General features: G+C 35.8%; 3 protein-coding genes across 3 annotated transcripts; 1 reads left to right on the forward strand and 2 right to left on the reverse strand.

Annotated features, from left to right (window-relative positions):
- Positions 1-14,845: 14,845 nt before the first annotated feature.
- Positions 14,846-26,388, reverse strand: LOC132557979 (coiled-coil domain-containing protein 146-like). Its single transcript, XM_060222509.1, has 20 exons — positions 26,303-26,388; positions 25,664-25,834; positions 23,800-23,882; positions 23,191-23,400; positions 22,815-22,872; positions 22,008-22,184; positions 21,800-21,873; positions 21,336-21,563; positions 20,957-21,143; positions 20,533-20,628; positions 19,923-20,048; positions 19,190-19,323; positions 18,849-19,013; positions 18,194-18,418; positions 17,663-17,727; positions 17,199-17,362; positions 16,696-16,824; positions 16,369-16,506; positions 15,859-16,107; positions 14,846-15,622 (listed from the first exon to the last, which is right to left on the reverse strand). Exons 2-20 carry the CDS (start codon positions 25,832-25,834, stop codon positions 15,419-15,421), a joined length of 2,883 nt encoding a protein of 960 aa, XP_060078492.1. The 5' UTR covers positions 26,303-26,388; the 3' UTR covers positions 14,846-15,418.
- A 340-nt stretch (positions 26,389-26,728) lies between these two features.
- Positions 26,729-34,729, forward strand: LOC132557980 (ruvB-like 1). Its single transcript, XM_060222510.1, has 10 exons — positions 26,729-26,881; positions 30,184-30,270; positions 30,527-30,743; positions 31,348-31,505; positions 31,873-32,022; positions 32,500-32,563; positions 33,160-33,358; positions 33,642-33,744; positions 33,977-34,068; positions 34,360-34,729. Exons 1-10 carry the CDS (start codon positions 26,741-26,743, stop codon positions 34,517-34,519), a joined length of 1,371 nt encoding a protein of 456 aa, XP_060078493.1. The 5' UTR covers positions 26,729-26,740; the 3' UTR covers positions 34,520-34,729.
- Positions 34,730-39,934: 5,205 nt separating this feature from the next.
- Positions 39,935-46,770, reverse strand: LOC132557983 (ring canal kelch homolog). The gene is made up of 10 exons (XM_060222514.1): positions 46,718-46,770; positions 45,967-46,093; positions 44,639-44,822; positions 44,086-44,202; positions 43,405-43,566; positions 42,944-43,114; positions 42,101-42,209; positions 41,208-41,839; positions 40,624-40,785; positions 39,935-40,333 (listed from the first exon to the last, which is right to left on the reverse strand). The coding sequence occupies exons 1-10, from the start codon at positions 46,732-46,734 to the stop codon at positions 40,191-40,193; spliced, it is 1,824 nt and encodes a 607-aa protein (XP_060078497.1). The 5' UTR covers positions 46,735-46,770; the 3' UTR covers positions 39,935-40,190.
- Positions 46,771-64,723: the final 17,953 nt, after the last annotated feature.

A 64,723-nucleotide genomic window follows, 5' to 3' on the forward strand; every position in this document is an offset into this window, starting at 1 on the left:
AGGTACATCGGAAAACAGGGCGACATTAGCTATGTCGTATGACAGGACAATATTGGCTTTGTTGGACAACAAGAAGGTATCTGCAGGTTAGGACATTAATCGGGTTGGACAATTTTGCTTATATCATGACATTAACCTAACCCTAAACAGAACACAAGGACATGATGATTTTCCCTAGGTCCTGACATTGGAATTACAGATCAAGAAGACAGTTTTTGCAAAGTCATATCTGTCTTGCCAGGTCAAGATATCAAGTCGATCTTGGCTAGGATTAGATAGTACGTAGCTAACGATAACAGGATGATTTTAGCCAGGTCAACAGAACAATATTACTCAGGTTATAACTTTAAACTTTATAACATTTACCGTGGCATTACAATGAATAAGAAAAACACGAACTTATCTAGACCATTGTATTAGGAAGATGTTAATCTAGACATGACATATTGACTATCGTTGCAATGTCATTACAATAGCCCAAGAGGAATTTTGCTTTGTCACTGAATCGTGACAGCTTTTAATACGATCTTCGCTGATAGTGGTCGAATAATCGTAAATGTTTGTGTGTATGATTTATCGCCCCATGGATAACTATGACGAAAGGTCTTCTTGTAGTACCTAGTGACTGCCACAATGAACAGTATATGCATGTCATCCGGAGTATTAGGGGTAAGGAAGCTTGCCCTTGGAAACAACCATGACTGCACAGAATAGTCCATTTCTCATCTTTTTTAGAAACCTAAATCGCCACGGGAAGGAAGTATCGAACCACGCACCTTGGATCTTCACCTGTATTACGTTGACCAACGTTCTAACCGACCGAGTTATTGTGGTCCATCATCCAGTAAAAGAAATTGGCAGTATGTAGATGTTCTTAATCAATAATAAGTTGACGTGATAATTGCACACATCAACCACATAAATTTTCTGACTGCTATTTTCAGAGATTGAATTATTTCAGCTGAACTAAAAGAAACTTACCCCCAGGGCCGTTGAGATATTGCTTGATGTAAAGCAGTTTGGCCATAGTCTGAAATGAAACTAGTCTACCGTCTTCTTCTGAGCAGTAGATGTTCCCACCTTCCCAAGTATAAGGTTCGTACCATGTCCAACAGAGGTCCATAGGTGGGTAGTAGATGTAGTGTGAATGGCATCGTAAAGCTGTATAAGGAAACAATAACTGGACTAGATTATCATAACCTCGTTAACGTTATTAATGTGTATTCTCTATATGTTGCGCTATTGTTTCCAAGTGTGGCGTGCATATATGAATTGATTTTGAAAACTTAATTCATGGTCCGTTTCATTACGTTATTTGGCAATAGTACTGATCTACTGGACGCAGGAAAATTGACACTTATGATACATACCCTGGCACTCTTGTAATTGATAAATTAGTATACATTGTCCTTTCAAACATTGAAAGTCGTTTGTAACTATTTAGGTTCTCGCCTCTGTACGAAACACATTGGGTATGTTTTAGATTGTCAAGAATATCTCTATTCACAACGTTATCTATGTTAAGTCCCCATATTTCAACTTCTTCAAATGTTATTCGTCTTTTTCACCTGAAAACCTTTACCTTTTTCATCCTTTTTTCGCTCATTCTGAAGTAATCATAGTAAAGCATTGCATCTAAAGGAAAAGTATTGTATTAAAAGTTGAATTGAAATAATTTTACACAATACAGTGCAAACCAAAGATGTGTTCACATTTTCCTACATAGAATCGCATGCTAATGATTTTGGAGGCCGTTCAATGCAAAAAAGAATGTTTAAGTATCTTGCATTTCTACCTTAATATTGACCTAGAAATTAATCTGTTGATAATTTGGTTCGGATAACATATGGAACGAACGACATAACAGCAATATTATAAATGAATTACATCGGTGGTGTTAAATACATTGCCGAAAACTCAACAACGACTGCGTGTGACTTTAATATGGCTGGATATGTTCTGGATATGTCTCAACTAAGATTACACAAAACTAATTAAAATCATTGACAAATAAGCAGATTAAAGTAGCAACAACTGTTTTATATTCAAGCACTGGTCAGGCAAGTCTAGCTATTTCATTGATTCAGTGGTATAATTATCTACAACAGTAATGATGTGCTCGCCATCAGCCTGTCTTTGTGATGGTATAAGTTACCTCCACAACGTCATCATTGTCTTGATGTAGTATATATTTCATATAATTACCTGAAAGGAATAGTTGTATCTCATAATTTGTGTGTTGCTTTTAACAGAAATATCTAAAAATAACTACACTATATCCTTATTTATATTCAAACATCTTTATACGTAATGAAAATCGATAATTACACGTAATTAACATATACGTTAAAGTTACAGCAAACGTAAAGCTCGAGAGATGCAACAGTCGCAGTAGTGCTTTTACAATCCTCTCTCTCTCTCTCTCAAATAGAACTTTGTTAATACAAAAACACATATCAATGGGTCGTTTAATGGTATGGATTTTTCATTTTTTAGTTTTCTTTTCAACCCTGTAATTAAAATAATCTTACCTTTGTTCATACAAATAATAAACGCTTTATTGGATTGTGTGTTGTAAATAGAACTCTGGTAACAAAAAAACCTACAAAATGTAGATATGATCAGACATTGAACTTCCAAACTATCGATTTGTTAAAAATTGTATCAAAACTTACAATATATCCCTTACAAACAATCACGCAGGAATAAAAATGTGTTAAAAAGATATTTATCACATTCATTTAAAAGTGAAACATGCATACTAATATACGGAACGATACGGTAAGGAACAAACCGGAATAAGGAAAAGCTGTATTAAGGCAGATACTCCAGTCCATATACAGAGCTGTCTTAACTATCATTAATAAGGCTTGCCAAGTGTGTCTGTATTCAATGTAGCGTCAAATTGACCAATATTGACTCATCATTGTATTCCTATGGAGTACCGAGGGAAAATATAAACACAAGGACTTAACTGTTAACAGTGACGTGTATGGCCCGCATTTTACGTATGGCTAAAATTGCATCTCATGTTGTTGGATACATTGAGCTCGCTCTCAGACAGTGACTTCATTATAACAACAAATATTGACGACGACAGAGTACGTCCTACTTATGAACAAATTTATTTACCTTTTTTCCAGACTCGTGTTCCTATGTTTGACGAAAGTCGAGCAAAACGGCTGTAACCTCGGCAGTCATTCTTGTCCATGTTCAAGCTGAATCCATAACACTTGGACACTTTGTTACATTTGGCCGCACACGTTGACAAGCTTGACGTCGCAATTTTGAATAAAGAGTCACTAAAAACATAGTTGGATCTAGCTTTGTCCTCCTGAAAGTTACCGTACTGTTTTTTCCCAATTGCTGTAAAACATGGATACATTTATTAAATACCAAGTAAAACTCATGTTGATATTTCAGAGAAGGCATCATTTTATCCTAATGGTCAAGACGGAATTTATATTCACTTTTTTCACAGCATGGGATTTTCAAACATACATCACCATTCCGAACACTGTACAAAAGAGAAATAAGTGAATGTTATAGTAAAGTCAAACAATGAATTAAACTGTATCATGCAGTTATTTCGTCATTCTAGGACTCATAAGTGATGTTAAAGGACTATATTTTAAACCCGAGAGCCGACTGAGGAAATAGTTACGAATTGCATGTAAAAGCGCTTGTCTATTATTGCATCTACCCTCTGTAGAAGAAAGTCATTTGATCTGGAACACTGGTGTTCATTGAAGAAAATGTTAACGAATGGAGAATACATTCACGGCACTCTGTACTTATATCTCGTGATCTTAATATGAAGATGACTAATTGGAGATTAACAATACAATTACATTATGACAATGTTTGATAAGAAACAAAGGAGTGTATGTATATAAATATAGAACAACTGCTTCATCGATAAATATGTATTATTATATGATGAGGAAGCTTATTGGTTACTTTCATGAGAATAAATCATCTTCACAGCGCTTTTTCTGTTATATATATACTTTTTTTTCTATTTGGAAAAGAATCACATGCTTTGTTCTTTTTATAGGAGAGCAATAGAATAAACCCATGTGTTATACAATATGTTTATACATGTACGTATGATAAACACTAAAGTCATTATAACCCGGTCGATACGAGGGTTTATTGGCCAAACACACAATCATATTGACAGAGGATGTAGTCCAAGGTCAATATGATCCTTACCTGTGTTGGTAAATCCAGGTATCGACCTCAGCCAGCGGCTATGATTGTATAATATATGTTTTTAATTTGTTGGTACTTGCGGTTCTATATAATCCATCAGGAAGTAATTGATTCATTATTTGAAGTAATGAATGATTTAAAATAAACATTGAAACTTCTCCCTTATTACAGACGAATTGGAAAGTAATTTATTATTGTAAGTCGAGGTTTTTTTATGTGACACCCCTGTCTTATAAATAATAAACCGTATTTCTATTTTCTTTTTCAAATAGATTTCAAATTATATGCCTCTTGTGACAGGTTTGTATATTGCATATGGTCACAGTCAACTACCACATTCCCGCTTGGGGGAATATCCTTGCAGCTTGATCAGTAGAGCAACGAAATTCGAATTATGATTCGCCATAATTTACATGGCGAGATCGTCGATGTCGTTTTCAGGAATACTTAGTCTTCTCTCCTCGTTATTTTTCAGGACAGGAGTCTCCGTTTTGCCCAATTTTAATTGCATTTGAGTTTGGATTATAATTATGTCGACATTTTGGTGTTTTGTTGTTGTTTATTCACCAATACCCTCTGAGCATAAAGGACAGGCTCTATTTTTGACCTGTACTTTTGCGTTAAATTATGTGAAACCAGTATCTTTTTTCACATATTCAATCCACTTGTGATTAAAATTGTTATTCTCATTCAAATTGTTCATCAATTTAGATACCTTTCTAGCCAGATTATTGCACCCTATTTACTCGTATCAAAATATCATTTCTCCACGTTTACTTTAAATGACGATAGAGAATGTGCCCCATTGTACGATAGAATTGGTCGTAGTAGTTATTAGATTATATATCGTTTTTAAAAGTGCAAATAAGTGTTCTACTAACTCATTCATGGTCTTTTGAAAACATCCAAATAAGGGGGAAATCGGCGACATCTTCGTTACATGACGAGAAATGAGGCCAAGTCTATTGTCATGAACAAAGAAAAAATGTATAGCTTAATAAACGTTTTCATGTCATTTATACATCTGAAAAAAGGAAAAGAAAATACCAACATGTCAACACAAGTATAATGCAGACTCAAATTCAATTAAACAAAGGCAAAATATCGACAACAGAAAGATTTACAAGGATACTCTTGAAAACGTACAAGAAAATTAGACCAGGTGTTCCGAAAGAGTAAGCGTCTTGACATTTATACTTATTACTTTGTTTTATGCTGTCGACACTGTTGTACTAGCAGAATCTATCGCGGGTTTCAAGAAAACAAGAGATGTTTTGGCGATTACTGTAAAATGTGGAAAATACATAACGATACGAATAAATTGATAGGATTGTTGTCTTCTCGAAACGAACATCCTGAACCGATGGTAGATTTATGTTTAATGTTGAAGAAATTAAAATTGTAGATTCGTATCTGCATCCTGGGTTATCGTACAAATACACTAAAAACTTTGTTAAGGCGAAAAAGAGACTAGCTTATGAAGCTAGGAAAGCACTATTTGTATTTACCTTATATATAGAAAAATCAGTTGTAGCTTTTAAATTTAATGTAGCCTATACTTTAACACACGTCTGAGATTTTGTACTTCCAAAATATAACCCTCCTTTATACTATACAGTTACTAAAAAGTTGCGAGGTTTCTCAAGCTAAGAAAATTTACTCCAAAATCATATTTTTTAAACATAAGAAAAACACTCCAACATATTATTACATAAAAGTGAATGCCGATAAAAAAAGTTTTTTACAATATGTAACATGCAATTAACTAAAAGAGCGTAATTTCTGGAAAATTACTAACAAAATTTAAGAAACAATTTAGATAAAATAATTAATACATGTATATCAAAATCCATGCTCTGTAACATAACATATCTGAATATATATTGTGATGACTAATGTGTACCTTATGTATAGAATAATGTTGAATCCGTCCATGTGTAATGTCTGACCTTTTGTTACACATTATTCAGTACATAAGAGTAAAATATAAAGAAATGGAAATCTTGAATCTTCGTTATATGAATATTCTTTGTCACCGATCTGCAGACATTTGAATTGCTACTTCAATGAGGAGGTACATAATAATGTACTTTGAGAATTGTAAAGTGTTGAATTTGAATTCTTGTATATAAAGTGTTGTATAAAATGTAGGCATTACAATAGGTTAGATGTAGAACGATATGACGATATGTATTTATATCTACATATACCAACAAACGACTTACCCAAAGAAAAATTAAGCACACAAAACAACCAAAATACAGTTTCCATCTTCACTCTTCGTATCTGTTTGTTGCTTATTGCAGATCTTTTAAACTTGTTGAAGCTATAAAAACCAATTCATGTCAACTACGTTACGACTGAGTGATCTGTTGCTATCAATCTATAATATTATACAATGCTGTTGGGAAATTCAAATTCTGATTACGAAAGATTACTCATTAAAAATTGAAAGGAATATGTTCAAATAAAATATCTGATGAGGTTTTTCACATGTATTAAAACGATAAGTAAGCACACCAGTATTACACGACATACATGATGAATGTTGTAGTGTGAAACAAATATTCAGCTATATACTTTACAATTTATCAACATTTACAGAAAAGTGGAAGAAATGTTTGTAAATTTACAAAGCAAATAATTCAACCAACAGTCACAAAGGTGACGCGAGAGAAGTCATACTGCCTTCAGGAGAACATAAAGAAACCAAATGTCATAGGGCACGCTAATAATACCCAGAAAGAAGCATTCTGCAATCGAAACTGAAAGATAGTTACATAGAAAATGGATCAAACAGTTTTAGGTTGGAGTTTAAAGATTAAATACATCAACTAAAAAGTAAATGAAGGAGACTTGTTTCGGTGTAAGTGAAAGAGAACAAAGCAGAAACCATAGTTTCAGAATTTAGACTCTTAGAATCACAAAGCTGGATTATTTGGCTCTACTTTATCTTATTCTATATTTGTAAGAGAAATACATAGAAATTAGAAATATAAATTCCTTTTGTAAAATCTTTGTACAAAAATAACGACAAACATTGAGTACCTTAAAGGTTTTATCATTCCATGCATAGTTAAAATGTTCGCGGTTTTATCAAAACTGTATATTTTAATACCTGAATAATGGACACCTTGTGATGGCCTTTTATTTTTCTTCGTTTATTTTTATATTTCGACGTCTCTTTTTTCGCGATTCCATCCACCAGGACACTTACGAAAAATAAACTCTTCAAATGTAACAGTCTGTACAGCATTGCATTTCTCTAATACAGTTGCCTTGATGAAACAAGGAACAGATACAATTCCACAAGGTTGGAAAAGCCAAGGACAATCAGGTGTATACTCACAATTACATATCAATAAAAACATATATGCTCGATAACACAGAATACAAAAACCTATAAAAACCCATTGGGTATCGTGCGTTATCAAGCACATCTCTTTTTATTGAAATATGTAATCATATCTGCAGACAAGATCAATTTATTAGATGCCATGCCTTGCCTTCAGGTACAATTATGACATATATATCATACCAAAGAAAAGTCGTAAAAGCATGAGAGTGTATACTCTAGGCACAATTAAAGAATAATGTTAAACTTCATTGTTAATGATATTCAAGCTGTGAAGATTTTTTTTTCATTTTACACTTTGAATTTTAATAAAAAGCCATTATGTAGGTCATGTTAAAACACAGGATATATATACATCAGCCTGAAGGAGACAGATCGATAAAATACTTAAATACATTTGATACAACCTTGTGACAAATCCTGTAAGCCTGGAAATAACGGCTTCTTCGAATCCCCCTCCGACGTTCAAATAAACACCTCCCGCATGTATCTAAACTAAAGCTTATCCAAAGTCAAGTTCACTGTTATCTGGAAACTCCAGGCATCGCATTACTTACATACAAAAGAGGCCGCTACTACAGACACGACTTTATTGGTATTTATTGAAGCATTTTTTAAAACGTTAAACTACGAGAGCTTTTCATGAAGGGACAAAAATATCGCGAAAGTTCTTTCAATGATTTGAATGTGAACTTCAAGATAATAATGGATTTCGTAAAAAAAAAAAAAAAAAAAAAAACAGAGAGTAGATAAAATGAAAAGATGCCAATTGGATTCAGTTTCGGAGTGTAATTAATTCATTCGGTCCATCATTCTTTGAAAAGATGCTCACCTTAAAATCGAAAAAAAAGTCCGTTACATTAACACTCATGATAAATATGCTATTGTTCCTACACACAAGGCATCCAATAGATTGAAGTTGTCTGCAGATTTGATTACATATATCAATAAAAGAGATATGCTCGATAACGCAGGATACAAAGACCATATATTATTCAATGAAATACCAGATATGCAGGGTTCAGCATTAGAATAATTAAAAAAATCAATTAAGGATAAGGATGCAGACCACCGTCTTGGTTCCGAGGTTTACCATGTTCTCTTGTGGGACATCGACATTAATTTCTTGGATTGACCAAAACCTACACGGCGGTTGTCGTCAGTGAAGCTTAAGACACTTGCTCTGGAAGTGGTTTGTTCAAATAATAAAAATACAAAACCATATCTCATTTTCAATGTAACAGGGGCCAAATGTGTTTAAATCGTTTTTACGACTTCTCAATGTCCAAGAGACCCTATATATGATGTTACGTCAGTAACATGCTTAATAAAAGCACTAAAAATCTTGTTTAAATTTACTTCAATCTACTTTCTAAGTCACAGCGATCAAATGTATCAAAACATTTTATCAACTTCAAAATAACCAAAAGACCAATGTTCATGGTATTTAACAAGTTGTATTCTGGGATGAAAAACTACGGTATCAGTAAAGAGTTTCCTGGTTTGTCCACGGGTGATATTTTTGTTCATCAAATTATCCCCATTTTTAAGAATTTTATTAGAACTTAGATAATACACCACCACTAAAATTTGTATTGTCATGTTGAAGTAAACTATTCGGAGATTCATGTTTTTTCGGAATACTACTAACACTCCACAATATCCCTGTCAACTGTCACCGTGGCAGTGTCACTCATTTTACGTTTAGGATTGAAATTAATGATATTTCAGCATCTTTAGCATTTTTGAGTTAGGAACGATGGCTTTTAGAAGTCAATTTTCATTTCTCTATTGGAATTGTGTTACCTTTGTGTTACCTCCACAGTCTCTCGGATACATATAGATGAAAAACAATGAATTCCAATTGTCTTATACTACTTTCAAGTACATCCAAACAAGCCAATTTGTTTATTGAGGAAAAATAATTTAAACATTTTAACATTCTTTACCCCTGTAGTCTGAAAGATAATCAATGTGTTTTGAGGTACTTTACATAATCGGTCGTGTAAAAGCACCAATTTCATATGGTTATCCAACAGCCTCTCACTGTAGACCGTTATATAAGAACACGGATGATTCAACATGAGTGTGTAATGGACTCAGAAACGTTTTCTGCTTCATTGTCGATGTAACGTGGGACGCGCCTCTGTGCAGTATATCAGGAAATCAACACAAGAATACAACAAATGAACATATACACAGATTTATTCACATAGAGAACATGAAAACTACAGACACCTAGTCACACTCACAATCACTCTCCATTCATACACTTTAACAGTAAAGATGGCTACAGTCTCTTCACAGACAAGGTACAAGGTGGTCTCACAATCAACATCTCCAATGTGTCGAATAGTGCACACGGAGGGCGCAAAACAGCTTCCATGGACTGACAAAGTCCGAGTTGTAAAGGAACGACTCGCTCAATTCCCAACACAAAGACGAATTGCTGACAAAGCAACCGTATCATGAAAACTCCCTCACTGATAGGGCGGTGACTAGCTTACATATTACAGCCGAGTCGCTACATGACAGCCTGTCCCTGGAGACAATCCTTCTTTGCAGTTGACCTAGACCCTGAGTAACTGAGATGTAACGTTGGTCGGTCCCGTTACTGCACGGCGAAGACCTGGCGCTCCAGCGGTGCTGACCTTCTGTAGGCTCTATGGTGATTTACCCATCATGTGAAGCTTTAAACAAGAAACAAAAGACCACTAAACGTTAATCCTTCCACCCATGACTACAATTACATATAACTCACAAAGTTTCTTACAACTAACCAGTAAATTAACATTATTCATAATCAATAATCTATTACTTGTTTGTGTAATACAAGGGGGATACACGACTACATTTTTCAATTCTGCGTGATAAAATACACAATATCAAAATTCAACAAAACAACCATATCGTTACGCGAAACATACACGACGCTAACGGCCTTCAATAGAATTTATACCGTGACGCTCTCACACCGGTTCATGCGCACACGACTTCCACTCACGGCTTCCATACTTTTTTTTAACACGAACGTAACCACATTTCTACGTGTACTTTACGGTTTTACAACGACTAAATAACTGACAAAATAGCCACTCTAGATGTACAATAACAATTTTCAAATGTATCCAGCCTAATTCAACGTTAAATCCTAGAAAATAAACATGCATCGTAAACACTGAAAGCTACGCATGAACGAACACGCACCGACAATAGATAGCTTGACCTATAAGAAGGACATCGTAAATATGGCAATAAACAACCACATAAAACAGCATATTACGAAAGAAAGACAGAATACTTACCCCGTCAGATGTCTGGGCTTCATTTCCACGACTAAACAAAGTCACTCACGCCATAAAGTCGGCAAACAGGTAACGAAAACAGAACAAAGGCGTGCTGGTCACCTGGACAGTCAATGTCCACTCTTCTGCTCACACTCGCATACCCGCTCACGTGACCAACTCAATAACAATGCACAGGTAAACATACAGGTGTGCGTGACAGTCGAAAACCGGCATGCAAATCGAATGCAGGTTCTCATAACATTATATAAAACAGAATCCTAATAGGAAATCGCCAGAGAAGAATACATTTCCTATTAGTGAATGGCTTTCTCCTTTACGTCAACGTCTTTTGCAGAAATGATTGGGTTCAAATGAATCGTTAAAACGGCATTCTTTGCTGGCTGGGGAGAATGGCCTTCTCTTTTATTGTAGCCTTACTAATAATCGCTCTCCAAAAGATTTTTTATTTACATCGGCGTGCCGGAAATCCCGGTAAAAAAACACTTGCCCAACGCTGTCAATTAAATACAGTGCATCACCATATTAGGCAGTTACCTTTGCAATATAATCTTTACATAGGTATGCTAATTAATCCGTATTGTCTCGTTCTATGTTGACTTTTTATACATCTTTTATTCCTGCTGCACTTGTAGTGCTACGATGAATGGCCACGTCTCAACTTCTATACCATACACGCTTAGCTTTCTCAACAGTCTGACTTCGTTTAAAGGTGGCCTTGAATCGGGGAATGCATTGTAGGTAGTATTCTCCTCGGCTATCTTCATCGAGTTTGGTGGTAAGGTTCGGATTTGCTTACCATTGAAACCTATGTCATCCTCATGGCTAACTTGTTTCCTTACACGGTAGAATACATCAAAGAACTCACCGGAAGAAAAGGTCTCAAAGATCCTACCAGGTAATTCAATTTACCTATACCCTCATACATCTGGCTGTTATTGAACCCATCTCCATTTGCATCCATCATTGGTTGTTTAGGCGGTATCGACAAAAACCTCCAGTGGTGCACCGAATACAGTGATCAAATTCTATCTCAAAAACGTCTAGTCTATAGTACCACTGCTCTTGTTGTCACTATTTGCTGGCGATAAATGGTGTTATCACTACCTGGTGTCAAATTAATTCACTCTCAATCACAAAGTCTCCATTGGAGTGATTCTGAATAGTAGCACAATATTAATGTAATGCCAAAGGTTCCGCTTTCTCCCTCCACTACCAAAATGATGCTGAATACTCGTCTGCACACTGCACCAAGCAGTAGCTTCTTGTTTCTCCACTTGACACCTTCTCCTGGCCCTCCACAAAGACTGTCCTCCAAATCATCTTCAACAAATTTCACATGTATAGACCATCCACCATCTCCTGGCATTTTGCTTTTTTCCTCTCATATGTCCCCTCCATAGTTCTTTCCGTGGTACTGTCAGTTACATGATGATAGCCTATTTGATTGTTGAATAGTTCAATGACTGGTCTCTGGTTTTAGGCAATGACATAATCTGGTAATTCCAGTCGGCAGTTCAGATCTACCCTCATATCCAAGTCTCTGAAGTTCCCATGATTCCTATTCCTTCAACGCTTCCCTTTCCAATTTCTCAAGTGTTTCTGCCAAGGATGAACGCATTTGCCATGACGACTGGTATATCGCCTATCCTTCAGAGCAAATGGACAGCATGACAAGACGTGTTCCAGGGTTACCACTCTCTTGTACTGGGTAAAGTGCTCCTCCATGGTCCAAATGTTGTTCCAGTAGGCTCCTTCAAACTCCTTACCAATTCACCCAGTTACTGTTTCTTTGTTCCTGCTGAATTCTGTATCTCTTGCTCTTTTTCTCTTGTCCTCATTTCTATTTACACAACCTCTATCCGTTGTTCTATTTATGCCTTACTCCACATCTGTCTTGGCGATGTTCCCAATACTTTCCCGCCAACTGCTATACTTTTCATGATGTCCCATTCTGTCGAAGTTTCGTTTCTGCCTCATGGGCGACTTTGGATCAACTTTCCACTTTCTTCCCGTCTTAACATTCACCTTCACGTCTCTGACCTTTACATCTTTGCTGTTCTGTAGTAATAGAAATTGCCTGGCCTGTTCACCTTAAATTCCTCTGTATGCAAAAGCAAAGGTATATATGCAGCTCTGTGTTTTCTCCAAACGTAGAAAACCATCATCACGCATTCTATCTTTTCTGCTGCTGAAAATGGTACATCATGTATCAGAATAGGCTCAATTAGACATAGAAGCACACCATGCTGGTAAATCCAAGCCTTAAATCTGACAGGTAATCGTTTTTCATCCATCCTTCTGCTTGTTCACACCTAGTTGCTACATTCATTCTCCACGTCCACCAGCGAGCTGTCAATTCACTTTCAAAGGCACTTTAATGACTTCTCCAAGACAATTTGTATTGTCTCGCCTCCTATCTATAGTTTCTCCTCCTTCGCTTACCTTTTTTAAGACCAAGCTTTTAGATTTTGACTGTTTAAACCTTGTGCAAGCCCGTGTGGCCACTATCTCCAGCTCCCGCAATGTCAATTCCTCCACCACTGTTTTGGTACTATCCTCATGTCGTCCACAAAGGTCGTGGATGCCGCCTGACTGAAGTTATGTAAGGTTATTGACACTTATTTCTGGACAGACTTTACTATCAATTTCATTGCTGCAGAGACCAATACGACAGATATTGTATATCTAGTAACGATTCAGGAATTCAAGCGTTTTCATGACTTTGAATAGTCTTAAACAGTGAATCATATTTTGAATAGGTTTTAGTATCCTTCCAACATCTGTGGAATATTCTCTTGCATCTGGTATCTCTCGAACATCAGCTGCACTATCTTGTGTATCAATGATGCAAGGCATTTTGCCAAGTCAATCCAAACAACTGCAAGATCACACTTCCTCCCTTGGCTTTCCAAAGGATTGACGTGATCATGTTGCTTGTATGCTCAACACAACCAGATGCTATTGGAACTGCAGCTTTCTGGGCTGATATGCCAAGATATTTGTTTTAGCATGTAGTCCATTATATGATGACCTTTACCAAAACAAAGTCACAAAGACCATACCACGTCATTGAATTTCATGTATATATTGATGATGTTTTTGAGACTTTTAATCGACCAGTCATAATATACATCCACTAGAATTGGAAATGATGGATCCATGCTAGAAATTCTCTAGCTACATAACCCGAGATTTGTCTGCAATGTAACCAACAGGTACATCTTTCCAACTACGCTGTATACTAAGCATGATAATTTCAATTTCTCTATTGGGAAGTTTCCCTTTTCTATAGAGTAACAACCCTACTTTCCTTACCTATGATGTTTACCGAGTGTTTTAATACCATTAGCTCTGCGTTAATAAAAACGATCCTCCCCCACATTTCTTACAATCTTCCAAGAACATAAGCAAAATAAATGAGATCAAAAATTGAACATACAACAATTTCATTTCTTCATTTTAATTGAAAAGACATTTGCAGGAGTACACTGGTATGCCTTCTGATTCTTTTTATATATACATGTGTATATTTACATATTTACAGTCACATTTGCAAAGTCCTACACAACAGGAGTTTTACAGTATAACTTAAACCTAATAAACAGTTGTATAAATTATTTATCATGCAGTATACATTAAAACGTTCACAATATTTTGTTTTACATTAAAACTCATTAGTGCAATAAGCTGTCTCTCCTGTGAAGGACTAAGCACTCTCACTCATATCACAGATATTCATCACAGATCAGAAAGGATATGATCCACATAAACATTAATTTCACATCCCGTCATTCATATGATATAGGAGCCATGTGTTCTTGTGAATGAAAGAATGAAACACACCTCTTTGGATAACACTTTGAGAAATCTAGCTCATTCACAAAACTACACATACTTGGAATTTCTTAACAATAATAAAAATGTTTTAAAGTTTTGAAAATAAATTTTTGTTTATCTTACCCTTCATATCAATAATAATGTCACATGTCATGAACTCTGTGGCTGGAATGGTTCCTTATATGTCATTCTTCTTCTTCCATGTGTATATTTGGAGCTACTGATAGACTGTCATATAACAGTGTGTAACAAGACAATCCAGTGCATCTGGTTTCAAATTTGTATTTTTCTTTTAAAGTTCAGTACCCGATATAAAAAATATCTCTGTGCTGAACATCAAGGCACATGCATGCAATGCTGATAGCTGATCAAGGCACTGCCTGAGAAGTTCACTCCATTCACCACTCTTTACTCTTATAATGCCTTAAGGAAATGAAATGCTGTTTGTAGATAAAGCACATACCTGGTAAGTAAAATATCTTTCCTACAAAATGTCTGGTTTTGTCCTATCCTCCTAACTCAGTGCAAATTACTCCTTTTGTGGCATCTTTACCTCCGACGCGTTGGAATTTAAAAGCTGAAGACATCACTATGAAGTATGAGACATAGTCTTGCATATTTAGGGAAATTCATACTTTCTGTAATTGTATTTGTATTCTAGCAGAATGTTTATCACTGCAAAATAAAATGAGCATGTGAAGGTCTATATTTCAATAGGTTTGGGTACAGGTTTGCGAATATGTCGCATTGTAGATCCTGCTTCTGTAGGTTTGAATGGTGCATGTCTACCATAAGGTCTGGGAATGGGAAGTTCACTGTCATCATCAGGAATGTAGGCATTGGGTCTGGGGTCGGCTGTAGTGGTTGTCCCTCCTGCAATCTTATACTGTTCCTCCTCCTCTTGAATCTGTAAGATAACAGTTCTTAATCAGGATGGGTTTACTTTATTCATTTATTTATCTATGTTTAGGTGTTGATAGAACATATTAACACATTGTGAGCATTTTGTACATGTTTTATCAATTGTTATATATAAACAGGTGCATAACACAAATTTGACTTAACATTATCTTCAATGCTCAAAGAAAAATTTCTTTTGGTCAATTTTGATAAAATACAAAACAGAGCAAACGAAACACATACCAATCTATTTTCTTCTTTGTCTCTCATGATTCTGTCTTCTATGGCCATCAACCTGTTCCAGTCACGTTCAAACTCATCACATGGTGGCTCGCCCTTCTCCATTCTGATGTAGCACTGCTCTAGGTCTGCTTCCTTCTCTTTCAAAGTCTGTTGGAGTTGAAGAGCTGTTGCTGTGTTCATAGATAGCTCAGCCACAAGGCCTCTCATTTTCCTGTATGCATCTTTAATTTTAGCTTGTAATGCATTCACCTGGAATGAAGAAATGAAAATATTTAATAGAATGAAAGTCACAACAAAATAAATGGGGAAGTTACTACTGACAAATTTGTAACTGAGGTGAATATCTTTTTTCATTTAAAAATATATGAAGAAATTATTTACCACTATATAATAAATTGGTAATATATCAATAAATATTCCATTGCTAGATAAATTTTCCCTGAAATATAATATTGGTGATTTTGTATAAGTAATTGTTCAAACACAAGATTATAAGTAAACATAACCTACATTTTTGGCAAGTCCAAGAGTATCGTCTTTACCATCTTCAGCCTTCACTTTGACACGGCCTGCAAGTCGTGTGACCTGCTCAAATATTAAGTCTTTCTCTAACAAGAGTTCCTCCTTCTCTGCAAGTCTTGTTTCCAACTGAAATCACAGCCAAAACATACAGGTGAGAGACTCAACCTCAACATAGCAGTGACTGACATCAATCATTGCATTTAAAATCTAATTTATTTCTGTGTTTGACACATTTGATAATGCTATTTTTTTTTTATAAAACATCATCTTATTTACTTTTTAAATTTGATTTAAACCTGCCACCAATTTACTTACATTTTCAATCTTATCTTGCAACTCAGCAGGTGGCAGGTCCTTGCCCTCCAGTGAGCGTACACGTGTTTCATCATAGGGATTCTCAAGTTCCTTCTCTAGGTCCAGCATACGGTCCTGACACTGTTGTAGCTGTATACACAAACAAGGCACATGAATTTTACTGGTATTTTCTTTTTTTAAAATCAATCTATACATTATGACAAATGTTGGATTGTTTGAATTGACAAAACTTCGACTAAAGTGATAGATTATGCATTAAGAATTTAACAAAAATGCCTAAGCTGTTTACCATGCACAACTACCTAATGTTACAATTACTTTTGGTTTGGAATTTGGAATTCTTCAGGAATTCTTGTTTTGAAATATTCTAAGTATATGTAAGCTGAATATCATCATTAGTGGGCTATATACATTACTCTTGAATATAAAAATCTAAAGAGATGGAATGGTGTGAGGGTGGATAGGAGATGGGATAGGTTGATATACAGGAGAAGGGGACCCACCTGGATCTGAAGTGTAACAAGCTCTTGTTCTAAGGCATGCTTGCGTGGCATATTCTTCCTCAGTAATTCTATTGAACGCTTCTCTTCATTCAGTTGCATCTTAAGGAAACGAATCTCCTCTTCCTTTGCCTGTAGCTCTACATTACCATTCCTTATCATTTGTTCTAAACAATACAGAAAAGAAAATTATGGCAGACACTTATACATATAACAAAGAACAATTCTTTTCATTGCTCTGAATATCATGTATATCTCATCTTTTTTTAAAGAAAATATTCTATAATGATGCGGACATTAGTTAAAGACGTAAAAATTACCAATATTTTCTTTTTAAATCTCATAAACATCTATTATCTTATTTCTCAAGTTTCTCTGAATAAATAAGTAAAGCATGATGGAGGACCAATATCATCATTAAAACAAGAAGCAATTCTACTGTTTGTCAAGGATAGTGATATTCTTACCTTCAATATTCACTTTTTCATAGAAGATACATACTTCTTCTTCCCTTTCTATCAACTTCAGACCTCTGTAAACAGACAGGTAATCTTATATATATACTTGTGGAGGCTAGAGAATTGACTTTCTTTATAGCAAATACACATTTCACATGTTTCTGAAATGCTTTTGATTTTTTACTTTTTTACAGTTTTCAGGTGTCAAAATGCAATTCAGTTCTGTGACTTCTACAAAATAAATGATTGCTTGGTTACAGCTTCTTTGGGATCAACCAGAACTTTGCAGCAGATGAACTTAAATTTGATAGTATATTTTCTTTCAAAGAAACATTATACCGATTTGTGGTTACTATTGGCAGCTTATGACTGCCTCTAAATCTTATGTTTTTCATAAAGACAAATTCTGATAGTGTTCTTTTATAATTGGGAAATCATTAGTACTATTTTCACCTTCTTTGAAGTCACAATTAGGACGTATATATATCAATCTACGGTATATCTTTTTAAGTACAACCCTTGTCTCCTATGACAACACACCTGTCATTTCTCTTCTGTTCCTCTTTTGAGTATCTGTTCCTCAATCGTGTGCTTTCCTCCTCACCTGCGTTCATCATATTATTGAGTTTATTTAAGTCCATTTTCTGTTGTTCAACAGTGGCTTTCATATCATTGTAAATGTTTGTTTGTTTAGCTACCTCGTTCCTCAAACTGTCTCTCATCACAATACTGTTCATGTGTTTTAATCTGTGTTTCTGCAGCTCTCTGTTAAACGTAAAAGAAAAAAAAAAAATAAGATGATATGCACGTCCTCAGTAAGCTACATGGGCAAAGTTACCACAACAACAACATCCACACACTGATGAAGGATTTTCTGATCCAAGTACTTAACATCATTATGTATCATATTAGAATTTTTAAATGAATCAAGATAGAAATTTAAATATATTCTGTTAAATGTTTCTGTAGAGCATGTTTCAGTAGCTGGTGTCATGGCCTATAGATTGCTATAAGTGACAAACCAACATATCTCATTGTTTGATTTTACTGACTTTTTGGAAACATTTTAGAAAATGTGTGTAACACTGGACAAAAACAATGTCACAACTGCTAAAATTTTACTTAATAAAATAATTACAACAATGACAATTTTACTTGTCAGATCAATTTCAGAATGTTACAAAGTAATGTTCACCTGTCTTTCTGCATGACGGCTGTGCGTAGAATTTCCATCTCGTTCTGAAGAATTTTGATCTTTTCTTTCATCTCGGCCGCCTTCTGTGTACTTGTCTGTATCAGGTTCACACATTTGTTCCTCTCATTTTTAATCAACTCATAAAGCTTTGCAAACTCTTTCAATCTAAAAAATTAAAGATGTGATTGAAATCTACCAGAATATTTCTCTATTATCAAAGTAGGTACCTTCAAAATTTACAGATTAAAATATTTTTTTAAAGAGAATAATTGATTTTTAATTAATTTGTTTTCCATGAAGTGTCTTTAGCTTTCTCTCTATTAGCTAAATGCCTAACATACTTGGTTTGCATTTCCTGGTGTTTCTTGTGATGGTCCTGTATTTGAAGTTCTTTTGTTTTCAGGTCTTCGATGGCTTTGTGAAATCTCATTTCTGCTCTCATGAAATCTCTGGCTTTTTGCTCTCTCTCATCAGCCTGAAAATACAATCACATTTTTTAAAATTCAATCTAATGTATGCATTTAGTTACAATATATAGGGTAATCTCATCCAACACAGAATATTCCTCAAGTAATTAAAACAATTTCAATACCAAATAAGATAATGTAAACGGACTCATAGTACACAACTTTACCTTTGCTCATTAGACAAGCAAAACAAGCTGAGCCAAACTTAAGAACAACTTTTTTTCCATAATTAAAGAGAATCTATAGGAAGGGAGACAACACACTACATAGAAGTGACTAGTAAAACGAAGGCCAAAGGGTTTGTGTGGCACAGAGTTCTTCGACTTTAAATGAATGCACCTTTACTGGATGTTTGAAATGTTACACATGTTAAGCTCGAATTTTTAAAATATGAAATATGTTCCATTTTAACCTTTTATGATAATCATAACTTTCCGGAAATATATGCATGCACTGACTCTGTTTCATGTATGAATTCTGGAAACTACTGGATCTGCTGGTCCAACAGTTTCAACTGCTTATATGAAAGTGATCTAAGTATAAGAAGGGGAGACAACAAACTAAAGAAAAACGACAAGGAGGACTAGGTTATGGATTCTGTGGGTACCTTAATGGCAGCGAGTCGAGTAAGTTCCACCACCTCTATCCTCAGATCACTTTGGTCATACAACAAGTTCTGTTCTTCAGCTGCACTAGCTTCCAGCTTCACATGTTCCACTGCTGTCAGATTATTCTGCAAACATCAAAACATAGATATAGTGAAGAATTACCACATGACAAAGTTTGCTTTTCAGTTTTATTACAGATGTCTTCAAGGTGACAAACTTCCTTCCTTTTTTTTACTGAAGAATTATTCTAACTTCTCATTTTATCCCCAAGTGGTTTTAAATGAAAACAACTTTGTTTTTTCTCCAATAATTTTCTTAATCAGACAAGGCACCAGCTGGCAATCTATGCAACTATTCGTAACCTGCAGGCATTTTACAAATGTATTTGTTAATTGGGAACCAGCATGTAATGTTTTTAGTGATTTAAATACCTGTTGGTAAATGCTAAGTAAATCATGTACCAGATGGTAATTACTTTAAACTCTCACTTTTAACCAGAATGTTATTTTAAAGCTCACCAAAAGCCCTTGATAATCACTTTACTGGTGTAGTATATAAATGATAACAAAAACACTATGATATTTGAGAACATGCAGACAAGCTTAATACCTGTTGAGCCAGCGATCGTTTGGTGTGCTCCACCTCCTTGGCTAGCTCCTCCCTTTTCTTCTGCAGAGTACCATCATCTTTTGGCAGGGAATCAATCTAGGTACAGACAAACAGGACTTACAGATAGATATTTCACTTGTAAATTTACTGTTTCACCCGAAAATCATTCAAAGTGAAGAATTCCAAAACCACTCATAACAGAGAAACAGAGATAAAATAAAATGTAACCAAAATATAATTGACAGGGCTGATACAATATGTATCTTTGTAAAGAATTTAATTCATCATGCATGAAAATCTCAGTCATTGAATTAAATGTTTGAATTACGTTAAAGATGTCAGCAGGTGTACCAACATTACGTTAAGATAATAGATTCTTCAAGAGTTGCTCTGAGAAAAAAAAAGAAGATAATGATGTACTTACTTGTCCTTTGACTTTTTCGTGGACTGACTTGGTATGTGACAGACTTTCTTCAGCGACTCTGAACTGGAGTTCAGCCTTCTTCAAATTCCTCAAATCCCTATCCTTTTCTCGACTTTTTCTTGAATGAACATCATGTGTGTTTTTCTTTTCCAGGTGTATGTGTCTCAAACTCATGTCAAGTGTTGACCTGCATAGAAAAAACTTGTCTGTAATCACAAGCAGGCAGCTTGAACAGAATTTAAAAATACAAATAGTTCAACATAATTTTTCTGTTCTATAAATATGAAAACTGCAAATGAGTAGATGCTCAACATTAGATTGTCAACTTTCAATTCTATCTAAGACGACTTTGAACTTGTGACCTTGAAAAAAAATTTACCTATCACCCATGAGAACAGCTTCTCTATCCTTTGCAAACTCAAAGTCTTTGATAAGCATGTTGTACTCTCTCTCTTTCTGGTCAAGCATGGCCCTGGTTTTAGCAAGGTCCGACTCTGTGTCAAACTTCTCTGTCTGTAAAACATTCTTCTTGGATTCCATACTTTTTGATTCCTCTAGGATCTCTTGGTATTCGTCCTCTAGTTTTGTCAAGTTCTTTTCCACCTCACTACACAACAGACATTTTAAAATTGAAAAAAGATGATAATAACACGAGATAACTTGAATAGATATACCATTAATTTGCATAGAACAAAACAACGCATTTTCTCTTTAACTGTCAATCAAAACCATCACCTTTAACACCTAACTATTTACAAGTCACTTTTCTGGAAAATTTTGCTGATGAGGTCAATACGATTACAATTTTTTCTGATATATAAAATAAAAGTCTCTATAACTCACAGTTTTTGTCTATGTAACTTGTCAGCCTCTTTGGCTATCTGGTTTGGAAGTGTGTTGATCTGCACCAGGTCACCCTGAAATAACAAAAGATAGATTTTTTTTGTCAAGCCTTATAAAACTCATTCAAAATATGACTGTACAAGACATGTATTTTGAGTATTAAGCTTGGATGTCAACAATCAACTGGTTACTCATGTCCAAACTATACCTTGAGATTTTCCATCTCTGATTTAAGTTGATCATATTCCTTCTGTTCGGCCGCACATTGCCGATGGGTAGTGTCCATATCCTCACGCAGTGTCTTAGCTTCCATTTGTCGTTGGACAATTTCTTTCTTCATATCCTCACATGCAGCCTGTATTTCCTTCAGTTTCTTTTCAATTTCCTGAATATTGATTTTATGGTTTGTTAAACTTGTTTGAATAATCATCAGGCTTAGTTGACCTAATTATGGCCCGAAAATTTTTTTTCAAAATGGTAATGTTTTACCAAAACAAGATCAGGTTTGTTCATAAGGATCACAATCAAAATCAAATTTAAAAAGTTTAATAAATTGCTGTCTTAGGCAGAATGGGGTCATAACAAGCCATTAATCTCCTCCCCTTCAATTCTTGGACTTCTGCTCCCCCCCCCCCCCCCCAACTTTTACTTTACATTGTAATCTCTTCCCTCAATTTCTTCCTCCATTATTCTATCCTGAATTAACATCTTTGTATCTCTCCAACACCAATTCATTATTTCTTGTCTCCCTTTATAAACTTCCACAGAACTTTTCTATGTTTCCTATGTTTACTTGACTAATTGTAGCTGATCTCAGCAGACCGAACTTTGATAGACAACAATTTACAACAATTGTGAAACAAGTTGTTAGCTCACTGCTGTTGGACCTGATGGAAGTGCACATTAACATGGGGAGATAATCAGCTTGTTTTGTAAAGCAATAATGCACAGTACATCTATAAGGTCATGTCAAATCTAAGATGTAGCTACATGAACAGTAACCAAAGAAACAAACCCCTTGCTTTGGCATTCTTGAATATTCCCTCTCCATAATTTTCTTCTCTTCTGACAACCTGTAAAATTAAGGCATTTTCAGTGAAACAAATATCTAAAGGATGACAAAATTAAAAACAAACCACAAAATTTGCATAGCTTTTGCTGTCAAATTACACAACTAAATATATATACTTATATGCGTCTACATTTCTAAATGATTTATGCTTTAATGAGTATTCTTACTAATTCTTGAAATCAGTGATATCTTCCTTTCAATGCATGACAGGAAATGATGTACATCAATAAAATTGCCATCCTTTAAAAGCGGTTGGAACATTATACCTGTTATTTACATTCTCATGATATTTGAGATGGTGACGTTATCATAAACATACGTTTCCAGCTCATACTGCTGTTGGTACTCTCTCTCCTGGATCTGGGCATATTCATTGTTGTGTTTCATTAATTGCTGTCTCATTTTAGTGACCTCTGTATTGGAACTGTCTGGAAAGTTATCTCCCTTCTCAAGTTCTGACCGCTGTCTTTCCAATTCCAGTGTATGTTCTTTGGCAGTGTTAAGCAAGGCAGCCTCACTTTCCCTCGTCCTAAATCAAAGTATTTCACAAATTTAAAATTTTATATTTTGTTTTTTTTCCCCTTCTTTTGTTATAGGAGTCAGACCTAATTTGAATCCCAATTTATATCATTTTGTACGAAAGAATAACTTTCCTGATACCAGTAATTAATGTTCATTGGTTCGTATCTCAAAACATCTTCAGCATATGGACAAATTAATTTTCCCTAAAATTTCAGAAGAGTATATTTTTGTTTTTGTCAGGGAAGATATAATTCTGTCTTAACATGATCACTGTGCATGATGTAATTTGCACTAACCATCAATTTGTTATATTTACAGTAACATTTTGTCATCTTAAAAGTTTTGTTATGTCATAAATTATTGAATATTAATTAATCTGAAAATATAGTAATTTTACAAAACTTACCTTTTAAGTGTTTCATGAAGTTCAGTATACTTTGCTTTCAAAAGTGCAACTTTTGTTCCTGTGAGTTTGCCTTCATGAAAAAGCTACAAAAAAAATGAAGAAGTCAATGTATTTTATGAGCCAAGTTATATAAAATCATTTTACAGTTTTTTGAACATTAACTTTTTTAAAATTTTTTCGCTTATTGATTTTTCGTTCCTCTGACACACAGTGCTACTGAAAGTCATAACAGCAGGTTGTAATGAAATGAAACTTAAATGAATAAAAATATAACTTTAAAGTTTTAAAAAATATATCTACTTACTGATCCGATCATTTTTTAAATTAGTACTTATCAACAGAACCAAATTATTTTATCATACCCGATTAAAAACGAATATATAGATAGATATATGTATATGTGTGATTAAATAATGTATTAAGGCAGACTATGTGAAGTGCAAGATAGGAATGGTTATGAGAACACCTACATTTATTGCTGTACTTGTACATGAGCAAACATTAATGTTTATTTGATAATAAAGAAATTCAGTGAACACCTCACAATTTAATGCAGACAGCATACCATATATGTTTGCACTGTTCCATATCAAACTCTTGACCTATCAAGGCCCCATGCTAAATTTTGGACGTCAGAATTTCAGTTCCATACTGTGATACTTTATAGTACACAAGGATGTGTCTGATTCAAAATTCTGTAGATGAGAGTTCCATTTATATATTGCACTCTCTGTATGCTTTACTAAATTCTGCACAGTCTAGTCATCATACTGATTTCTGTAAATGAACTTCCTGAGTCACATATAACTGAGTTTCCAAAAATAGTTTACACCTCAATTAAAGATGATGAATTATTTAGTAAGGTTTTACTATCAGGTAAAGTGAAGAGAAACTATCAAACGACAATAATATTTACTTGTGAATGAGATGAATAATAAAAACATTGTTGGCTGTTGTTGTATTCAGTCTGCTTTATGAAGGAATATGTAGACACAGTATGCAAATCAATAGCTGTAAAAAATGCTTGGTTTGAAGTTGATGGAAAGATAAATAATTCTACTCCTACCTTGCATTTATGTCAAAGCAATTAAACGTTGTAAACCAAGTATTTCTACTCATATTCCTCCCAACAACTTTACTTTGCAGCATATTTACAATGGCAAACACTATGCAGAATCTCTCTAGATATGAGATTGTAATCTACTATTAAGCCAATCTTGCTTTTGTAAACTACATGAAATATTGCCTGAATGACAACCCTTCTTGGGGTTACTAGAATTTGGCATTTTTATGTATCATGGAATTCTGACTACTATCCACAACCAAGATAAAAAAATTGTTGACAGATATCAGACACCCTTCAGACTACTGTCTACCTTGCTCACCCAAATGGACAGATGAATAAGTTTTGGCAAACAGTTCTCAAACTGAGCTATTCACAATCGAAACAGGAATTTTTTGAGGAAAAAGATTATACATTTGTCTTGTATAAGCGAAAAAATTCCATCTGGGATAATGATAAAAGCTTTTCAAAGAGTAATGAATGCTTGTATTGAATTTCAAAATAATAATAATAAAAAAAAGCAAATTGTAAAATAAAAGTGAAGGTGCCATATTAATAAGAGTACATCAAGGATATAAATAAAATTATTGTAAATAAGACAGACTGAAGTTTACTAGTGGTTGTATATATATATTTATCATCAATGATTGTTGTAATTTCTTATTACTTTTTTATTTAGCTGCCAAAAGCACAAGTCCAATCTGAAAATGATCATTTTTTTTTTTAAAACTTTAAGGGGATGTATTTTTGTTACCAGCTAACTCATAATGAAATCAATATAGACTTTCTTAGATTTATCACCTCATCAAGACACTGGAAAGCAGGACTGGCTGACACCTCAACCTGACTTTCCTCTTGTTGAACAACCCGTGGAGGCAAGGCAGAGATAACAGTCTCATATTTTTGGCCTGGACTTTCCTCCTCTTCTTCTTTTTCATCATCCCTTTCATCATCACTACCTCGATCACTCATCTAACAAAATATAAAGCATTATTTTAGTTTTTTCTTCAATCTTGAAAAACAATGTTGTGCTTACTATTTGCACATCATCTCATAATGCATATATATTAGTATTTCATACACCATATCCATATAATCTAAAGAATTATCTACATAAAAATACACATGATTTGGAAAGTTACTTGCTAGGTTCAAAGGTGGTAAACAAATCATGTTGAAACTTAAATCATTTTAAATAAGATGCCTATGAAATATATCACTTTATGATAAAACAGTGTTAATAAATGATACTAGTATCTGCTGTGTTTTCTATGAAAAGAAAAGGATGATAAAGGTGCTGAATTAAATATATACCGTACGCGAGCGGAAAATTAATTACTTCGAAACAAAATAAGCAACTTTCACATTTGTTATCACTAAATGGTACAAATCAAATTAGTTTAACCCACATATACAACAACTTAATATAAGAAAACTCACTGCGTGTTGTCTCTGTGTTACTGCGAGGCTTCTTAGATCTCAAATATCCTTCTTGCGTGCAGATGCACAGGTGAAAATTGATGATGATCGTTGACATTAATAATTGAAGACCATCATGGCGGCATAAATAGCAATTGTTTCTAGGGACATTGCGCATGCGTAGGTTAAGATTACGATTATCGTAAATGCTAAATGTAAAAAGGAAGAATGTATTAATCTATAATAGAGTTGTTATTAATCAGCATCTCTAACCTATGCAATAATTATATTGCTTATTTTACTAGTTAAACTTAATATTAGTTTACGTCTATCAACAAACAGTGGTCATCTACGTTACAAACAAACATTGACAACGACCTACCGAATCAAGGGTTTCTGCGAACTGGATCAAACGCGTGCCTGCATGTTTCTGTTTGTGTGGAACACGTCTTGAACAAAATGAAGATCGAAGAAGTAAAAAGTACGACAAAAACTCAGAGAATCGCATCACATAGCCACATAAAAGGTTTGGGTTTGGACGAAAATGGATACGCTATTCAAAGTGCCGCTGGCTTGGTGGGACAAGAACTTGCTCGCGAGGTAAAAACACCGGTCTCGATGATATTCATTATTGGTTTTGTAAATTGGTTTCTCTAGAACGTTCTTTTAACAGTTTCCACTTATGGCACACGATTCAGATACACGTACACCGAATAAGATCATTGTACATTGAAATAAAAAAAATGAATTATTGAATTGATAGAAAAAAATGTTTAATTACAGATAATTTGAGCGACTATATGTTGGAAAATATCGGACCATGAAAGTCTGATTAGCTTGATATGTCATGTTCACCATGAAATGAAAATATTTCTTTAGGATTATTTGATTTTTTTACTATTTTTTCACATTATCGCAATGGTGCCCATAGGTTTCGTCATGAAGCAATATAATTTCATTATGTTTTATAATACATATATATATTGTCATGCTTTCAGTAAATACTGGCTCTGAAGTTGAACTGATGTTTGACATTAGAGTGAAAATTGAAAAATATTTGTCTGACACAGTTTGATGTTACAAAGACCATTTGTTTGGACAAAAAATTCTAACAAGACTTATCTCTACATAGAGTAATAAATTAATTTATTGAAAACCAAATGTCTGTTTTATTCCATCTTATATCTGTACTACTGGTCATCAATCTTATATTCTTGCTGTTTATCTGAGCTTAAGGAAATGCTTATCAAATTGGTCATAACTTGCCAATTTTTCTTAGAAATTTTCAAAAGTCGTACCTGTACACTCAGTGTAGTACTGCATATCCATTGACATCATCAGCCAGGTGCATCAGTCTCTAGACATTTCAACTCTTGTCTCAGAATGTCCTCATAATGATAGGTTGACAGTGGTGATCAACTCTCTGCCTGTCAATAGATGGCTTCCAGTCTCTCTCCTCATATTTGCTCCACACTCAGCATGATGCCCGTTTCGCAGTCTCAGCTAATATGCACTGCCACCTTACAAGTTACATGTCTTCCCAAATACACCCAAAGCCTGTAGTGTCCTTGAGACTGAATGTACCAGAACCCTCTTCATCCTACTTTTACAGGAACGGCCAAGTACATGACCATCGCTCCCTACATTGTTCCATGAGTTCTTCATCCTAGCTCTTTTTCTGTCATTAGTCTGGTTGTACCACTCCTCCCAGGAGTCAGCTTGTCTGGATTTGGCAGATAGCTGTAATGTCGTTGGGATAGTTGCCCTTTCCTCATAATAATACATCTAGACTTCTTTGACTTGAACTTCATCCTAGCCCATGCAAATACCTCCTTCAATGCAAAGAGAATCCATCTTGCTTGGGCATGTTCCATACTATTCCTTGTATATGCTGTTGGATAAAGTAGTATTGTAATGCTACTTTGATCAGCTGATGTGGTGTTGATCGGTTTGAAAAAGTGTTCACAAATATTGTGATCTTTCAGAGGGAACATGTATTGGTACATCTGACCTTTGGTAGGAATTAGTACTTGGCAAGAATAGGGCTGCAACCAGTACAGTCCATGGTTTTCCACAAATAAATATTCCACTTTGTGCTATAATTACTGCCAATATTGTAAATGTTGAAAATATCCATCATGGAATATAAATTACTTCATATTGCAGGGCTCTCGATCTGCCAATGCAAAATAGTATCTATTTTCCAAATTTAGACCCCAAGTTTTCCCAATTCTAAGGAAAATGCTGCTATTTTTCCCAATTCTAAGGAAAATGCTGCTATTTTTCCCAATTCTAAGGTCCCCGGGCCCCAGTCCCAAAATGGGGTGTGAGAGCCCTGTATTGTGACCCTTAAGTACATGCAATAATCACATTCTGTCTCCTTTGTCTGGCCTGGCAAGGTATGAATTTTCATCATCTAGGTCTTAATGGGGACATAGTACTCTGTGCACTGATAAGAATGGTGTTTCCAACTCACCTGGTTTTGTCAAATCAATTTGATATTGGTCATACAGAACCTACTTGAATCATGGAAAATGCTTGACTAGCCTGATAATTCTTTACTTTTGATCAATATTTAGAAGAAAAAAAATCATGAACAATTTTTGGATCTAATATAGTCAAAATAATGTTCAAACAAAACAATAGACATACAGATCTTTATACATTATAATTCTATAGTGTCTTTATCCTTGATAACACCCTTTAAAACACTCTCTCTTGATATTGAGGGTTTATACCCTGAGGTTGGTGACACAGATAGGTCATCCACATCAACCTGTATTAAATAAACAATGTGCACAGATTTTTTAAAAGAAAATAGATGTCCAAAGTTGGGGATGGGTACATTACATAGCTGTAGGATTTTCAAGTTATTTGCATATTGTGCAAGTAGAAGCATTTTATATTACATGTATTTTCAGCTCAAAAAAATTACCTGCACACATAACATAGGTATGCACATTTTGCAGGTTTTTACAGTATATCAGGAAAATCTCAAGATCAATTCATAAATTTCATACAATATTCAAAGTGTTTGATTAGAGATACTGTAATACAGTATGACAGCTGTATCTGACCCCAGATCCAAAGGGTTAGGACCTTCTGTTGGTAATTATTTTTTTCTTTTTAGAATTCCTCCTTATATGATAAAAATATGTATCACAACTGGATACCCAAGTGATAGAATGGCACCTTGCCAAAACCATTTATCATAAATGAAATTAGTAATATACGTAATGGAAATTAATTGTTGCTTCGAAAATGTTTGGAGTAGTATACATACATGTATGTGTGCAACTCACAATGATAATAAAGTGATAGAATGACAACTAGCCACAAATAAAAATATAAATGAAATTAATTAATTAATTAGGGTCTGTAACGTGATAAAAATGCTGCAGATGTCTGCATTATTATCTTTATATGGTCCAGTAATGTCTGTTTTATTGCTAGCCTTGTAAATATACATGTTTTTTCTTGATTTGTCAATCTGATTTCAATTTTGAACGAGCAAAGCAAACATTGATTGTTCCTTTGAGTGAAATCCTGCAGACATGTATCAAGTTATCAAATGAAAGGAAAATTCCCTACACATTGGTATATAGGCACAAAAACTGAAAATTGTCATTATTCTTTTCCTCTTTTATTGTCTTGTATGTACATAATTACAATGTGTGTAAGAAATGAGGGATTTTCAAATTGAGTAAATTCAGGCACAGAATGCTTTATGACTTAATATTGATTTGAAGAGAAAACAAAAATTGAAGAAAAAAATTATGAAAAAGAGAATTGCATGAAATCTGGGAGAGATCAAGGTATGCTGAATATAATAGTACTTATCCAAAAAAAGTTCATACCTTTAGTGATGTTAGATTTACACAGATTGTTCTACATATGTTTAGGCTGCTGGTGTGGTGGTAGAGCTCATCAAAACAAAGAAGATGGCCGGTCGAGCTGTCCTCTTGGCAGGACCTCCTGGTACAGGCAAGGTTAGTATCATCTCACTGCTTCTCTAGCCATTAGAAATACTGTTGGAGAAAGTTTCTGTATATTTGTGAAGTAAATGTTAGCTCTAATTATTTGTAGTTATTACTTCTTGAAGTTATTTTCTTTCTGATATTGCTGAGTAAATGATATGCATCACCTATGGGAAAATTCTGGAAGAGCTTGAATTTATATTTGCATGACTTTACCTTGGTCGAGTATTAACTTTTAAAGAATGAAAACCCTGTTTAATACATACAGACAGCCATTGCTCTAGCCATTGCACAAGAACTTGGAACCAAAGTACCATTCTGCCCGATGGTGGGAAGTGAGGTCTACTCTACAGAAATCAAGAAGACAGAAGTTCTAATGGAGAACTTCCGTCGAGCTATCGGACTGCGAATCAAGGAAACCAAAGAAGTTTATGAAGGGGAGGTGACAGAACTTACGCCAGTGGAAACAGAGAACCCTATGGGAGGTAAGATAAAAGAGATACATGCACAGTGGCATGAAGAGTTTTCAGTTATCTTGGCAAATAGAGAAAATCGTTTTGTAGGATTTATGCTCAAGATACAGAAAATAAATCTTTCCTTTAATTTAAGAGAAAGGACTGAAGAAAAAGGGACAGAAATAAGACAACAGTTGTTAAATGGTGACAGATTTTATCTTATTTTTCAAATTATTCTTAGTTGGTTTATATCAAAAGCTGACCCTAGCTCAAGGCCTGATAGATTGGGAGGAGGGGGACAACAATTAAGGAAATAGAAGTATGGAATGGTGTTATAACTGGACACTGATAGCATTGTTGGCATTTCTGCTGAGCTAAAAATGCAAAGGATACAAAAAATAGGCCTTGGCTGAATACCAGACATGGGCCTTTTGCCAAATTACTGTCATCGAGATATTGGTAAAATGGACTCTTCAGTGGATGATGATTAGAAATGTGATAGAAATCCACATATATTTATAGTTGATAGACATTTTGAAAATAGTAAAAAGAGAAATAAGAAAGGTATACACCTTAAGATGAATTACAAAACAAACTTGTATTATATATTTGTCTGTACATATTTCACCAACAGGATATGGAAAAACTGTAAGTCATGTTGTGATTGGACTGAAGACAGCAAAAGGAACAAAACAGCTGAAGCTGGACCCCTCTATATATGAAAGTCTACAGAAGGAGAAAGTGGAAGTTGGAGATGTGATATATATTGAAGCTAACAGTGGGGCAGTGAAGGTAAACACTGACAAAATGTAACATAAACATTGACTGGTAGTGATATAGATCTGGTGGGAAAAAATGTATTTATTCTTCCGACATTACGTTGTATTCCTTGAAAATTTTGTTCTGTCATGTTCTACTTAGTTATGATTAAACAAACTGATAGAGTTTTCATTCATTCAATGTTTAAGAAGTTGATTGTTTGATTTTATTGTCCAGAGGCACAACTAATTGTTTAACAATTGATTGCATTGAAAATGAAATAAGAATAAAGGATGTTTTGCTACTTTCAAGTACTGATTTAAGTACATCTGCCGATCTGTGCTTTCTGGATATATATGGATTCCGACAAAATGTTTGAAATGATGAAGTTTGGTTGTAGCGCCAAGGTAGATCTGACAGCTATGCGACAGAGTATGATCTGGAGGCAGAAGAGTATGTTCCTCTACCTAAAGGAGATGTCCATAAAAAGAAGGAAGTTATTCAGGATGTAACGTTACATGACCTCGACTGTGCCAATGCTAGACCACAGGTAGGTGTATGGAAAATATTCGCTGCCTGCTGAATTCTGAACGATGCAGTTTTGGACAAAATATACCATATTTATTTGTTGTGACTAGCATGATATGTTTATATACATGTACTGGAATTTACAGTTTACAAAGCTATAGTTACAACATAAATACCCCATTGTCAGTGTAACAAAACTTTTATGAAATTGATTTTCTTACTACCACACATTTTCATGTCTCCTGACCTGAGGGAGTTTGAGTCGATAATGACTGAACGTTCCAGTGGTTTCATTTGTGACATCATAACTTATGTTATATGCATTGTGACGTTGTTTAAGAAAATGTCATAGAATGAGAATATTGTCAATTCAAATTTTATAGTCTTTTAAAATGTCTTTCTCATGAATGATTGTGAAAGTATTTACATATTGTATATTATGTGATAAATAGTAAACCAAACACTACCGCTGACTTTCTTGGTCTTTGTTGCTATTTAGGGAGGCCAGGATATCATGTCAATGATGGGACAACTAATGAAGCCAAAGAAAACGGAAATCACAGGTCGGTATCAGGAAGAGTGTTTATCATCTAGCCATCACCATTCTTGATATTCAGCATGTATTTTAGGGGACAGTCTTTCTATACAAAGATTGCCCTTGTAATCTGATTATCTCAAATGCCAGTTGCCTTTGATAAGAATGAAAGTCCAGAACTTCACAATTATTTTATGGTGATCTTAAAAATAATCATGTCTTTAGTACCTCATATTATGTAAAACTACAGATTGAGTTTCAGAAAAAAAAAGTGATTTATGCAATATAAACACTAAAAAATGCTTTTCATGAAAAACTGAGGTTAAACAAAATTGTTATAAAACTACTCTGATAATCATTTTAATTCCTAAGAAAAAAAAATAAGTGATTTCTTTCTTTCTGATATGTGAGAGAAGGGTATTCTGTAAGATCAAGTCAAGTTTATTACTTAAAAATTTAGTTTAATTTGAATTTCAGTAAAAATGCACTTACTACTATTGAATTATTATGAGGGATTACCTTCCTTATAAGTTTCAGAAAAAAAAGTGATTTATGCAATATAAACACTAAAAAATGCTTTTCATGAAAAACTGAGGTTAAACAAAATTTGATTATTTATTACAGATAAATTACGGAAGGAGATAAACAAGGTGGTGAACAAATACATAGACCAGGGTATAGCTGAGCTGGTGCCAGGAGTGTTGTTTGTGGACGAAGTTCACATGTTAGACATTGAGTGTTTTACCTACCTCCACAGAGCACTGGAGTCCACGATAGCCCCCATTGTTATCTTTGCCACAAACAGGGGAAAATGTACAATTAGGTATGGACGTAATAGATACTTTGCTTTATAATTTATCACTCATCAGTTCTATCAGAGTGTGAAATATAGTATTCTCATGTACTTGGTATATGTACTTACCTGGGATATATTTCAAGCTTTTTGATACTATTGCCAAATTTTACATGGGAACATGTATTCCTCCTCCACAAAAATCACGAAGTGCTAAGGCCAAGTTTGGAAATGCATTTACCAGATGGGATGCCTAATCAAAATCCGTTCACTGAATTCATTAATCTACAAATCTGCCTATTCTGTTTCACAGAGGTACAGAGGATATTGTGTCTCCTCATGGCGTTCCCCTTGATCTGTTGGATCGAGTCATGATTGTACGAACTTTACCATACTCACAAGAAGAAATGGTCCAGGTATAGTTGATTTTGTTTCTCAAATCAACATTTCATTAAGCAGGTAGATTAAGCAAGAATTGTAATTGTCATTAAGTACTTGGTTCCACAATTTGTCAAGGATCTGGAGAGATTCCTTTGGTGATTATTAAATATGTGACCGTTATGAAAGTTTTCAGTACAGAAATTGTTGGATATTTGAGAATTTCTGATGTTTTTTCTCTTTCAACAACATTTTTAAAAACAATTTTAGATATTGAAAATCCGTGCACAGACAGAGGGAATCCAGATAGAAGAGCCATCATTACAGATGTTAGGCCAAGTTGGCACTCAAACAACGCTCAGGTCAGTATCTCTCTTTTTATCTCCCTACTATGATGAAGGAGTATTAAGTATTTATACTGTGAATTATTTTGTATTAAAGCTGACAATGCAAGTCATAATGATTTGATATTGAGATAAAAAACAGAATAATTTTTCCGTTGTATGTTTCCAAATGTTTCTGAGACTTTTTAAGTCCAGTCCTTTCTTGGCAGTGAAGGATACAAAAGTAATAACTGTGTTGAATTAGCGCTGTGCAATACCTTATAAGTTCAAACTTCACACAATCAAATCTTTAAATAATTCTCTTTGTAGGTATTCAGTGCAGTTACTTACTCCCACCAATCTGTTGTCTCGCATCAACGGGAAAGATGCAATCGGAAAAGAAGAAATTGAGGAGATTAGCAAACTTTTCTACGATGCAAAGTCATCAGCAAAAATACTTGCTGAACAACAGGACAAATTCATGAAGTAAATAGTGGAAGAAGATCTGTTTCATTTTTCATCAAGAACAAAAAATACGACATTTTTCATGACTTTTCAACTATCCAGTATGGACAGCAGTTTATTTGGGGAGATTCACTCTGTTGATTTTTATAAAGAAAAGAAAAAAAAGACAAAAATTTCTTATCAGCATTTGTGTTTCTGTTTGTATTTGTGGACCATTATTATGCATTCATTAAATATTGGGTAATAAAATTATTGTTTCACATTTTCTAGTTTGTTACATTGGTCAGATATATAATCCAATATCTTCAAAGTGTATGATGGTACAAACAAATGTAGTCAAAAACACAAAAAAGTCATGTAGTGGTACAAAACCTTTTAGCACCTGTAATTAAATGTGTTAGACAAATATTTATGAGTTATGTTCTCAGAAACTTGTCATGTTGTTGGTCAGCTGGCAAAAACCATCGACATGTTTAACACTAAACATGGTTTCATTTATGATCTTTTCCAAAAGGTAAACAGGACGAGCCAGAAACATAGCCTTATTTATCCAAACGAATAACGCTCTTTTACAATTGTCAAATACCATCATTCCTCCTCCTGTGTTATTACATTGGATTGTATCATCCTGCATAAAGTTTTTCTCACAAACACAAGTAAATATGCACAGATTGTGTTGAAACATGATCTACAACATTATATCAATAAGATCTCATAGGAGTTTGACAATAGGACCAATTTTACTGTAATATATAGAGTTATGGCCCTTTGTATTTTTATAACTATGTGAACATGATAACTTCAGTAAGTGTGAAAAGATTACAATGCTACTTCATATGCAGCCATATGTCAATCATAGATAATTTGACAATCAGTTAGATTTGATAATTTTTTAAAGAATGATGTCCCTTCGTAATTTTTATTACCAATAGACCTTGTGAACACTATAATTTCAACAAATATGAATAGCTTTTGACAAAACTTTCTACACAGCCTTGCATCAGTAAGATATCCAATGAGTTCAACAACAGGAACAACTTGATGTAACCTTACTGCGGTATGGCTCATTAAAGTTTTTATTTCAGTTGAAGTTAGCCAGCTGACAGAGTAGGCCCATGGACCTCCTGTCTTTGTCCTATTTTTACCCTAGCCATTACAGTGTATCATCATGTGAAATTTTAGAAACAAAAGTTCTGATGGACAGATGGACACACAGACACTGTGGTTATCATATGGCACCCTTATTTCCATGCCAGGTCCTGATTATACAATCATAAAAGTATAATGAAAACTTGTTAAACCATTCAGTGGCTGGTGTCTGTCCATTTCTAGTCCACCAACAATTCCTGTTACTGGTACTGTAAAATCACTTAGACTTTGCAAATATTTTATTTTGAGAACTGACCACTTCAGACATATTCGTGAATACATGTACATGATTTCGTGGTTGGGTGATCAAGAAATTACTTTAAATTAACGAATAATGGGCTTTTAGATATATGGACTCCAATATCAGTTACCAAATCAGCATGGATGTTATTAAGAATTATTTCTGTACAAATAATTGCGAGGGATTTGAACTCACAATTGACTCTCCTTGAATATTAACATGAAAATAAATCCCACCTGAAATATAAGTGATTTACAGTATTTCTAAGAAGAACTTGATGGATCTTTCTCAGATTTCATTCCAATGGTCTAGTCTCTATCCATGCCCTTTAACTTTGAGACTAATCAGAAGATAAAATAGCAGACAGGTGGCCATCTTGTATTTTGACAATTCACAATTCTATCTAGACCAAAAAGAGAGATCAATATAAGCTATCATCTGCCTGAATTATCATGTGATGTAAAATTCCAACAAAAAAATACAATGCATATCACAAAGAAGATTTATTTAGATTGGGGAAAACATGTATACATTGCAAGCTATCCCTTGTGGATTCAATTTTGATGACAATAAAATCTAAGACAGGTACATTGTATATTAAAAATAAATATCAGTAACAGAAGTAAGCAGTTCCTAAAAATGAAATTCATAAAATGAAACCTGGTTGATCTGGAGTCAGCAATGAAGTTCAATATGGAGTTCTACAATCAATTAATTAGACAAGTAGAAAAGTTGAGTTTTATGTATTGTATAACATTTAATGTTAGTTATGATGTAGAAACGTTCTCAAGGCTTTACACAAATTACAAAGATACAAAAAAGTAACAAATAAAACTTTCAATGAAATAATGAAAGTTTATGTTCTGCTGGGCAGAGATCAATAGATGACCTGAATTCTTAACATTTTTTATCATTTGCCTTGATGCTCCAGCCAGAATAAATTAAAAACCACTCTATTGTTTTTCATATATATATATATATTATATAACCATAAAAAACATTCCTCCAACATCATAGTTAAATATCATTCTCAATTTAAGTTACAGTTGTAATACTTTTCAATCTTATTCCCTAAAATGTAATCTGTATGCACATAGTTTGGCATAAAGAAATTTTAGCACATTGTCAAACTGGTGCAATCATAAATGTGTACATCCACAATAATTATTAAATAAAACACCAATCAATGCAATGTTTTCAGCAGAAAAAGCACAAATATATCATGGGAGATATATCCCAAAATGTTTTTGAATGTCAACAGTAAAAATGAAATTACATTTGAAAAAAAATATATATATACTTGCATCTGGTATGTTACTCCCTATTCCCTCCAATTTTTGTTTTAAACAACCTAGTACAGAACTACAGATTTTGCTCATAAACTTTTCCTTACTTATGATGGTCTAACATCAGAATCTAGGTACCAGTTGTAGTGACCTAGTTTTGCTTTGCATCATACGATCTTTAACAAGAGGTATCTCTGTAATATAATTTGTTGAATGAATTTATATTGATGAGGAATTCATAGTCATATGGATGGTAAACACCATATTAATGTATACCTTTCCTCATAGACAGTCACATGGATGGTAAACACTATATCAATGTATACCATTCCTCATAGACAGCCACATGGATGGCCAACACTATATTAATGTATACCATTCCTCATAGACAGCCACATGGATGTCCAACACTATATTAATGTATACCATTCCTCATAGACAGCCACATGGATGTCCAACACTATATTAATGTATACCATTCCTCATAGACAGCCACATGGATGGCCAACACTATATTAATGTATACCATTCATCAGAGACAGTCACATGGATGGCAAACACTATATTAATGTATACCATTCCTCATAGACAGTCACATGGATGGGCAACACCATATTAATGTATACCATTCCCCATAGACAGCCACATGGATGGTCAACACTATATTAATGTATACCATTCCTCATAGACAGTCACATGGATGTCCAACACCATATTAATGTATACCATTCCTCATAGACAGCCACATGTATGGGCAACACTATATTAATGTATACCATTCCTCATAGACAGCCACATGGATGGGCAACACCATATTAATGTATACCATTCCTCATAGACAGTCACATGGATGGGCAACACCATATTAATGTATACCATTCCTCATAGACAGTCACATGGGTGGTAAACACTATATTAATGTATACCATTCCTCATAGACAGTCACATGGATGGGCAACACCATATTAATGTATACCGGATCTTTAACAGTGTCTTCAGGAATAACAGAAATAGTTCTGAAATATGATGAATACCTTCCTAACTAAGAGTGCACAACACAAAATTTGTTATTCCTTAAATCACTGTTATTTGTTTATCTTCGGCTTTGTGATTTATCTTACAAGATTAAATGTCTTCTGTTTCCCTTAGTTGAATGCCTTAAAAGTCTTATTTTTCAATGCAGCGAAAAAAACTTTTATCAATTTGATATTTCTCTACATTTTGCTTGTGAAAACATAATAAAAACGTCCTGTTTTTTTTTTACTTAGAATTGGAGGTGTAATAAATGAGAAAATAAATATGACATTTTTGTCTAACAAGGTTTCACAGAAAAGTCATAAAAGTGTGACTAATAAAAGTACAGTGTGTAAACAGCTTGGTCCCACTAATACCACTGATCCAATGACGGTACAAAATGACATATATTTCTCTTTGTACAAAACTTGCCTAGCCCATCACATTTTCTTGATAAACTGTTTTACTCATGATTATATCATTATCATACATGTACACCATTTTCATAGTGTTTTATCTCAGTGGAATCAACCACTTTACATTTAAATGCCAGCCACAGAAATAGACGCAATCTCAAGGAGATATAATACCATTCTGCCAATTTTTTTCGTCCACTTATAAGCCGCACAGGTTTATAAGCTGCACACCCGACCGCCAAGGTAAAATGCTGCAGCTTATAACTCGGAAAATATGGTATTAACCATATATCATCACATTATCTATACAAATGTGATGACGTACCATGACAAACTATAAACAGTGCCTTTCTTCAGCACTTAAACCACCATACCAAGTCTAAACCATATTATAGTCCACTTAGGTCAGGTACAGCCAAGCAACTATCATACACTACATACGTCAGTGCCAGTACGCTTCACACTGGTCATTTGTCTGTTGAAGGTGGCCTTGTAGTCATTGAAATATTGCATTAAAATCTTTAACAAGTTGTGTTTAAAGAACTTCTATTCTATTGACATTATCAACCTAAAAGAAAATATTGTGAAACTATCACTGCTCTGTACATATATAGGTGAGATCACTAATGTCACTGTTAGAGGCCAGGTCACCAGTAATTGCACTAGTGTATTATTATATGATTGGCAGTTATGTTGGCACTACAACCTTGAAGAATAAAAACTAAGTTATTACCAACATCACTGAATGCTAATGATGTGCAGTTCTAGATTACCTTGGTTGTTGATAAACAGTTAGATGTCAAGCCCTCTTATCAAACTATTACTATTTCAGAACTTCTCCTATACAGTCACAGTATAGCTGAACTTTGTTCCATCAGGAAAAGGCACTCTAGGTACTTTCCAAACTTTCCAGTGACATTATATGTTATCATATGCTACATATGTATCCATATGAAATCATGATGTTTGCCTTAAAATTTGCTCTTAACATAATAAAATCTCTGGTTGATATCAATTTCAATATACATATAAGATATATGATATATATATATAGGAGAAAATTAGTGTTTAAAGAAAATGTGATATTACCTGGAAAGTGACATTAACAGACGTGACATTAAGTGGGGTCCACTGTACAATACACTATTTAGTATAGTCACTCAAAAAATAGATGCTAAACAATAAGTCCCCTGATTGTAACGAGTGATGTCAATGATTTTTCATGTTATTCTTGAAAAAGGCTTTTACTCCACACTAATTCGATTAAACTGATGTTTTTTTAGTAAGAGGACATTTCAAAAATCAATATATATATTTTCTTTACTTCTCTTGTTTCTGTACCACATATAAAGTTGCCTTGGATGATGATTAAAAGTAAATATTACTCTCAGCCAGCAAATTGTATCAAAAATATTTAAATCCAAAGGTGTATTTCACAATGTTCATCATATCAAAGCTAAATGTATCGTTGTAACCCTAAATGTTTCAAGAATTTGAAAGTGGCTTATGATCATGAAGTACTTATATCACAACAGTTCCGGTAAATGTGATGTCTTGTTTATGGTACAGCTACCCAGTCCCATATCTTCATCAGAACACCACTGCTCCATGTAAACACCGAGCTTGGGTCATAGTAGGAAGCATGGTCCACTGATCCAATTCTGGGTCATAAATCTCTGAGGTGTGGACAGTTCGACGAGCTCCACCACCATTCCTGGCTGAGTAAGACTTTCCTAAATGAAAGTTATATGTACAGACCACATGAATGCCAGTTCTTGTAATCAAATTTATAGCAGATACAATCATACTGAAGTGCTATCTATAGTACCAACACTAAAATTCAAATTATAATTATTTTTGAACACATTACAATGGTAACAATAAACTGGTGTGCACATATTGTATTGATTGTCATCATAGAATAGAGCATTCTAATTATCATAACATGTCATTTCAAGGCCACTTTTAAAATTTTTTACCCCCTTCCCCACTTCCAACCCAGCTGTGAACATCAAATACTCACCACCTATTGCACAAATTTTGTTCTTGTAAACAACAGCTTTAAGGTGACTCCTCTCGACTTCCATACTGGCTACTTTTGACCATTGGTTAGTACGGGGGTCATACCTCTCAACAGATTTCAGTCGATATAAGTTAAATCCTCCAACTAGGTAAATGTAACCACCTGAAAAAATCAGGAGGCGTGAAAAAAAAAAATTCTTTTCAAATATTAACACATATTTTTTTGTGGTAATTATGTTGACTGTTTATCTCTGAAAGTTATCGTAATTTTTTAAATTTGTTGCGCCTCTTTTTGCTTTGACTTATGCGATCTATTCTATAAAATCCTGTATTGACTAATACTGGTTAACAACAAAATGGAAGACACATATTAGTGTAGCAGCAGTTGGATAACCTTGGTCTTCCTATTGTATATTTCACAATAATATCTCAATTAGTCAAATTAAAATCTAATCTTGTTACAAATAACTGTTTACAAACCATAAAATCAAAGAAAGAATTGAAATATTACAGCTATTTGTATCTAGAAAGGCTAAGTCCAACATTTCGATTACCTTTTTCATGACTATAGAGAGTAATACTTACCAAGTTCAACAATATCGCACTTTGATCTTGGCTCCAGCATATCCTGAATAGGGAGCCATGTGTTGTATGTGCAGTCAAACTTGTACCCTGATGCTGTGGAGTAGACTTCAGACTGCGACACACGAACCTCTCCGCCAAACACATACAAAACCTCATCATGTACCACAGCCACATGACAAGAATGACCTTCCTCTGCAAATGTCTGAATATTTGGCATTTTCTCTATATTTTTACAGAATATATCCCCATCATCTAAGTCAACAGATATACAGTTTACATCTGTGTCAGTCACAGTGTAAATTTTATTAGTCTTGGGGCAAACTGCAATTGACCCTGATTTCATAAGGCAATTGTGAAGACATTGAATGGTTTCTGGACTGAAATAATCTGTGGCATCCTTCCATCTGTCCTGAAGAACATCATACTCATAAATGCCCTCAAGCTTAACTTCCCGTTCAATGTCTTGTTCCTGACTTCTAAAATGGATCAGTTCAAATGCTGTACAGATAAGACGACCATGAATCTCAAAGGCATGAATTCCTGACGCCAATATAGGGAGGTCTGCAACAGTCTGCCAGTGTTGTGAATTTAAGTTAAACCTCTCCACTCGTTTGGTACGTGGACATAAAGGACTGTATAAGCATAAAATAAATCAAATTGTAAGCAAGCGTAAAAATTTTGTCCGCCTTCTTCAACAAAAGCTGAAATAACTACAAGCCTTCTTTGCTCATTATGTTTCATAAAGTTCTCTTCGTACTTGTATATGGATTTTTTCATCCATCTATGTGAACAATATATTGAAATATTCAAGATATATTAATTTGTTGGTTAATTATTGTAGGCAGTTTGCAGGCAAAATAACATTGAAGAGGAGCCATTGTATATGGCCTTACCCTGTCCGAGACTGTGTGTATCCACCCATGACATAAAGGAATCGGATGGCTTCTCGCACATTGTCAGGACCATCAGCCACCAGCTGAGTCTCTATCATCTGTCGTAATTCTGCAGTACCACATTAGATATCAGAAAAAACATCACATTTTTGTCATGCAATAACTTGAGATCAGTTTTAGCCGAATCGAATATACTAAGTTATCACTGATTCTAATCACTGATTTAGCAAACATACCCATAATGAAATAATTCTGTATATTTTAACCAATATCTTTAAGAAATAAAAATCATCATTAAAATTTTGAGAAAAAAAACCCTGAAATTAAATAAGAAAAGCTGAAAGAAGCTTTCCACTTCTGTTTCTCAAAGAAATAGTGTATGGACCGATGATGGAAACACAGACAGACCAAGGACATAGAGCAATAACAACAACCCTTCATTTAATCATTGTGAACTAACAAGAGAACAATTCCAAAATAATATGTTACTACATAGTAATAATGGTAACTCAATGGTATATAAACTGGTATCTGATTTTTTGTTTTTTTATTTCTCATAAACTGGTGTCTGGGTGTGTGTGTTATTTTTGGGTTTTTTTTATGTATTTTGATATCAACTGCTATTTGGGTATCACTAGTTTTCATAAACTGGTATTTGGGTATTTTTCATAAACTGGTACATAATTCTTGTTTTTTTTTAAAAACAAACTAGCACCTGGGTGTTTAATTTTTTTTCAATAATGTTGGAACTTTGGTATATTATTATCAACTGGTTTCTGAATATTTTTTGTAAACTGGAACCTATTTTTTTTTTTTTTTTTTTTTTTTTGTATAAACTGGTACCTGGATATTTTTCTGAGATTGTACATTTCATCAGCTGATCAATAATTTCCTTGTCCACACTCTTCAATCTCACGAGTTTGATGACATCAGAAATGTGACCAATCCTCTCCTCAGGACAGTGTTCAAACCATCTGAATACAGCCTTCAGTACAGTCCCCTCCCCATCACAACCTTAGCAACAGAGGAATGGGTTTCAGTTAATCAATAATTGAATACACATTATAAATTAATTATAATCAGTTTCATGAGCTAATTGTGATTTTTTCAAAAAATTTAAATCAATGGTTATTAGAAGCTTTGATAATACACAAGTTTTGGTATTTTGAATAGAAATAATAAAAGCTTTATTCAAATAAGATGTGTGTAATAAATCTCTATCGTGGTGGGATCACACAATATCATCATTGTGTCACAGCACACAAGTGTCATTTATTTCATGGAAGTGATTAAAATATCTGTACCTAGATATAAATCTTCAAATTTCAATATCTTTAAAAGCCTGTTGTATGACAGTGCCAAGAATTCATCCATCTGACAGATCACTGGAAATCTCTGCTTCACCATCGCTAGTGAGCTAGCTTCCAGGTCATCGCAGCTAAACTTCTCAGAGAATTCCCAAACACCTTAAACAAAATATTTCTTTTGTGATTTCTATTATTGTGTTATCGTTATACAAAATAATACCTTACTCAAATATCTCTGCAACCATACTTTATCACAATTTCTACAATACTGTACACCATAAAACTTTTTTTTCTCAACAAAGTTTGCGTCGTGTTTTACAATGAAACTTTTGCTACATGGTTAAATTTGGCCTTTCTTATAGGACAAAATTTGCAAAAGATAAACAGTAGCAAAAGTATTCCGACAAAAAAGTATTTCAAAATATCTTTTCCTGCTCCATCCGTCAATGTATTTCCTCAAGATTTTATTTTGTTGTATTCAAAATGATAAATTTTATTTTAAGAATGGACACAAAGAATTAAGTTTAACCAAGTGGAAATTCAATTTCATAATTCAGTTAAGAAATTCAATTTGAAGGATGGACACATAGAGCCAAGTGTTAATCCTGAGTTAATGAAGACAGGTGGTAATCATGTTTCATTCTTTCTAGATAAAGTAGAATGGTACATATAAATCACCTAAACAGTTGCTAGCACTTATCTCCCTCCCCATACACTGACAGCACTGCAGTTTTAGGTCAGCCAGCTGTAACAGGTCGGTCAACACAACCAGGTCCTGAATTGTGTCCTTAGTCACTGGAAATTATAAAAAATATCTGTTATTGAACAAGTTGCTCTTTCTTATGATATCAAATCATAAATGTTAAAATGTGTTTAATGTAATTTAATACTTTCACTTTTAAGACCTCATTAGAACTAAGCTAAAAAATTATCACTAATACTCATTGCTTGAAAAATTTTAATGATGAAAAATTACAACAAATGTGCAACAATATATGTTACTTGTACAACTTAAAGTATTGTAAAAACAAACAAGGTCAACAAAGATTGACAAAAATTTAAAGAAAACTAAATGATACTCATCATCTATGACATTTGAGTATATAGCCTACCATCGAAAAAAAAAAATTCTTGTAGTCTGACCACTTTAACATAAAGTGGTCTGCTTTTTTATCTTTTTCATCTCATAATTATATGCAATATTAAATGAGTAAATCACTGTGGGAACTACCTGTGAGACATCCTGTATACATGTATGATAACACAGCTCTAACAGCCTCTGGTCTTACATCATCAAGGTTGATCTCAGCTATCTGTTGTTGAGATTCTTCAAACCCGATAGAGAACATGGCTCGGAAATAGTCACAAGAAATGACAAGAACTGCCCTGTGTGCTGGTATTGACTCTCCATTGGTCTGTAATCAAAAATGCATGAATTAGATTTAAACAAACGAATCCAGAGGGATCCTATTGCCCATCGTTGTCTGCTCTTTATTTCTGTATTAAAAGTTTAATCTTCTTTCATTTTTCTCTTTAAAAATTCCTCTCAAAAAATAGCAATAACTAGAAATGTCATCCTGAGGATAACTAATACCATCCTGTTACCCTATATAGAGAGTTTATACGTCAACTGTTTTAGTTTCCATTCCAGTGACCTCAATGTATTATGTATGACATTGAATTTTCCTAGATATGTACCATTTACTTGTCATGCGAAATGCAAAAACATATATCATAAAAGCTATAGGCATTTACACAAATTCATATGTAAAGTGAACCTGGTATCGGTTCTTAACAAACAGAGAAAAATGTGGTTTGCCATAAAATCAGTAGTCCACTTGAAGTGAATCCTCTCAGAAGCAAAACATAAGATCCTTGAAGATAGTCTAGCCAAAACAAGTTATATTCCATTCTTAATAAAGGTATCTCACTGCAATAGAATTTGATTCTAGCATTTCTTAATCAGGTGCAGAAATCATTTTTTAAAGAATTACCTTACTTTCACTCTTGTGGACAAATATGGCTGAAATCACCTCGAGTTTGTTTTGTAGATGATATGTCAGAAATATCACTTTTACTATGTCAATTGTCATAAATTTGTAAATGTTTACTCCCAGCAGGGACGTATAATACTGTATTATATATCCCTGCTCCCAGCAAGTGAACACCATACTAAGAGAATAGGACTGGTCTGAATTTCACAACTTTGGTAAAGTCTCATAAAATCTTTACAAATGTAAAATAATTTTTGCTCTTGCATGTTTGGTTACTGAGAAGATATTTTAATTTAAAGGTTTCTCAAATGGGCAAGACCCTGGAATTTCACAGTTTTGAACTGCCTTGCTCCAAGGATTCTTCAGGTAGTGGATGATGGATGATGATGAACATGACAATACAACATTTTGCAATGAAGACCTACGTATACTGCATAGTCTACAACTCATCATGAAGCAGTATAATCACTGGCACACCAACCATGGCATCTTTATGAAATACAGGGGAAGTAGAAAGAAAAAGGAGAAAAATAAAAGCAAAGTGATTCTTTTCCTGACAAAATACCTTTATAATGACATCACACAACTCCTGGTTTTTCCAAAGTTCATAGAATCCTTTCAGGAGTTTCACCCCAGCATTTTTCAGGGTAACTCTTGTATCCTCGTCTGTGGCTTTTGTAAGGAAATCATCACTGAAAAAAGAAAACAGGCACTTTATAACCTTAAATACATGCATTCAATTATTTCAATCTCATTCTGTGTAACAATCAGTACTAATACAAGTGCTAGTCTTATTATCCCAAATACATAAATAAGTATACACGTTTTTCAAACATCAAATTAAACCTGCTCTATCACATGATACTGGAAAGTTAAAATTTGTATGTTACGCTGGAGAGTTCCTTCAATTATGGTTGGATACGAATCTTCATTTTTTTTCTCAATATAATTAACGTCGGTCCTGATCTTGTGCCAATCTCTCAATCCCAACCCGCCACCCTACCCAACCACGCTAACTCTATCAAATACAGGCAGCAATTTTTAAAAATACCAACAAAGACAGAGAAAATATCAACAATAATTAAAATAAGTTTGAAAGTGCTTTGTGTGAAATAATAAGATAATCAGTGAACTAGCCGATGATTAAATTAGACAACTGCAGTTATCATCGTTTTCAAGTCGGTGCATTGGATAATTCCATTACAAAGGTCTAATACTATGTACATATCAATAAATGATATGGCAAATTGTCGTTTAAATCTAAAAAGTCAAATGTCCCTATATTTAACATGACAATCTCTTAAAGTGCAGACGACCTTTTCCGTTTCGCCATTGTTGACGTCCATGTTCCGCTGGAGCTCTCCGCCGGAAAAAAACAAATTTCTTCCTCCTGTGTTGTTACAATAATTACAGCGCGGCACCGACGGTATTGCCCGGCACAGTCCGGCACCGCCCTGTACCGCCCAGGAACCATATATTGGCCGTCCGGGCTTTTATTTGCACCTATGTCGAGCAAATATCGTCTTGTATGCAAAGATATTAACAACATCAATTTAATAGTCAAAATGCTAAGCAAAATTATCAGAAATTGTCCGAGTTATGGTATTAGGAATCAGTGATGTCGCAAGAATTTGCCATAAATCTGGTTATTTGCAATACCGGGACCGGCCGGGCTTTTATTTCTATTCACGCATCTTTTTGTCTGCCTTATATACATTCTTGTGACTAGAATTAATATGATAATCCAGAAATAACGTAAATTTATTAAAGATTAACAAAGTTATTGGTATTTAAGTCACTGATATCGCAACTGTTATTTGCAAAGCCAGGACCGAACAGGACCAGGTTTCCATTTCCATTACGATAAAGATAACTGCATCGATATACAAAGTTAGTTTCACATCATATGAATAATAAAATCAAAACATTGTGGTGACTTTCCTCATGTGTGTAATTGATGAGAGCAGGTTCGCCGTACTACTAATGTTTACAACTCAACATGTACAATACAGGACCAAGGAATTGATGTGTATATCACCTATCTACAGTTATTGTAACAACGGCGTTAGACATAAAGGCTCTTAAGGGTAGAATACTTCATATCTGTACCGATAATTTAAAATCGTTGTTGGAGTATCTGCGTGGCAGCTAAGACATTTCTGGCTAAGTCTACGGGTTCCTTAACTGCCACTCTAAATGTTAACGGGATACATGAAAGCCCTGGCGGATGGAGCGGCGTCACAAATGATGGTCGGGTAATGGGTAACGCACCAAGATGTCCTGGGTTCGATTCTCTGAACGGACGGAGAAAGGGAAGGAGTAACCAACCCGACTACGTGTGTTTTCTGGTTTCCCCCTGCAGTAAGACCCTAACGCGTTTAAGTCTAGGACACCAAGCGTATAAGTTAAAAAAAAAACTTGTTTTAGATTATTGTAAATTAAATAAAGTTTAAAAATAAAAACAAGGAAACACGTACACTTACCGGGTGGTAGCCAAATACCAAAAAAAAGTTTCTCTTGATCATGAAGTTAACGCCTTGGAACAATGTCCATTAAAATCCGGACAGACATGGATACTTTTCTATATATTGATGTTAGGGACGTTAGTCAACAGTAATGTATTGCTGTCCAGCTCTAGTCACGTGGAGGCCTCCTATAATGTAGAGCCATATCGCAATTTGCAACTTTGATAAATTCAATGAAACGAAATTATGTTTGTTGAAATTTAAAGGAAAATGTGTTGGATTGAAATAAAATCTCCTCAATAGTTATCAAATAGTTTTTAAAAGTAGTTTCAATGCGTGTTAAATTAAAACAGTGCTAATTATTATGATTGTCCATCCGTCCATTCGTCCGCCCATGTGTCTAGGCAGCTATTTCTAAAGTCTACATTATGTAAATGCTTTCTCCTACTTAAACATATTGAAGGATCTTTTTTCTCATAATGGCACTTAAAAATAAACTGATAAATTAACATGATATGAGTAATACAATAATTGTCTGTCTATTTTCTTAGCTACTTTTTAAAAATGAACACAATGTAGTGTTATCTCTCATTACAATATGCTGAGAGATTGATCATATTTGAAATTGAATTATGTTATTCTAGTTGTTATTCAGTCTGTGCGATTCATTTCCATCATTACTTCTGTAGATTTACTGGTACACTGGCTTGTTGTTCGGCTAGGCCGGTCGGTTGAAGGGAAAAAGGTACTCGTTTATTTATTGTACTCGTTTAAGCTTACACAGGAGGTCACTCTCACCTGACGCACACGTCACTTTCATTTTCTCGTCTATTGTTTATCATCTCATTCGGATACATTATCAACATGAACAAATAAATGCATTGTATGGGCATTATCTTATTTGACATCACTAAATACATCAACTGTACTCGGATACATCGAATATTTTTAACACATCTTCTTGTTTTTTAAACAAACAGATTGGCCAGAAGTTATATCAACTGATTAAGTCCTCTTTCGGCCTTTCAGTGGATGAGAAAAGATAGTGAAATAAGAAGAGAGGAAATAGTATGTAGCGATTGGAGAGTGTGGGATACATAGAACCAGACCTGTTATGAACTATTCTTTTAAAGATGACCCCTTGGCCTATCGTAGCCCTAATCTAACTCTGACTAGGTACGTCGAGGCAAAAGGACCTGTTGTGGACAGATTAAAAGAGGACGGGCGATTAAAGTAAAGTAAGTAAATATTTAATATTTTTGGAAATCCGACAAAATTTCTTAATAAACAATCCCTGATGCAGACATAACCCTACCTCTGTGCCGGCATTATTACACATGCTCTTTTTCGAGGAAACACAGAAGGATCGTTATCGTGCGAGTTGGACATTCCCACGCGGGCCACCATTTTAAGTCCCATCCGACGGATTATGTGTTTGTGGTTATTTATGAGTAAGGTGCTAGCGCTAATTTATTTTTGGTGTCCATATTTAAGTCTTCTTTCCAATCTGTTTGCCACTATGTAAACTGTTCACTTAAATAACGTCCATATTTTCCGTGAAACACATTGTTCCTGTCATCACGCCACTGTTCGCATCCGACATTTATGTATTATAGTTTGTGATTGTGAGGTTCGTCTTGGGATGGCTGAAAGAGTTAATAGCGGTGACTAAGCAGTTGATGAAAAAGGCTTGCTGTGAGGTTATTTGATGATCGAATGGGTACTATGGTAAAATTTGGTGCGAAATGATAAGTGGGAGGGTTGACAAGAAAGAAATACTATTGAGTGGAATAGTGCAGACGGGCCGGTAGGTATCGGGCGAGTGATATAAATGGGGTATAATTCGGGCATACGTGTGTGCGTGATTCACATTTTGTATATGATATGAAATGATTTTTTATGTGTACAGTTTTGCAGCGGGCATTCCGCTCGAAACCCCAAAGGGACACAACCGACTCTACAGCATGTGTAAAAAATACGTTTACCGAATTCAAATGTGAGGGATGGTGCACAGAGGAGGACACCCCAGACCGGAAAATACCGGGCGACACCAGACACTGGGCAGTACCTGGCTGTAATTTTTATTACCCATTCCCATTGAAGGCTTTTTGCGACTGATTATTAGTAATAAATGCCGGTATGAAGACTGATAATCCGGAAACGCTGCTTGTTGAAGTTCAACAACTGTACTATTTATGTGAAGAAGCAAATGTATCATTTTGTTTAAAGTGAGTTCAAATTATCAAAAATGGCTTGTAAACCACTTAAAATCATTATAATCAAATGTTTCTTGCGAAATAGAAAACAAATCTCCTGTTTTCCTACTTGTCATCTTTTCAGTGGCGTAGGACTGTGGGGTAGGGGTGTAATTGCCCCTCCCTTTTTTAATTGGGCCGGGGGAGCGGGGCAATTACATTTTACACAGAATTTTATTAAATAATGAACCAGAAAGATCAAAATAAAACAAGAACGTACATTGACACATATCAATGATCATCAGAAATCATGACCTAAGTATCAAAGATATCACCTAATTGGTTGCAACACTGACTAAACAGGTACCCTTTTAAACCGTACATCACATATCACATGTGTTTGAAACTTATATTGATAAATATTCTGATTTCAACCTTTTAAATTTTAATTGAACGATGAGTTTCACGGTCTTCAATATGAACTGCGTAGCTACAATAACGGTATGAGCTGTATCAGTTTTGTCGTATGCTATATCACACGTTTACTAATCAACAGAATTTTAATTCGTGAGGTAAGGATTACGGTATTACTAAGTATTAGTTGATATGGTTAAGTTAATTGACATACACCATGCAGTATTCTGTGTCCTTTGTACAACTCTTAGACAATTGTACATATATCAATAGCATTACAACAATGTAAAACTACACCCAACACAGGAGTCTAACAGCTAGGACTAATTTGAAAACTGTAAACGCAATACGATAACAATGTCATTTTCCCCCGAGAACATTAAACTTTCTTCACAGACAGACGGACGGGCGAAAAGGACGGACGGACGGACAGAAGAAAGAAAGGTGATTGCAAGATCTATAATTCTATGTTGAAATAAAGAGTTTGTTTGCTCCTGTATCAGTAGATTGGGAAGTCGTTTAGAAATACACAAAATAAGAATAAGAAACGATGAAATATACTTTACAAAAATAACATTTATCAGATAAGTATATTTTACATGAAAATTAAGATAATCATATAAGTAGAATTTCTATGTCCATTTTCAATGCTCCTGGCTCTGGCTCGTCTCTTTAATTGGCAAGTAGCATATTTCACATCAGATACTCGCTCTGAAAGATTCCCCTATCTCGTCTTTGTCAGTTAACCATTCTGGTTACAGAGTGACTGTCCATGAAAAGTATTGTTTGGAAATTAATCATTGGCGTTTTTATCATTTTGTTCAGCAAATATTTCCATGCTAGACAGTGAGAGATAGACAGAGAAATTGAGCTTCAAGGCAAACAATGTACAAGTAGATGAGTCGAATGTCCAGGGCGGAGCATGCGGTTGCTTAGTTTGAAGAAGAATCGGCTTCAGCAGGTGACGGAAGAGTTGGCTGCTCAGGGTCAGCTTTAATCGGAATAGGACTTGAAGGTGGCGGTGGTGGACATGGGTAGATTGGGTCATTGTCCCTGATCCAGCAAGTGCCTCTCACGTCTCTAGTGCAAATGGGGAAGGTGAATAAGATTTTCAGTCCACGTGGCGGTGGAGCAAGTCTCAGGCGGTAGTACTTCTTCCCACAAGGTACTTGAGGTGGTATACCTTCCATTTCTTCTTCGGTCATGTAAGGATGGATTTTTGGTTTCCTACGACGTTTCAGACATTTCAGGAAGGCGAAACAGCCCATTATTGAAGTCTTTGAAAAATCGTGCGTGTGTTTGTTGATATTCAGGATGTCAATTATGACGTCATACGTAGATACATAATCTATTGTGACGTCATCAGCTATATTTTGATCTCGTCATGACGTGATTTGATGTTTTGACGAAATGAAAAACAACGCTTTTCGAAGTCTTAAAACTGTAAGGCTATAATATACTGTTATACGTGTGTCAACATTACCGTGACGGAATGCCTGTTGTCAATGACGTTCAGTTAAAGTTTTAAAGTCTCTCCACTACGAACGACTGACAGGATCTCTGCCAATCCCTACCATAGTTGTCGTTCCTTAATGCTTCACGAATCAATCTCGGCCAAAGAATTTGACTTTGTAGTGGTAAGGCAATTTGACTCTGGTATGATCACAAAAGAGCTAGGACATACTGGTCTTTACAGTACCTACAGAAATGTCCGTGTCTTCTGAAGTACCCGCGACTACAGAAATGTCCGTGTCTTCTGAAGTACCCGCACCTACAGAAATGTCCGTACCTATAGAAATGCATGTCGCGAACTTTTTGTCATTGATTGAGTTATCACCCTTCGATGCGAACTCTTTTATTAAAGTCCAGAAAGTAGCCAAGATGGACTGTCCGAAGCCGAGCTGCATGAACTTGCGACCGTTAAAGGTGCGTAACTGTAGGTGAGTTTGAAACTCTGTTAATACAGTGTGTTGGATATAATCATTTCACCCCTTTCTTCAACAAAATGAAGCATAAACCTTCTGATGCGTACCCAAATGCTTGTATTTAGGATATTCTTCACGCAAAGTGTGTTGTAAACGGTGCAGCTGGAAAAAAATACCCCCAAAATGTAACAAAAAAGCACGTAGTTACAGCAATTTCACGGTCGAAATTCTTTGCCATCCTCATTTTTTGAAAGGAAGACTCTGAAGTCGACATTGTCCGAGAGTTCCTGTTCCAACGATAGCCTTACATTTATATCTAGATCAAGTAGCGATAAAGACAGCAGGGTGTCTGACAGGATTCAAACTGTAGTCGGACACTCTGCTGCTGTCTAAAGGAAAATTCCCGCTAGCCTGAGTTAGTAAATTTAACCTGTACTCTTCATTTTACACCAAATTCTAATATGGTTGGGAGTTAATATTTGCATACTTATTACATAATATAGGCCTTGATCATAACAGGGTTTTACATCCAATTTTGATTTTGAGGGTCCTTTGGACCATTTGATTAAAACTGCGGGGTCCTAGATAATTAATATTTAGGATCATCATAAATGAAAATTTCAACATTGATTTCTTTTTGTTATAAATTTAATATACCATTAAACTTGGAGGTTGGGATTTATGAAGATGTCATTTCATGGGTCATAGGCACCCAAATGTTCAATTTTTAGGGGTCTAGTAGTGGAAAATTGGGGTATAATATGAAGCAGGATTCTGTTAAACCCTGTATAATTTAAGAAAAAAAAAATAAAATGCTTCAATATTTGTTATGGCTATACTAGTACCAGTACTAAGTGATATTTTCATGGCTCCTACGAGGCTGAATAAAGGTTCCTTTACCATAGAGGAATTGTTTTATTTTCCCCATTTAATGTTTAAATTTTCCCCATTTGAAAACCTGAAAAAATTCCCTGTCCATTACCATTATTGCATGAATGTATTTGTCAGTCCCTTTGAATTATATAGTGACTCATGAACCAGTTTTAATGAAACTTCAAAGAAGTGTTACTGTTAGGTATCATACTTAGCCAAGTTAGGTATACCTATACTGTACAGCTTCATTGTAAACATTGTGGTAACCATGGAAACTGGTCACTTTAAGATCAATTATAAATAATAAATAGATAAAAAATAACAAACTTCATTTTAGAACATTTTTGAAATAAGTTATTCAGCTTGTATTAATCACTCATGATGTTGTGATTGATAACTTGCACATGTTTCTCAGAATTATGGATAAGCTGATTGCCCTTTTAGTATCAGAACTGAGAATGCTGGACAATATTGGTGCTTCATGTACATTCAAGTGTGGACTTGACAAAGGGAAAATGAAACATATTGCTGGGTTAGAAAACATCTTGGCACAAATGGGTATCACTTTTCAGTTTTCTGTAAACAAAGATACTTCAAAACTGCAATACACAGAGCTTCAAGGCCCTGTGAAAGAAGTTTTATTACAAGAACTACGTAGTTATAGAAGATTTAGGATTCGAGTCCGAAAGAAGAAGTGACATTCAAAATGTCTGGAATGGATTTAAAACTATACATAGTGTGCTTAAATCTAGCTCTCCTGATCCAGCTATTTTGCAAGAAAACATCATATCTTGGTTTTCCAATTACGCCACCACTTACCAGTGTAAAGATGTCACTCCGTACATGCATTTATTGCGATATCATGTAGTGGAATTGATACATATGCATGGGAATTTGGTCAGTTTTACCCAGCAAGGCCATGAAAAGGCCAATGACAACATTACTAAACAATACTTTCGAGCAACCAATTACAAGGGAAATGTTGCTCTCAGACAAATTTTTGAAAAGCAAAATAGAATGTTCATGTTGGAGTCAGCAAAAAGAGGCAAAAACTGGACGGTGAAATGTAGTCTCTGTAAACAAAATGGTCATCGAAGTGATAAATGTCCACTTCTAACATGAAATGACATTGAACTTTTCTGTGCAGCTAACAATGGGACACAATTTCAAATTTTTAGATTTAGACATTATGTGAGCAATAAGGGCATGCAGTTAATATTTTACAACTCCAGGAAGGAGACTTCCATTTTTTCTAGTCAGTTATTTTCTATGACTTATGTTTGATTCTGTTGATGTAATAGCAGTTGAAATGAATACACAACTTTATGTGGTACTTGAATCATTTTGTGCTGAAAATTGTGTTAAGATTTATAATCCTTGAAATAGAAATGTGCACGTGCTGTAGATGAATGAAAGAAAAGTAGTAATACTGTGCATTTATATTTCAATCTTACTAAAATTAATCATTAAGAATCCAGCAGAAATGCGTGTACATTTGTATATGTAAAACTGAATATATATATTCCAGAACTAGAAAAATGTTTGCTTGCATTTATGATATGCAACTAATTTTGAATTGTATTATTTGATATCCATGTACTGAATTATATGTCTATTCAGATTTGAGATTTTTTTGGCAGACACTATGTTGCCTGTAACAGAAGTCATCATTGTAGTAATAAATGAAACATTGAATGATTCTTACTTTGTAGTACAGATAACCAAAGTGATAAATCACACAACAGTGCTTCGACTTTTTCTAAATAAATATAAAAGTTCACTGCATGCTATGGAAAATATATACCATATACATATAGAAACACTGAATGGAATCAATCATCTTATTTTGAAAAAAACCCCGAAAAATGAAAGTAATAAATGATTTGATAATTAGTTCTATTTTTTTTCTACAAATTTACATTTCTGTTGACCATTAAATACTTGTGGGAAATAGAAAATATTCATTTCATTTTGATTATGCTTGGATATTTGAATTTATGAATTTATTTCAACTTTAGTTAAATTTTTTGTATATTATTCTATTTTATTAAGATAATGAAATTAATCTGCAATTTCATTGAGCTGGATAAAAAATACATACGTGTACTCAATCTTCATCTTTTATGATTTTTTCCCACTCCCTCATATGAAAGAAAGCCCACATTTTCAAATTGTTTATTATAATGTAATGTGATGTTTTGTTAATTCTTATTGTATTTTTTTTTATGACAGGAAAACACTTTTAGTGATCATGCATTCGGCCATTTTTGTTAGGAAGTTTATTGGTGACCATGGTTCCGAAAATATCAGAAGAGACGATGCTAAACTAATTCAAATTTAATTTTGTTGAACTTCTGAAAAGCAGAATATACAAATGTATCAAATAATTGATAGGAATGTGTACTCTTACGAACTTTAATGCGAAGAACTCGAGGAAAGCCATAATATTCACATTTATATTTGGTATAATGCCGACATATCACGTGTAAAGGGAGATAACTGAATGGATCACCCCTGAAAGACAAGTAGTTCCCGGAATGCCTGTGTCTACTTAAATACTCGTACCTACGGAAGTACCCGTACGTACAGAAATGCCTGTGCCTACTGAAGTACCCATACCTACAAAAGTACCCGTAATACAGAAATACCCGTATCTACAGAAGTAACCGTGTCTACAGAAATGCCCACACCTACAGAAATTACTGTGTCTACTGAAGTACACGTACCTACACAAATGCCTGTGTCTACTGAAGTACCTGTACCTACAGAAATGCCCGTACCTACAGAAGTACCCGTACCTACAGAAATCCCTGTACCTACAGAAATACCCCTACCTACAGAAATGCCCGTGTCCACTGAAGTACCCATACCTACAGAAATGCACGTTTCTACTAAAGTACCTGAACCTACAGAAATACCCGTGTCTACTGAAATACCTGTGTCTAAAGAAATAACAGTACCTACAGCAATTCCCGTACCTATAGAAGTGCCCACACGTACAGAAATGCCCGTGTCTACAGAAAAGCCTGTGTCAACCAATGCCCGCACGTACCGAAGTGCTTGTGAATAGTGAAGTACCCGTGGCTACAGAAGTACCCGCACCTACAGAAATGTCCGTACCTTCATAAATGCCTGTGTCTACTTAAATACTCGTACCTACAGAAATACCCCTACCTACAGAAATGCCCGTGTCTACTGAAGAACGAGTGTCTACATAAATACCCGTACTTACAGAAATTCCGATACCTACTGAAATGCCTGTGTCTACTGAAGTACCGTGTCTACATAAGTACCCGTACTTACAGAAATGTCTATGTCTACTGAATTACCCATACCCACAGCAATGCCCGTACCTACAGAAGTACCCATACCTACAGAAATTCCCGTACCTACAGAAATACCCCTATCTACAAAAGAACCGGTGTCTACTGAAGTACCCGTACCTACAGAAGTGTCCGTGTCTACTGAAGTACCCGTACCTAAATAAGTACTGGTATCTGCTGCAGTACCAATACCTACAGAAATACCCGTACCTACAGAAGTACCTGTACCTACAGAAATCCCCGTACCTACAGAAGTACCCATACCTACAGAAATGCCGTATCAACAGAAGTACCCGTGTCTACAGAAATGCCCGTATCTACAGAAGTACACGTGTCTAAAGAAATGCCCTTACCTGCAGAAATATCCATGTCTACTGAAGTACCCATACCTACAGAAATATCCGTGTCTATACAGAAGTACCCGTACTAGGAAATGCCGTACCTACAGAAATACCCGTGTCTACAGAAATGCCCATATCTACAGAAGTACCCGTGTCTAAAGAAATGCCCATACCTACAGAAATATCCATGTCTACCGTACCCGTAGAAATACCCGTGTCTACAGAAATACCCGTACCTACAGAAATGCCCGTACCTAAGTACCCGTGTCTACAGAAGTACCCGTGTCTACTGAAGTACCTGTATCTACAGAACAACCCGTACCTACAGAAATATCCGTTCCTACAGAAATACCCTATGTCTACTGAAGTACTCGTGTCTACAGAAGAACCTGTACCTTCTGAATTACCCGTACCTTTGGAAATGTCCGTGTCTTCAGAAGTACCCGTACCTACAGAAATGGCCGTGTCTACTGAAGTACCCGTACCTACAGCAATGCCCGAGTCTACTGAAGTACCTGTATCTACAGAAGAACCCGTACCTACAGAAATATCCGTTCCTACAGAAATACCCTATGTCTACTGAATTACCCGTACCTACAGAAATGCCTGTGTCTACTTAAATACTCGTACCTACAGAAGTACTCGCACCTATAGGAAATGCCCGTATGAACAGAAGTACCCGTGTCTACAGAAATGCCCGTATCTACAGAAGTACCCATGTCTAAAGAAATGCCCGTATCTACAGAAGTACCCGTGTCTAAAGAAATGCCCATACCTACAGAAGTACCCGTGTCTACAGGAGAACCCGTACCTTCTGAATTACCCGTACCTTTAGAAATGTCCGTGTCTTCAGAAGTACCCGTACCTACAGCAATGCACGTTTCTACTTAAGTACCTGTACCTACAGAAGTACCCGTACCTACAGAAATACCCTATGTCTACTGAATTACCCGTACCTACAGAAATGCCTGTGTCTACTTAAATACTTGTACCTACAGAAGTACTTGCACCTATAGGAAATGCCCGTATCAACAGAAGTACCCATGTCTACAGAAATGCCCATATCTACAGAAGTATCCGTGTCTAAAGAAATGCCCATACCTACAGAAGTACCCGTGTCTACCGGAGAACCCGTACCTTCTGAATTACCCGTACCTTTAGAAATGTCCGTGTCTTCAGAAGTATCCGTACCTACAGAAATGGTCGTGTCTACTGAAGTACCCGTACCTACAGCAATGCACGTTTCTACTTAAGTACCTGTACCTACAGAAGTACCCGTACCTACAGAAATACCCTATGTCTACTGAAGTACCCGTGTCTATAGAAGAACCCGTACCTACAGAAATACCCTATGTCTACTGATTTACCCGTACCTACAGAAATGCCTGTGTCTACTTAAATACTTGTACCTACAGAAGTACTCGCACCTATAGGAAATGCCCGTATGAACAGAAGTACCCGTGTCTACAGAAATGCCTGTATCTACAGAAGTACCCGTGTCTAAAGAAATACACATACCTACAGAAGTACCCGTGTCTACTGAAGTACCCGTACCTACAGAAGTGTCCGTGTCGACTGATGTATCCGTTACTACAGAAGTACCCGTGTCTACTGAAGTACCTGTATCTACAGAAGAACCCGTACCTACAGAAATATCCGTTCCTACAGAAATACCCTATGTCTACTGAAGTACCCGTATCTACAGAAGAACCCGTACCTACAGAAGTACCCGTACCTACAGAAATTCCGTGTCTTCAGAAGTACCCGTACCTACAGAAATGGCCATGTCTACTGAAGTACCCGTACCTACAGTAATGTACCTACAGAAATACCCTATGTCTACTGAATTACCCGTACCTACAGAAATGCCTGTGTCTACTTAAATACTCGTACCTACAGAAGTACTCGCACCTATAGGAAATGCCCGTATCAACAGAAGTACCCGTGTCTACAGAAATGCCCGTATCTACAGAAGTACCCGTGTCTAAAGAAATGCCCGTATCTACAGAAGTACCCGTGTCTAAAGAAATGCCCATACCTACAGAAGTACCCGTGTCTACAGGAGAACCCGTACCTTCTGAATTACCCGTACCTTTAGAAATGTCCGTGTCTTCAGAAGTACCCGTACCTACAGCAATGCACGTTTCTACTTAAGTACCTGTACCTACAGAAGTACCCGTACCTACAGAAATACCCTATGTCTACTGAATTACCCGTACCTACAGAAATGCCTGTGTCTACTTAAATACTTGTACCTACAGAAGTACTCGCACCTATAGGAAATGCCCGTATCAACAGAAGTACCCATGTCTACAGAAATGCCCGTATCTACAGAAGTATCCGTGTCTAAAGAAATGCCCATACCTACAGAAGTACCCGTGTCTACTGAAGTACCCGTACCTACAGAAATATCCATGTCTACTGAAGTACCCGTACCTATAGGAAATGCCCGTATGAACAGAAGTACCCGTGTCTACAGAAGTACCCGTGTCTACTGAAGTACCTGTATCTACAGAACAACCCGTACCTACAGAAATATCCGTTCCTACAGAAATACCCGTGTCTACTGAAGTACCCGTACCTACAGAAATGTACCCGTGTCTACTGAAATACCCGTACCTACAGATGCCTGTGTCCGTGTACCTACAGAAATACCCGTATGTCTACAGAAGTACCCGTGTCTACTGAAGTACTCGTACCTACGGAAATCCCCGTACCTACAGAAATACCTGTACCTACAGAAATACCCGTACCTACAGAAATACCCGTGTCTACAGAAATACCCGTACCTACAGAAATGTCCTACTGAAGTACCCGTACCTACTGCCCGTGTCTACTGAAGTACCTGTATCTACAGAAGAACCTGTACCTACAGAAATATCCGTTCCTACAGAAATACCCTATGTCTACTGAAGTACCCGTGTCTACAGAAGAACCCGTACCTTCTGAATTACCCGTACCTTTAGAAATGTCCGTGTCTTCAGAAGTACCCGTACCTACAGAAATACCCTATGTCTACTGAAGTACCCGTACCTATAGCAATGCCTGTGTCTACCTTAAATACTTGTATCTACAGAAGTACCTGTACCTACAGAAGTACCCGTACCTACAGAAATACCCGTGTCTACAGAAGTACCCGTACCTACAGAAATGCCTGTGTCTACAGAAATACCGTACCTACAGAAATACCCGCACCTATAGGAAATGCCCGTATCAACAGAAGTACCCGTGTCTACAGAAATGCCCGTATCTACAGAAGTACCCGTGTAAAGAAATGCCCATACCTACAGAAATACCCGTGTCTACAGAAATACCCATACCTACAAATGTCTACTGAAGTATCCGTACCTACAGAAATACCCGTGTCTACTGAAGTACCCGTACCTACAGAAGAACCCGTGTCTACTGAAATATCCGTACCTACCTACTAGAAGTACCCGTGTCTACAGAAGAACCCGTACCTACAGAAATATCCATACCTACAGAAATACCCTATGTCTACTGATTTACCCGTACCTACAGAAATGCCTGTGTCTACTTAAATACCGTACCTACAGAAGTACTCGTACCTTGAAATGCCCGAAAGTACCCGTGTCTACAGAAATACCCGTACCTACAGAAGTACCCGTACCTACAGAAATACCCGTGTCTACTGAAGTACCCGTACCTACAAAAATACCCGTGTCTACAGAAGTACCTGTACCTACAGAAACCCGTACCTACAGAAATGTCCGTACCTACAGAATTACCCGTACCTACAGAAATGCCGTGTCTACTACCCGTACCTACAGAAATGCCGTTTCTACTACCTACAGAAATGTACCTACAGAAATGCCTGTGTCTACAGAAGTACCCGTACCTACAGAAAACTGTGTACCTACCCGTATGTCTACTGAATTACCCGTACCTACAGAAATGCGTGTCTACAGAAGTATCGTACCTACAGAAATGCCGTGTCTACAGAAATACCCGTACCTACAGAAATGCCCGTACCAGAAATACTCCTATGTCTAGGAAATGCCCGTATCTACAGAAAGTACTACAGAAGTACCCGTGTCTACAGAAATGCCCGTATCTACAGAAGTACCCGTGTCTAAAGAAATGCCCATACCTACAGAAATATCCATGTCTACTAAATTACCCGTACCTACAGAAGTGTCCGTGTCTACTGAAGTACTCGTACCTACAGAAGTGCCCATGTCTACTGAAGTACCCGTACCTACAGAAATGCACGTTTCTACTGAAGTACCCGTACCTACAGAAATGCACGTTTCTACTGAAGTACCGTTACCTAAACAAGTACTGGTACCTACTGAAGTACCAATACCAACAGAAAAACCCGTACCTACAGAAGTACCCGTACCAACAGTAATGCCCGTGTCTACTGGAGTATCGTACCTACAAAAATACCCGAGTCTACTGAAGTACCTGTATCAACGGAAGAACCCGTACCTACAGAAATATCTGTACCTACAGAAATACGCTATGTCTACTGAAGTACCCGTGTCTACAGAGGAACCCGTACCTACTGAATTACCCGTACCTTAAGAAATGTCCGTGTCTTCAGAAGTACCCGTACCTACAGAAATGCCTGTGTCTACTTAAATACTCGTACCTACAGAAGTACCCGTACCTATAGGAAATGCCCGTATCAACAGAAGTACCCGTGTCTAAAGAAATGCCCTTACCTACAGAAATATCCATGTCTACCGAAGTACCCGTAACTATACAAGTACTGGTACCTACTGAAGTACCAATACTTACAGAAATACCCGTACCTACAGAAGTACCCGTACCTACAGAAATCCCCGTACCTACAGAAATACCCGTACCTACAGAAATGCACGTTTCTACTGAAGTACCGTTACCTAAACAAGTACTGGTACCTACTGAAGTACCAATACCAACAGAATTATCTGTACCTACAGAAGTACCCGCACCTACAGAAATGCACGTTTCTACTGAAGTACCTAGACCTACAGAAGTACCTGTACCTACAGAAATGCCCGTACCTACAGTAGTACCCGAACCTACAGAAATACCCGTGTCTACTGAAATATCCATGTCTAAAGAAGTACCAGTGCCTACAGAAATGGCCGTGTCTACTGAAGTACCCGTACCTACAGCAATGCACGTTTCTACTTAAGTACCTGTACCTACAGAAGTACCCGTACCTACAGAAATACCTTATGTCTACTGAATTACCCGTACCTACAGAAATGCCTGTGTCTACTTAAATACTCGTACCTACAGAAGTACTCGCACCTATAGGAAATGCCCGTATCAACAGAAGTACCCGTGTCTACAGAAATGCCCGTATCTACAGAAGTACCCGTGTCTAAAGAAATGCCCGTATCTACAGAAGTACCTGTGTCTACAGAAATACCCGTATCTACAGAAGTACCCGTGTCTAAAGAAATGCCCATACCTACAGAAATATCCATGTCTACTGAAGTACCCGTACCTACAGAAGTACCCGTGTCTACTGAAGTACCTGTATCTACAAAAGAACCCGTACCTACAGAAATATCCGTTCCTACAGAAATACCCTATGTCTACTGAAGTACCCGTGTCTACAGAAGAACCCGTACCTTCTGAATTACCCGTACCTTTAGAAATGTCAGTGTCTTCAGAAGTACCCGTACCTACAGAAATGCACGTTTCTACTTAAGTACCTGTACCTACAGAAATACCTGATGTCTACTGAATTAGCCCTACCAACAGAAATGCCTGTGTCTACTTAAATACTCGTACCTACAGAAGTACTCGCACCTATAGGAAATGCCCGTATCAACAGAAGTACCCGTACCTACAGAAATGCCTGTCTACTTAAATACTCGTACCTACAGAAATACTCACACCTATAGGAAATGCCCGTATCAACAGAAGTACCCGTGTCTACAGAAATGCCCGTATCTACAGAAGTACCCGTGTCTAAAGAAATGCCCATACCTACAGAAATATCCATGTCTACTAAATTACCCGTACCTACAGAAGTGTCCGTGTCTACTGAAGTACTCGTACCTACAGAAGTGCCCATGTCTACTGAAGTACCCGTACCTACAGAAATGCCTGTGTCTACTTAAATACTTGTACCTACAGAAATGCCTGTGCACCTACTTACCCGTACCTACAGAAATGCCGTTTCTACTGAAGTACCCCTACAGAAATACCCGTATGTCTACAGAAGTACCCGTACCTACAGAAAAACCCGTACCTACAGAAGTACCCGCACCTATAGAAAATGAAGTACCCGTATCTACAGAAGTACCCAGTGTCTAAAGAAATGCCCGTATCTACAGAAGTACCGTGTCTACAGAAGTACCCGTACCTACAGAAGTACCCGTGTCTACTGAAGTACTGTACCTACAGTACCTACAGAAATAAATGCCCGTACCTACAGAAATACTTAAATACCGTACCTACAGAAGTACTCGCACCTATAGGAAATGCCCGTATCAACAGAAGTACCCGTGTCTACAGAAATGCCCGTATCTACAGAAGTACCCGTGTCTAAAGAAATGCCCGTATCTACAGAAGTACCTACAGAAATAGCCATGTCTACAGAAGTACCCGTACCTACAGAAATGTCCGTGTACCTACCTACAGAAATACCTACGTGTCTACTGAAGTACCCGTACCTACAGAAATACCCGTACTACAGAAGTACCTACAGAAGTACTGAAGTACCTACAGAAATACCCGTACCTACAGAAATACCCGTACCTACAGAAATACCCGTGTCTACTGAAATACCCGTGTCTAAAGAAATAACAGTACCTAGAGAAATTCCCGTACCTACAGAAATACCCGTACCTACAGAAATGCACGTTTCTACTGAAGTACCTGTACCTACAGAAATACCTGATGTCTACAGAATTAGCCCTACCTACAGAAATGCCTGTGTCTACTTAAATACCGTACCTACAGAAGTACTCGTACCTACAGAAGTGCCCATGTCTACTGAAGTACCCGTACCTACAGAAATGCCTGTGTCTACTTAAATACTCGTACCTACAGAAGTACTTGCACCTATAGGAAATGCCCGTATCAACAGAAGTACCCGTGTCTACAGAAATGCCCGTATCTACAGAAGTACCCGTGTCTAAAGAAATGCCCATACCTACAGAAATATCCATGTCTACTAAATTACCCGTACCTACAGAAGTGTCCGTGTCTACTGAAGTACTCGTACCTACAGAAGTGCCCGTGTCTACTGAAGTACCCGTACCTACAGAAATGCACGTTTCTACTGAAGTACCGTTACCTAAACAAGTACTGGTACCTACTGAAGTACCAATACCAACAGAAAAACCCGTACCTACAGAAGTACCCGTACCAACAGTAATGCCCGTGTCTACTGGAGTATCCGTACCTACAAAAATACCCGAGTCTACTGAAGTACCTGTATCAACGGAAGAACCCGTACCTACAGAAATATCCGTACCTACAGAAATACCCTATGTCTACTGAAGTACCCGTGTCTACAGAGGAACCCGTGCCTACTGAATTACCTGTACCTTAAGAAATGTCTGTGTCTTCAGAAGTACCTGTATCTACAGAAATGCCCGTACTCTACAGAAATACCCGTGTCTATAGGAAATGCCCGTATCAACAGAAGTACCCGTGTCTACAGAAATACCCTTACCTACAGAAAACCGAAGTACCCGTAACTATACAAGTACTGGTACCCGTACCAATACTTACAGAAATACCCGTACCTACAGAAGTACCCGTACCTACAGAAATACCCGTACCTACAGAAATACCCGTCAGAAATACCCGT

This window comes from Ylistrum balloti, unplaced genomic scaffold (genome assembly GCF_031769215.1).
Source record: "Ylistrum balloti isolate Yb309-2 unplaced genomic scaffold, AGI_CSIRO_Ybal_v1 Utg370742, whole genome shotgun sequence".
Classification (NCBI taxonomy): Eukaryota; Metazoa; Mollusca; class Bivalvia; order Pectinida; family Pectinidae; genus Ylistrum; species Ylistrum balloti.

Bases quoted from the DNA above. Each gene is read 5' to 3' on its own strand.
- LOC132557979 (XM_060222509.1), bottom strand. From the start codon at position 25,834: ATGAGTGATCGAGGTAGTGATGATGAAAGGGATGATGAAAAAGAAGAA. The intron at 21,144-21,335 runs GTAAATTTTTTT...TTTTCTATGCAG, and splicing joins GCTGTTCTCATGGGTGATAG to GTCAACACTTGACATGAGTT. The intron at 20,629-20,956 runs GTAAGTACATCA...GTCTGTACCTAG, and splicing joins ACGAAAAAGTCAAAGGACAA to ATTGATTCCCTGCCAAAAGA.
- LOC132557980 (XM_060222510.1), top strand. From the start codon at position 26,741: ATGAAGATCGAAGAAGTAAAAAGTACGACAAAAACTCAGAGAATCGCA. The intron at 26,882-30,183 runs GTAAAAACACCG...ACATATGTTTAG, and splicing joins GACAAGAACTTGCTCGCGAG to GCTGCTGGTGTGGTGGTAGA. The intron at 30,271-30,526 runs GTTAGTATCATC...TAATACATACAG, and splicing joins GACCTCCTGGTACAGGCAAG to ACAGCCATTGCTCTAGCCAT.
- LOC132557983 (XM_060222514.1), bottom strand. The intron at 44,203-44,638 runs GTAGTTCCCACA...TATAATTTCCAG, and splicing joins GTATACAGGATGTCTCACAG to TGACTAAGGACACAATTCAG. The intron at 41,840-42,100 runs GTAAGGCCATAT...ATGCTTATACAG, and splicing joins TACACACAGTCTCGGACAGG to TCCTTTATGTCCACGTACCA.